This window comes from Mytilus edulis, chromosome 2 (assembly GCF_963676685.1).
Source record: "Mytilus edulis chromosome 2, xbMytEdul2.2, whole genome shotgun sequence".
Lineage (NCBI taxonomy): Eukaryota > Metazoa > Mollusca > Bivalvia > Mytilida > Mytilidae > Mytilus > Mytilus edulis.
The window spans coordinates 13,721,783-13,793,871 of NC_092345.1; the positions used below are offsets into that span (position 1 = coordinate 13,721,783).

At 30.9% G+C, this 72,089-nt stretch overlaps 1 protein-coding gene across 8 annotated transcripts; it reads left to right on the forward strand.

Moving 5' to 3' along the window:
• The first annotated feature begins 470 nt into the window (after positions 1-470).
• Positions 471-34,196, forward strand: LOC139511529 (roquin-2-like). Of its 8 annotated transcripts, none has more exons than XM_071298343.1 (20): positions 478-839; positions 2,340-2,723; positions 3,539-3,808; positions 4,225-4,400; positions 4,737-4,937; positions 5,217-5,349; positions 6,071-6,299; positions 6,624-6,803; positions 7,343-7,626; positions 13,415-13,719; positions 21,544-21,769; positions 22,960-23,084; positions 25,129-25,167; positions 26,372-26,616; positions 27,774-27,915; positions 28,674-28,825; positions 29,279-29,408; positions 29,921-30,016; positions 30,754-30,832; positions 31,677-34,196. In XM_071298343.1, exons 2-20 carry the CDS (start codon positions 2,378-2,380, stop codon positions 31,685-31,687), a joined length of 3,369 nt encoding a protein of 1,122 aa, XP_071154444.1. In that variant the 5' UTR covers positions 478-839; positions 2,340-2,377; the 3' UTR covers positions 31,688-34,196. The 8 variants fall into 8 exon arrangements, with proteins under 8 accessions (XP_071154439.1, XP_071154444.1, XP_071154446.1 ...); XM_071298344.1 differs by lacking the exon at positions 478-839 and adding an exon at positions 1,154-1,385; XM_071298338.1 differs by lacking the exon at positions 30,754-30,832 and having other exon boundaries at positions 471-839.
• Positions 34,197-72,089: the final 37,893 nt, after the last annotated feature.

The following is a 72,089-nucleotide window of genomic DNA, read 5'->3' on the forward strand; positions in this document are numbered from 1 at the left end:
AATGGAAAAAGAGTCATTTTGCTGGCATTATATGCAGTAAAATTGTTATTATAATTGTTCAACAGGAAATGCTTTTATTTCAGGATTCCCGTATTTTTTTAGAATTGCAACAACAAAATGGTACATAATGATGTACGCAAATCTTCATTACCAGTAGATTCTTGGATCGTACGGCGGTCGGTTCAAACCCATTTTCATTAGTTAGATTTGACAAATTGTTGTACTATGTAGAGTAGGGGCCTTTTACGGGACGTCGGGATCGGGTGTTTTTAAGCTCGTAATTGATCCTTTCGGGATTCGGGAATTTCATGTTTTTACGGCTGGGATTTCGGGGTCAGGATCCCTTCGAGACCCCCTCTATGTAGTAAATAAGAAATCATCTATATTATACAGATCATTAAATGGTATATATGTTTTATAAAAAAAAGAATGTCATTCTCTAGTGTTTGTGGAAAGAAATAAAGTAACAGAATATTTTTTCAATTGTTAAAAAAATAATATTAGACCGTCTATTGAGGAACTTCTATCAAGGACGTATACGTCCTTGCTTCTATATATCAAAACGGGAGACATTAGGCTGTTTAATTAACAGTAAGGTAAGGATTAGGATCGGCAAGCCAATCATTGAGAATCGAGAATTTCCGAGACAGTTTGGCGAACGCTCCCGACGGTGCGCCATCTGCCAGAAGGAAGACGACATGATGGGATGAACTGAAAGCATCAACGAAATAGTCTTAGTTTGTGTATATATTATTTGATTATTTCATCCATGCAGTTACTTCGCTTATTTTGAAGAATGCTGTGTGATATATTTTTCACCATATAGGTGCTATTATATTGTAAGTAAACAGTATTTGTATTATTGTAAACAGACACCGATCTTTGTGGGTTTTTTTATTTTGCGTTGTTGACCTTTAATTTGAGGGATGCTGTGCAATAGCCAATGCTGTAAGTCTAAAATTTACTTGTCGTTATTACACCGTTATATGTTTTAATAATAGGTGATTGTTCTTAAAAAAAAATAACATTGAAGCAAAGGTCAATATTTTATTGAAAAAAACCACCTGTTATTTACATCTGGTTGAAACCAGACCGAACTGCATGTTAATGAAGGTATATGACTGGTCCCTTGTTTATAAGAGCAAAGAAGACATTTTCTAAATTCTGGTCCAAACCAGTTATTTCTGAAAAGAAAACCAGTTAAAAAGTCGTCAAATCAGGGTAAAGTAATAAGTGGTATTTTGCTTATTATTTGTTAGTCATACATTTGAACTATGAGACAGGTAGTTCTGTACAGCCTGCTGTCTAAGAATTTAGACCAGTATGATATTTGGATTTTATATGGTAAATTATTCCATACTGGGACATAGATTGTTCCATAGCTGGTAAGTCAATAAATTCTAACATTTCTTATCACAGGCACTTGTTTCTGTCAATATGGGGTTTACTATCCATACCCGTACAAAAAAAAAACACTATTCATTTTGGGAAATGTTGCCTTTTAATTACATGATTATCATGAGAACAATGAAAGCCAACTATGCATGTTTATTTTTTTCACACATTAAAAAATAAAGGCAACCGTGTACACTCATCAAGTTACGCCACAGACTATCAGCCCAAGCTCATAAAATTAGATTAAAGTCTAAAAGAATATGTAATATGGTCTGATACTAAATCCATGGTAGTAACTCTACATGTAATCAGTCTGTTCATTGTTGCAATTATCTTGCAGAAGAAAATAGGCTAAAATCTGTTTGAAAATAAAGTGTTGGGCTTGTTGTTGCTAAAGTTCACCCAAAATGTATTAGGAAACTGTCTTGACAATAGTATATAGAAGGTGGTAAAGGGGGTATTGAACACAGAAGCATGTGAAATAAAAATCGCAAAAACGTATCAGGAAAAATAAAAAGCGGGAAAAAATGAAGCATGAGAAATAAAATCGTAAATATTAAGGAAAAAAGTACCAGAAGTTGCTTTAAATTAGTTCCAATTTACATTTTAATCAAATGCAGAACAATGCAAGCACGAGAAAGTAAGAGCACCGACAACAACTCAGAAAATATAAGGAGAAACATGAAGCACGCACATCGAACCAAACACGAGAAAAAGAAAAATTAAACACTAAAACACGAAGACACATGATATAAAAAGGCCTAAAAGATAAATAACCCTTTATCACCCTCTATATACAACTGTTAAGACAATACATCAGTCTCAAGTTTGTTCATGGTGTAGGAAAGTGGAAAAGATGTTAACAAATTTTATTGTAAATAATTCAAAAAATAATTTAACTAAGCTTTAAATGTAAACTATTCTTTATCAACTTATTATTTCAGGTTTATTATTTAGTTAATTGAAAGAAAGAGGTGTAATTATGCCTATACAGATACCCCAGTGGACAGAATTTTTATCCTGCCAAGTTTGTTTCCATGTTTTTGATGAAGGTCACCATAGACCTATAAGTTTAGCATGTGGTCACACAGTCTGTAGAACATGCTTGTGCAATTTGCCTCAGAAGAGATGTCCATTTGATCAGAACACAATAGCTAAAGATGTCAGTGAACTGCCTGTTAACTACGCCTTATTGCAGTTGGTTGGTGCATCTGTACCTGAAACTGACACACTACCATCAGAGGGGATATCTGATCACGTGAAGCATTATAATGCATCTAAACGTTGTATAGAAGAGCTAGCACTTCATTTGAAACCAGTCAGTGCAGGTAAAATAAATTTTGAAATATTTAAATATTTAGTCTGTTATTTCATGAATTGAAATATGAATATCAAAATCAGTACAAGTTTCACTACATGTGCACATCTTTTGTTGGTGATTAGGGTTGATTCACCCTGAAGGTCAAGACAATAACAATCAAAACCAAGGAGTAAACAAAGACTCATAAAACCAAAGGACATTTACATCAACAGTTATTAATAATAAATAAAAAACAACACAAACAGGTGCTCCGGAAGGGTAAACATTTCCTGCACCGTATATGGCACCAGTCATGTTATTTCTTTGTTCAGTTCGGTAATGATCGAGGTTATTATGGAAGTTGTTCCTTTGAAATATAGACAAGATAGTAATAAAATTGAGAATGGAAATAAGGAATGTGTCAAAGAGACAACAACCCGACCAAATAAAAAACAACAGCAGAAGGTCACCAACAGGTCTTCAATGTAGCGAGAAATTCCCGCACCCGGAAATCTGTTTTCACCACAGTTACATGTTGCTTTTCATGAAGGTACAAAAAAGTGTACGTCACCCTCACAAAAAAAAAATAAATACAATCAAAGAGACTAAAAACATTAAAAGAATGGAATATCACTGTGTTCATTCATTAAAAATGGAAACATATTTATTTGAAAAATAAATGCCAATGCTGTGTAGATTCAAGAAAAAATATTTACGTTGAAATTTCTCAATTTTATTTTACATGGTAGATATACTGATATATTTTATTGGCTGGACAGTTTAACAATGTTTTAAATAAGAAAATACATTACATGATGATACATTTACTATTTTTATTTGTAGCTGACCAAAAACTTAACACACCATGTTCATCTAGTAATGGCAGTGAACCAAACAACGGCATTTTAAGTCGCCCCATGCAACGCAAGCTGGTAACTCTAGTAAACTGCCAACTTGTTGAAGATGAAGGGAGAGCTCGAGCAATACGAGCTGCTCGTTCTCTTGGAGAAAGAACTGTGACAGAATTAATTCTACAACATCAGAATCCACAACAACTATCAGCTAATCTATGGGCAGCAGTACGAGCTAGGGGATGCCAGTTTCTTGGTCCAGGTAAAAACAAAATTGCTAAATGTACATTCTAAGTAAAAACTAATAAATGTACATGTATATAAATTGTTGTGTATGTTTTAATTATAGATGAATGAAAAAGAAGAAAAAAAGAAAAACAAACTATAACCATGATAACAAGGGCATTTTGAATAAGATTGATGAGACATAAAATGGAATGTTAAATAGGAAATTTGTGACTCCAAAAATCCTCAAGGAATTGATTCTGCTCATTAAATGCATGTTATATGCATTTTGAAATACATGTATGGCAAATTATACTTTAAGAAATGAAAAAAAAGTTTATAGCTCTGATTATCTTTTTTAATAACATTAATTCACAAACATCTAGTATAAATATGGAAATTTTAATATTGTGACAAAATGATAGCCAGTTTTAATTTATTTCAATTTTTCAGCTATGCAAGAAGAAGTGTTGAAGTTGATACTTTTAGCCTTAGAGGATGGATCTGCTCTGTCTAGAAAAGTGCTTGTTCTGTTTGTTGTTCAGAGGTTGGAGAAACACTACCCCCAGGCTTCCAAAACAGCTATTGGTCATGTTGTCCAACTCTTGTACAGAGCCTCATGTTTTAAGGTATAAACAGTTTTTGTATCACAAATAAATCAAATTGAAAACCAGTTCAGACCAAATGTAAGACACTTACTTATTTTTTTCAATTATTAAATTGGCTTGCAATGCAATAATTCTCCATCAACTTGATCGTTTTAAGTCAATTTTTATATAACTGCAAATTTAATTGTGGTAGTATTATGGTGATGTCTGCATTTAAAGACATTTTGGTTCACAGACAATTACCTCAAAGTTTTAACACAAGTGTCAATACCACTAAAAGATGACTGGGATTGATGTAGGGGCTATTTTTTTCCCAAGGCAAGGATATTTTTAAACCTTTCATTATCCCTTTTGTAGGTGTCAAAAAGAGATGAAGAATCATCTTTGATGCAGTTGAAGGAAGAATTCAGATCTTATGAAGCTTTGAGGAGAGAACATGATTCACAGATAGTCCAAATAGCCATGGAAGCAGGATTACGTATTGCTCCTGACCAGTGGTCATCATTGTTATATGGTGACACCAGTCATAAATCTCATATGCAGTCCATTATTGACAAGGTAAATGTCTTCATTATTGTTTGAATGTGTTCATGGATGGGATTAATGGTATATAAAAAAGTGGCTTTAGAAATAATGAGTTGAGAATAAATGTTTTAAAATAATAAGATCCTGAAAACTAAATTTTAAACATGGCATGAATAGATGTCATAAAAGTCCTGCTACCACTTGATAACCTGTAGGAAAAGAAGAGCACATTTGTCTCTACCTTTCATCTCAAACTCCCAGAGAGGCCTTCAATTAAGATCAAGTTTTAAAGTAATATTATTTTCCTTACAGTTACAGACGCCACAGTCATTTTCTCAGAGTGTCAACGAATTGATAATAACTTTACAGAGAACTGGTGATCCATGCAGTCTACAACGATTACATCCACATTTAGAGTTCCTGGCCAGTGTTGATCCTAATCCTGGTAAGTGCTTACATCCACATTTAGAGTTCCTGGCCAGTGTTGATCCTAATCCTGGTAAGTGATTACATCCACATTTAGAGTTCCTGGCCAGTGTTGATCCTAATCCTGGTAAGTGATTACATCCACATTTAGAGTTCCTGGCCAGTGTTGATCCTAATCCTGGTAAGTGATTACATCCACATCTAGAGTTCCTGGCCAGTGTTGATCCTAATCCTGGTAAGTGATTACATCCACATTTAGAGTTCCTGGCCAGTGTTGATCCTAATCCTGGTAAGTGATTACATCCACATTTAGAGTTCCTGGCCAGTGTTGATCCTAATCCTGGTAAGTGCTAATAGTTTCTTTGAAGGAAGCAGGCTGCAATTTGAAGGAGCTTGCCTTTTAACATATAACATATCTTAACCATTGCAAATTCATCTTCAGTATTGTAAATTCAGAAACTGATCATGCATGTAGTTTGTGATTGTTAAATAATGGACAAGAATGTGGTATGGATTATTGTGATTTCAGGTATTGCTAGAAAATTAAAATGAATAGTTATTGAAAAAAAATAACTTAACTGTATGTGGTGGAAATGTAAATAAACCCTGTCATTCCTGTACCTGGAATTTCATTATTTAGCTAATTGTACATGTTTTCAGAAGTATTGTCAGTATTTTAAATTACACTATTTTATGATGTGTTAAATACCAGTGTTGTAAATGTACAGATTCCTTTTTAGATGCACCCTCACCATCATGGGAGAATCTGGAAGCTGTTATGAAAGCCATCAAAACTGTAGTTCAAGGACTTGTAGATTTCATACAAAGTAATGGTTCTAAACATTTGGAGATCTTAACATTACCCAATCTTAGATACAAGACCAGTATGTGTCGTGATTTGGTACAAAGGGGAACATGTCCAAGAGGTGGAAATTGCACTTTTGCTCATTCACAAGATGAACTTGAAAAGTAAGTAATCAAAGAATTTTGTTAAACTGTTTATTCTAGAGGGACACATTTCATTGTTATTCTCACAGGTTCTGTTAATCCTTTCCATAAATTCTGTTCATTAGATATAAAAAATCCTTGATTATTATACAACTTTTTTATGTATTTTTTTTGGGGGGGGGGGATAGGAAACTAATAAAAACCTCTAATGTAATGAAAGAAAAATGATTTTGAGACAGACTGAAGTTTATGGACCAAAGATTTAATATGATTTTGAAAATCTGAATGCAATATCTAGAACAGTAAAGAAAGTGTAATATTTTGTCCTTGTTTTTGCTATTTCAGATATAGGGCCAGAAATAAAAGATTAGGAAAAGGACAATTTTTACCTACAACAACATCAGCTTTAACACCTAAAGAAAAGTTAGCATTAGAAAGTGTAACAAAAACTACAGCTGAGAAGCTATTGGCAGCTGAAATATCAAAGTCTGGAAACAGTATTGACACTATTTCAACAGATCAACAGTAAGTTAATTACATGTATAAGAAAACTCTTTTTCACTATTTTTCCGAAAGTGGGTAATATGACATAAACAATACATAAAGCCAATTGTAATTGACCACATTCAATATACATTTCTCAAATTTTTAATATAACTGAAAGTGAAACATAAAAAGTTGAGGTTTGCATTGTTTCTCATTTTAAACGGTGGGCAATTGGTTGGTTTGTCCAATGAAATTTACGTCACATTTTTCATGGGATCTACAGATCAGGCTGTGTATGAAATTTTCATGACATTGCTATAGGGAACTACAAATAAAAACTTTCTAAATTTTTTTTATCAGATTCCATCAGATAATGGGCTCTCCAACTTCCTATTTACAAAATTCTTAAAATTGGGGAGATCAGTGGCTCACTAAAGAAGAGTAGCTCACAATTGTTGTCTCAATTGCATTTAATCCAGGGTTTTAAATTTCCCCCCTAACAAAGCTGATTTAGAAAAGCAAACCATTGCATGAGACAAATTTTACCTTATTAGATGTTCCTCTTCTTATTCTTTCAGAGGTACAATCACAACCCCATCTGGACTTCCGCAGAAACTAGCAGTAACACATGAACCATCATGCTTGCCAGGGGCCATGACCAATATGACTATTTCTACAAGTCAAGCGTCCATGGTGCCTACTCCCATGACACCACATATACAGAATATGTCTGGATCAATGGGACCTCATGTTTCATCATTTACACAGAACCCTAGTCCTCAAAACTGTTACCCTCCTGAGTATTACCAATCTTGTCAGAACACAGTACCTATGATGTCAATGCCAAGAATGATGTCTTATGGTAAGTGTTTATACTCTCTCTGCAAGGTTAAATATGTGAAATTTATGTTCTGTTTCTTAAGGCCACTAGTATTGGCCATAGAGGCTCTATAAACAATACTACAGTCAAACCTTTTGTATAGGACAGCAAAAAAACTTTCATTGAAATGAAATTTAAAGATCACCATTGCTAACCTTTATACATAGACATGAGTGTAATAATTTTTTGGAAGGGTAAATATTATGTCTTAAAACTTAAACAACTTTGTTTATGATGATGTTGGTTATACTCAAAACCTATACCACATCAGTGTATGGTTACTTTTGAAAAGATGATGTAATTGTCTGTTTTTCTTTTTTAGCTCACCGTTCAGAAGGAACAGTGAGCTTTAGCCATCACTTGGCGTCCGTTGTCGTCTGTCTTGTGTAAACTATTTCAAACAACTTCTCCTCTGGAACTACTGAACCAATTCCTACCAAAATTAAGCTGAATGATCCTTAGAGTATCTAGAATAAAGTTTGTGTTTTATTTTCTGTTTCGTCAAAAAACATGGCCCCCATGGCTAAAAATAGAACATAGGGGTAAAATGCAGTTTTTGGCTTATATCTCAAAAACCAAAGCAGTTAGAGCAAATCTGACATGGGGTTAAAGTGTTCAAACGGTAACATTTTATCAGCCCGAAAATTTTCAGATGAATCTAATCTTGGGTTGCTGCGACTAAATTGGTAATTTAAAGGAAATTTGCAGTTTTTGGTTATTATCTTCAATAGTATTAATGATAAAGATAAACTGTAAACAGCAAATATGTTCAGCAAAGTAAAATCTACAAATAAGTTATAAATATAATGACGAAAATTGTCAATTGACTCCTTAAAGAGTTATTGCTCTTTAAAGGGATAATTCGCGAATTTTTACTTGTCAGCTAATTATGTCCATAATACCATAAAAAACATATTCACCAAGTTTTATCTGGATATGAACAACATTAAAGGAGAAAATTAAGAATTAATAATTTTATTTCTTCGAACTTCCTGACTTATGTGACGTAGTTTAAGTCTTTAAGCATGCCGGGAGTGGAAAGAATCTCATTTTAAATCTTAATCGTTAATCATCTTATAACGCTATTTAAAGCGCATAGACGACGTTTGGTGTAGCTATTAACCAACTAATAATTAAGATGGAACAGCGCTCAGCTTGAAAGTAGAATGTACGATTTATATTTTAATATTTTCTGAAATGATAATAGTGATACAAGTAAATCATATAAAAAAAATTTTTATGATTTTTTTTTCGACGGATATTTTGAACTAACATGTATAACTGGTAGTGTTTTAAAAATGCATATTTGTACTTTTTACCTTTTACGTCAGGCTAGTAAATATGTGCTGCTAGTACATTTGTAGTGTGCAAATACGGCCCCGCAAATACAATGTGTATTGTACTTTGACACATAGTGACTACCTGTTGAATGCGTGGTTAAATTCAAGTTAATTAAAAGATTAGCATTTTGTATCTTTTGATCTTTACTAAGTGAATTTAAGCCGTCACGGTTCACTTTTCTAGGTGTGAACAACATTTCATATGAATGATAAACGGGGGAATCTTAATATTTTCCATGAGCTCAGTTTAATTAAATATATTATTGACGTGGAATATTTTTTGTTAAAAAAAAAAGAAATATTGAATTTATTTAATTGAATAAATTTATAAATAATGAAGTCCTTATAAACACGAGTAAATGAATTAAAAATTCTAAATAAGAATCGGTGACCTTGAATTTTTTAAATAGATAGTAATTACCAATTTGCAGTTATATAAGTGGGTCGTTCAAAGCGATCTTCTTTTTTTTTTTTTTTTTTTTTAAATATTCAGGAAGTAATGTCCTTATCAAAATAATTTAATTCTCACCACGTACTAATTCTTCAGCTATTTGAACGAAAATATCAAAAATGTTGACAGAAAATTTAAAGGTCAACTTTGTCTTACTGGAAGGGAGGGAGAGCTCCAGACGTACTTATTAAAACACAAAGCAGGCTTATGGCTTATCGTCAGTTTGTGTGCTGGGTCAGGAAAGGTCAACCACTTGGCAAGAAACACAGAATAATCCTACCGGCTTGTGTAGTAAACATAATTAGAAAAGAGTTTCCATCGTTGGATGGGGTATACGAATGATTCAAAGAATGTGAAAGTGACACTTCAGACTGAATAGTTCTAAAATCATTTAAACGATTTACCAATACAATTTTTCACCGAATGTTTCAGATTCATTTCATTATTTGTGTATTAATAAACCTATTTATGAATTATTTCACTTTGAGGTCTAATTTTATAGATTGCATGTTGTATTAACATGAAGGTTTGGTCTACCACAGTACCACGGAGCGTTGATATGATTTGACCCGAGATCCTCCGGAGATGTTGTTGGGGTTCTTGTTGTGCAACCTAAACCAGTTTTCTATGATGTGTTTTTTATCTCTTTGTTTGTCTTTCGATCGTTTATTGGTTATTTTTTGCTATGACGTTGCCAGTGTGTTTTTTAATACTGAATATGACTATCCTTATTGGTACCTTCTGTCTTTTTACAAACAAGACCATAAAACTGAATATTGGAAATGTATCATGCTACTACAAAAGAAAAAGCACTGATGGATTGTCCTAGAAGCATATTTTATTAGAATAATAATGGTCTATAAGCAGTTACATTTATTTCATGTTTGAAGCGGTGCATTTTTTAAAATTTAATTTGACTTTTACCAAGAAATGTATTGTAGCAAAGGGGTAGAGTAATTGTGGTCTAGTGTCAGATACTCAAAAATAATGGAATTTAGCAGAAAAGGAAACAAATAACGGACTTTGGCAAAAATGTAGAGGGCTTTTGATACCTTTTTCTCCAGACATAAAATCTTTTACAATAGATCATCCTACAACAGCTTAAAAGCTTGAAATGCCAGCGATTTCGCGGGAGTGTTTTAGTGTTCTCAAAAACTTATATTGATAAATAATTGAATGTACATGTACAGGAAGACAAACGGTTACCGCACGTTCTAGAGACATGCCACGAACTAAGTATCATCTTCGTGTCATAATTGCGCATGCTTGTCTCTCCACATACAAGTAAACGCAAATTTTCTAATAGGCAAAATATTTCGTAAATGCGCCCGCTATTATCGGAAATAGGACAAGAAAGTATGAAAGATAGTCATCCGTAATCTCTCGGTTAAATTCTCTGGGATTTACTCCAAACAATGTTGTAAAATGATGCAGTATGTTTTTTCTTTCTTAAATTATTCATCACAACTCTAGACCGCATAACGTAAATTAAACATTTGCTAAGCAAATAAAACAAGCTGACAAAACATTATGTAAGCTATTGTGTACAAAATCATTGGCGGATCCAGGGATAGTGGTTCCGGGTGTTGGAACCCCGTTGTTTTTTTTTGCCGATCAATGCATTTGAAGTGGGACATATAGTTGGAATCCCCCTTTTTTAATATGGCTGGACCCCCCCCCCCCCCCCGAAAAGTAAAATTGAAATTTGAAAAAAAAAATTAATTTTACATGGTACAGTACCAGATAATCTTCTACACATGAATTTTGAAACAGAAGTCAAAATTAATAATTTACGGTCTTATTATTTCTGTCTTTGCACATGTCAGAATTAATCAGCCTGTAGATATAAATTTTAAACTCTTAATTTCATGTTTGGAAGGCTTTGTGTATTTCAATCAGGTTAGGGACATACATTGTGTATAATACAGGATGTATAATACACCATGACAGCATTTTCGATGGCACTTTTACCTGTGCACACCTGGGTCAAACAGCTGGGAAGCGATGCATGTACCTGAATTGCGTAATGTCACCAGTTTATTAGCCCGCAGGAAGTCACTAGAATACCTGAATGTGACACTATTACATGACCTCTGGCAATAATTCAAAAGATCGTCGGTTTTCATATTAGAAGTACCCGACATGAATAAAATCTATTACATATAAAAAGGTTTTTTTTGCAAGCATTTCGAAAAGTCTAAAGCCGCTACAGATACCTTTTAATCTCTTTAAGAATATATTTATGCTTTTACAACTTCCAAATTAGTGTCCGCCCCACTAGATGTATTCCTATCTATTATCTTGTTAATATCATAAATTTAGAAAGAAAAAATACTCCTACTACGATTGACCATAAATCATTACAAACTTCGCTAGCCTAGCTCTTGACATTTAATATCCCGAAACTGCTCAGCCTTAACTTGTAGGACTACGCAACTGCGTTGACCTAGTAGACAGCTATAAAGCATAACAAGGGGGCGGTAAGATCTATTAAGTTTCCACACGAATCGGGGAAGAAATATGCTCCCATCTACCTATCACCTCTTCAACCTTTTATATGGCACAATATGGAAAAGGAGGGGGGGGGGGGGGGGGGGGGGGGTTAAACAGCATCTGTAATTATACTACATGTAAATAAATAAAGTCTTATTTTTAATCCATTATTATATTAAACAAATGACCCTTTAAATGTTTTACGTAATTTTTTATGTATAAATAAGTTTTTTTTTGCACCTAAAAAATATATACTTCATTGAACTTGTGAATTTACGAGAGAAAGTCACAGAATTAAATGTCATAATTCAGTTTCGAGTTTATTTTTCTTTAAACGAGAAAACGTAAATTAAATAATTCATTTTTGGTTTGTTCTTGAAATATTATTTTTAAAAAAAGTTTTATACAGAATTTATTAAATAAATATCAATGACATCAAATAATTGTTATAAAATCAAAATGCCAAAGTGGCTAGGTACCTTAAATGGCTTCATTGTCCCTAGAAATATATATCCTTTGCATGATTGAAATCAAATATCTTTTTATTTGTAAGGCTTGTAAACAAGTTCATAAACTTAAAATGTAATAAATAGTATAATATTTGAAGATGTTTTTCCTGTATATATTCAACAATTTTTTTGTCTGTAACTTTTTATCCGTGTACTAAACTTCTACTTGTAAACAACAAAATCTGTTACTAAATGCATGAATGCAGAAATACTGAACTATATTAATCTGACAATTTCCTTTCAACCAGGCTTGGAACGAAATAGCAATAAAAACATTCATGAGAAAAAAATCATAATTATTATCAAATTTCCATCGAAACAAGATGCATCAAAATGGTCTGCACACACTTTCTTGAACTTGTTGTGAGTTGGTTGGTGTTATGTTAAGGTTAATCATCCACGTCTGGTACAACTCTTTCTTTTTTGCAGGATCTTGGAAAGTGTGTAAACCTATGCCATGTGAACTTCGAGTTGAACATCCGTACGCTTCACAAGTCATTTTGATACTGAATATACGATATGCCATGCTTGTTTTTTAGCTTTGTGGTATTCAGATATTTTATTCAAATATACTCATCACGTGACAATTTGTATCGGAGATGCCGTCAAAATGGCGATAAGTCGAGAAGTGATAGTGGGATTTTAATTTTTATTTTAATCACTTATCTAGAAGAATTGAACAATAATTTTAATGAATATATGATTATTTATATCAAATAAACATAATATAAAATTTTCATTTTTTTGCGAAGTTTCCCTTTAAGGACAATTTTACACAATTTGTTTAAAAAACAAACTACGATGAAATTGGACACCTAAACTCTTAAACGAAAGATAAATGCCAAAAAATCAAGGTGAGCGATTCAGGGTCTTGAGAGCCTCTTGTTTCATCGAACATTCTATATGATCCTTTTATTACATAGATAATCAATTTATGTACTTTTGAATGCATTTTTAAACTAAAGTATTGTTTTTAGGTCCAACATGTTATCAGCACCAAACAATGCCACCAAGCTATCGTCCACCAGTTTATGGAATGATGCCACCTCAACAGTGTCCCTACCAAACGGGTATGGAGTACACCATGGCCACTAGATGTCCGCCACAACAACCACCACCTCCTTATCCTGGGTCATGCATGTCCTATGACATGTGTCAGCAGGCTCACAGTAACCTGAACCCCTATGCAGAACCTTTTATGGTTGGTCCACATGGTCCAGCTGGTCAGCAGTTCTGTTGTCACTCTGATGATCACAGATGTCTAGTTCCTCCGCACGGTCAGGTAGGTCAATGTCCAGTCAATATATCTAAACTGAAGGGTCAACTCCAAAATCAATTCATCAAATTAAAATGGAAACTTCAGCATTCCTCTTTTAAAACTACTATTTGTATATTTATGCAACTAACTTACATAATACCCATATAATTTAGATTTATTTTTATGGAGGGGGTAATATTGCCCTTTGTTTTGTCAAGCAAAAAATTCTTGAAACTTTCCTTTGAAATTTTTTATATCGTGCAGGATTGGTTCCTTTGACGAAAAAGAAAGAAAGATAAAAAACCTTTGATAAAGATAAAAAAAAAAACAACCCCAATTTGATTTTATATTAGATAACATAGGGTGTGGGGATGTTACCCTTCCTTTTAGAGCTATGAGATATCTTTTCTGGCATTACAGCAACATGGTAAGTATGGGAAATGTTGATGCCAGTGCATCGGCGGTATAAAACTTTCCTTTGCAGCCTAAACACATCATCAAAAGAAAAATTCAAGTCAAGAAACAGAAAATAGAGGATAGGAATAGGTAACAAAAAAGTGTGCCTGTTGTTGTTAAAAGTATTGTTGGAATTTACTGACTGTTTAGTGCTGAAAAATATCTGAAACACTTTTAACCCTGTCTTTATTAGAAAAAGAGAAAAAATAATTTATCACAGAAAATTGATTTATTTTTTACGGCTGTTCAAATAAAATATACATGGTAACAAGAGAAGGCATTTTAAAAATGAGGTAACCACCTATAGAGGCAAATTAAAATTTCACTTTCATTTCCAATATGTTAAACCATAGATGACACCCATTCATTGATACAAATAGGAAGTGGCTTCTCTATGTCCTGTGTATGTTTTTATGGAACAGCCTTTGAATCCAAAACTGCTTATTTCCTGATATTTGACCAAGGGTTGAATACAGTTGCATTTTAAAATGTTAAAAGGATTAAGTGAGGATGATGATCTGAACAGGGGTTCCCCTGGAAACATTTAGTCGTCACCTCACTTTTCCTTATTTGTGATAGTGCTCTGTTGTACCTGTGGTTGCTTTTATCAGAAAATAAGCATTTAAAAAAAAATAATGAGAAAAAAATTAGTGAGAATGAAATGGTAAAGACAGGATTATTGTAAAAATATAAAACCTAGCATATATTTAAGTATTCAAAATTTAAAAAAAAATATTTAAAAACTAGTTTTCAAGATAAGAAAAAAAACCATGAACACTGTGTCACTTTAATATAGTTCTTTATTGATGCTGGTGAGATACTTCTAAGTAACAGTTCTTGCTATTACATTTGGTATGCCCGAGTGAAATATTATTTAAGTTATAAAGAGCAGAATACAGCTTACAAAATTACAAATTGAGCCAAAAAAATACTTAATTCATTTTATATCCATATCAGATTGGGTTGAGAGAAAGGCTTCTTTAATTATTTAGATTTCATGTATATTGCTTCATATATATTGCTGGATCAAACAATTTATTTGGGAGTGTTTTAATCACCAGATTTCTTCGAACTAAATCATTGAATGTGATTAGATTTCTAAGAAATCCTGGGAAATAAAAAAACAAAACAAAATAAATTGGTTGTTTAAGCAATTTATAAATTATGAAGGAAGTAAATTGCATGGTGTACAAATTTCTCCTATTTTTAGAGTACAAAAATGTATCAGTGTGTTAGTAACATATGCTGTATGTGTTTATGGGATTTTTTTTGTAAATTATAACATTTTAAACTTTATAAATTTTGATACAAGCATTTTATGTTAATGTTTAACCATTTTAAGTTCAAGGCAACTACTGAACAACGGTAAATTTCCACAATATTTCATTCCAAAATATTTGTAACTATCACTTATTCTTGTTTGACACAATTGTAAAAACACTGTGGCTTGTTTTCACTCACATGATACGTCATGTGATAGGTAAACTCCCCACATTGTTTAAGTAAAACTTACTAATGTAAAGGTTTGGGGACTGATTTAAGTGCGCTTTCATGTCTATACTGTTCATTGACTTTCATTGGCATATGATTTCAGGTATTTAATACCTGAAGCAACTAGAAAAAAAAAAAAAAAAATTAAATACTGAACCTAAATTTTTCATTTAAAATAAAAGTATAGGTTTCCGTAATAGAAACCATTCTTTAAAAACAATTTCTTAATTTCAGAATAGCTTAGGCTCTCTTTTAATAAATAATTAATTTATGTAAGTTCTGACTATGAAAGTTGATTCATCTTTGTTAATACATATGAGTGTAAATTAGCATAATAAATCGTTGATATTCATATTTGTACAGAATAAGCCATAAATATAAAGTATCTTTAGTTCTTGACTGTTGTTTAAAATTGTAACTACCGTAATCTGCTGTGTATAATCTGCAAATAGTTTTGACAATACATATTAACTTGTCAAGTCTTCTGTGAATCTTTTGTGGTATGCTAAATTTATGTTTGAATGACCTTTATTTAAAACAAACACATACAGCAGTATGATCACAGAATACAATAGAAAAAAAAACAGAAATTTGTAATGAAGCATTATATTTTGATGAAAAATAATGTGGTATTTTAAAATTCAAATTGCATATAAATATGGATTAAAATAATTATAAAATTATTCAAAAAGAATATTGGCAACACCTATAATTTCAAGAATAAACAAGCAAGAATGTAAACAATTGTTAAGAAATCAAGCTTTTTCTTATTTCTTGCTTATATTATTTTAAAACTGTGGATTATGCATGCCAAAATACGGTAACTCAGAAAGAGGTAACATGTTTTTCAAATCTCTTTAGAAACGAAGTCAGAAATCATGGTGGAGGATTCAGAGTTAGAAACCTCTTCATTTATTATGACACAGCACCATTTTGTGTTTCCAATTAAATATTTTATGGCTTACTCTAATGATTTAAGATGTAATAATAATTTTTGCTGATACAGGGATTATCATAGGTAATAAAGAAGGCAAGCAGATTCTTTTTTGTTTGGAAATGGTTGTATTTGAAGATTTCAGTCAGGTATGGTTATATGTTGTACTAAATAAGAATGTATGCTTGATATCATTGTATTTTTCAATCTTTTTGGAATTCATACACCAAAAAAAATGACAAAATCTTATGTCTGCCAGTAAGGGATACATGGTAAACTTAAACTTGTCTAATTTTCTTGCAGGATGTTGTCTCACCAGTACTGCACAGTCAACAAATTATTCCACAATTTCAGGTTGAAAGTATTCGGTACCATACAAACGAGGATACAGATGATTAGACTTAACTCCCTTTCATTTTCGGAACTTTTAAAATTGTGTAAATTTCTGTTTTGAAATGGAAAAGCATCAAGTCATGTTAGGCTTGTGCATATTATATTCTTATAGCAAAGACTGTTTTACACTTATGCAGCTGCAGTTATCCCCCCTTTTTGTTGTCATCTCCTTCAGTATTTAGTAAATATGAGTTAGGGATGGACTCTTGTGTAGGATTAGATTAAAAATAAAATAGTGCTCTTTTTATTATGGAAGATGTCTTTCAAGAATTGATCTTTGAATAAAGAAAGAGGATCTTTTTATTATTAATGAGGTCTTTCAAAAATTGATCTTTATCTTGTGGATGAGGTCGATCAAGGATTGATCTTTTTATTATTAATGAGGTCTTTCAAGAATTGATCTTTTGATAATGTTTTCTTGCGGAAGATCTGTGTTTCCCTCAAGGCACTCTGGTGTCCTCCACTTATGACAAATGCTTGCCACCAAAAAGCCATCAGTGCTGAAAGTGGTGTTCAACATCAATCAATTAGTGGACCTAGGTGGTCTAAATACAACTGTTTCACTGGAGCAATTTTTATTCCAAACTCTTTGATTCTTGTTTCTAAATATTTTGAACTAACGACTTTCAAATAAAAATTGTACGGGGTAAAGCAGTCTTCTCTGATAAGTGAAACAATTATTAAGGTTTTAAAATTATACAGAATTTTAATGTTTATATGTTTACTCCTATGCTTAAAAAGAAATGAATCCTTTCATTGCTACTACTTAAAAAAGAAGCGAGACCAGATTTAAAGTGATAAAGGCATTGTAAAAATTTGTGCTTGGTTATTTGTAAATATTGGATTATTGTTCCATATATATGTATTCTATGATATATTGAGCACTTTTTAATGTTTTGTGTGAAGCATGCACCAATCAGAAAATGGACTCCTATGGTAAATTGTAAAACAAGTATTGGCTTGATATGCTCTGTATGGGACATAGAACTAAGATGGTGTCTTTCAAATTTGGTTCAATCATGAAAGATGAGTTTGAAGGGGTTTTCCATCTGGAATTCATTTTGTGGTTGTTGTGTATGAGAACTGTTTACATTTGTAAATGAAATAATATTTTTATCAATAATGATATGTATATTTATATGTTTATCTGTAAGGTAACTAGTGCAAGGTCTATCAAATTTGATAGTTTATATACTTGTGATTTTGAAGTGACAAAATTTAAAGCTGATAAAACAAAAGTGTATAAAGTACTCTTTATTCTAATATATTGCTTTCTTGGAAATACTGTAAGAAGATTGTTTTTGTACTTGTGTATACACTGTTTATGAAAATAATGATTCAAATTAATAATTTCCTGAGAATGGAACATCTAGTTTTGAACATGATATAGATTTTGAATGTATGTATACAAGTACATTTTCAAGTTGCTTATTTAAAAGAAGCAGAACGTTTGAGGTCTGAGACTAAGATTAACTTTTTAAAGGGGTTTGTTCATATCCTGCACAAATTTGTTATCTATGGGTATAGAACTTAATTTTTATGAACACACAGAAGTTTGAATAATTTATAGAATGATTAGTAGAAAGTCAGACCTCAGACTTCTATGTTTACCTTCTTTAAGAAGACCTTTTGTTTTTGAAAGCTTGGAATTAAATCAGTATTTTTTATTGTGAAATTCTCTAAATTTGTTACATCGAGGAAGAACTATATTTTTGATCACAGAGTTGGTTGACCACATTGGAAAACATATTTCTAGATCTTTGCAGCAAAGGTTATTAGAGATGAAAAGTATTGACATTTTTTTGCCTGTAATTGTTTTAATATATACATTGTATATATATGTAGATATTTGTGTGTATTTATGATTCTTAAAAATATGATATAGACTAGATCTGTTGCACTAGTAAAACAAATTATCTTTCTAATATTAACACAAAAACCATTTTGTGAAACCAGTCTAAATTTAAGCTTTTAGGTAATTAGATTTAAAACTGAAAAAGACACTTATTTTGAACAGATTTGTACAAGTCTCTACCAATGTAATAAATTTCTGTAGTAAATCATGTATGTTTAAGCAGTTTCTATATAAATATTAGATTTACAGTTGTTTTTACCATTAATTGATTATACATGTAGTACCGTACAAAAAAGGTTGTTGGTCTCCTTTAACCCTGCTGAATCTGTTTTTATTAGAAAACAAAGGATAAAGGGTATCCATCCATGACACAGAATCAGTACATGTACTTTAAGGTGGTACCCAACACTTTCCCGTAAATTAATTTGGCTCGTTTAATTTTTATAAAATTTTGACTAAGTATTTACTTTGACCCTTTAACAAAAATATGAAAATTGCAAAAAAATTGAACCAACCATTTTATCAGAAAAATTACACTGGTTATATAGCAGTTTGACAAACACCAATTTTAATCACTGGGAAACTTAATATTCCCTTTACAACACGGTAATTAAAATGTTTAGCTGACTTTACAGAGTTATCTCCCTGTAGTGTTAGGTACCACCTTAAAAACACAAAAGCAAAGAAGAGCACTTTTATTGCTGTTCTTCATCTCAAGTCACAGTAAGGCCTTCAACATGGAGCAAAATCTAGTACTAGTACTCTCTACAAGTTTAAGACTGCCCAAAGCTTATATTACAAGATAGGTGAAGATATATTGTTTTCCAAAGAATCCTGTTGGTGGATTGAGAAACAATTCAATGTAGAGCAAAATTGAATGTGCCTTGTTAGAGTTTTATAAAAACAAACAAAAATTATGTTTGTCCTGCCTGCCGACAATGGACTTTTGTTGGTTGAAATCAATATTTAAATTTTATTAACCTTGGGTCACCAAATATACTATTGGATGAGAACAGAAATACATAAAAATAAATACATGTGTTGTTTGAAATTCTACAGCTGTTTGCAGTTTTGTAAGTTCAGAATTTATCCTTTTAAGATTTGAGTTCTTTCAAGAACTTAAATGCATCTATTCTTCTTTTAGGCATTATTTTGAAAAATGAATCAAGTGTGTAAACACTTGCACAGTGTTCATTATTCCTAATTTAACCCTCCGAAACAATCAAAATAAAAAATAAAACACGACATTTCCCTCTCTTTCATATTCTGAACATTAGCAGTTACCAGAATTTTTTTTAGATAGAATTTAAATGTTGCAATGTGAACATGAGTGATAAGCTATGGTGATCTCTATAATATAAATTGATCAAAAATCTAACTGATCCAACACAAATCTAACTGATCTAACACAAATCTTACTGATTTGAAATTGAAAATACTTCATTAGAAATGTGACTTGAAACAACTTATTACTGCAAGGATTACTTGTAAATACGGAACCAAAAAACTTAGGATACAAAATTTAAAACATTTGTCGCACACAAAAATAACAAAGGATCTCTGTACAAAATTTAAAGTCGCTTAAAAAATGGTAATAATATTGAAAAATAGAAATTCAGTTAAGTTTTGGTCCAAGAACTAGCTCAACTAAGTAAGGTTAGATGTGCATACATTATCATAACTGCCTTCAAATGGATAGTATGTTAATATAAAATTAATCAACCACTTATGTCATGCATGAATGGCTACCTCTACTTAGGTTTGGTTACTTTCAAAAAATAAATTATGTAAACTAAATATTTCATATTTCATATTTCAACTTTTTTTATACAACAGAACTTGAATTTCTTAAGCATTTAAAAGTTAAAAGACAAGGTACAATAATTACCCAAGATTTGGTGCAGTGGACTTTTTTTGTAGCTCATGGGGACAGAAAATGTGAATTTCTGTTCAGTCTTATGTCAGTTAAATTTTTGAAAAAAGGGCTATTCCAGAAATAATGAGAGTATGGATTCAAATTCACAAGTAAAATTTATCACATTTTTCAGTGGATTGTTGAAGAAAGTAAAGTAAAATGCAGCATTTAAATTTTTAATATACATGACATTCTACTTATCAATAACTCATTCATACATTTATTTGTGGAAAAGCCCATAATTGAAATTTGAATTTGATAGAACTTTATAATAAAAAACCTACAGATCAAGTCATTAAAGGCAAAAGATTTGAAAGGTTTAGATTGAGGTTAGTAGAATATACTTATTTCTGTTGATTTGAAATGAAATATACTGCCAGGTTAGAATCAAAATGCAGTGTTCTCTCGAGTGCCTTTTAGCATCATTGTAATGTGATGCTACAAATTTCTAGATACAAGATGGTAACTCAAAACCCCTGTTTACATTGATGCTCTATGATACTCCAGGGAGAAAATTGCACAAAGGGTTAAGACGGTTTGAAATTTAGATGTATATTTTAAATATAGTTTATTACATTGGGATTCTGCAAGCAAATTAGTGCAGATATTTAATATGTTCATATAAGTAATTATTTAGTAAGAAGGTTAATAATTATGCCAATATCTGGCCTCATTTACTAATATCTAGGTCATAAATATATCATCATACCAATCCAAAGGACTTGTATTAAAAATGAATTGGCTATATAACATTTTGTTACTATGAATCAAATTTGAAAAAAGTTTTTCTGTCTCTCATTTCAGGCTCAGATGCTGACAGACTTGCATCAAAGAAGAACTGAAATCTTGACAAGGCTTAACAAATGTAGTTCTACTACTAGCAAGAAAAGTTGGTCTGGGGCAGAGACTACCTTTGCTGAATGGGGCTCAGAGAAATCGATTGGTAGAATGACATGCTCCTCTCAGTCCATACCTGATGCAGCTTCAGCTACAAAGATACCATCAGTAGCATCAAGAGAAACACATTCTGGTACAAATATTTATTGTCCACATTTGGGCCTTGGTTAACTGTTAATGTTTGTCAAATATGTGTTTTTATGTCCCACCTACGATAGTAGAGGGGCATTATGTTTTCTGGTCTGTGGCTCTGTTCGTTCGTCCGTCTGTGCGTCAGTTCAGGTTAAAGTTTTTGGTCAAGGGAGTTTTTGATGAAGCTGAAGTCCAATCAACTTGAAACTTAGTACAGTTGTTGTGTATGATATGATCTTTCTAATTTTAAAGCCAAATTAGACTTTTGACCTCAATTTCATGGTCCACTGAACATAAAAAATGAAAGTGGGAGTTTCAGGTTAAAGTTTTTGGTCAAGGTAGTTTTTGATGAAGCTGAAGTCCAATCAAATTGAAACTTAGTACACTTGTTGCTTATGATATGATCTTTCTAATTTGAAAGCCGAATTAGACCTTTGACCCCAATTTCAGGGTCCACTGTTTGATGAAATTGAAGTCCAATCAACTTGAAACTTAGTACATATGTTCTCTATAGTATAATCTTTCTAATTTTAATGCCAAATTAGATTACCCAATTTCACGGTCCATGGTACATGGAAAATGATAGTGCAAGTGGGGCATCTGTGTACTTTGGACACATTCTTGTTTTACTCTGTTTACATTTGGCATACAAAAAAAAAAAATTGTGAACTCAAGGTTTTGTGATTTCAATTTTAATTGCAGAAGTAAAAATCTTAGTAAAAACAATTTGTGAACTCAGGGTTTTGTGATTTCAATTTAAATTGCAGAAGTAAAAAATCTTAGTCTTCTTTTTCCAGAATTTTGTTTATGTAAAATGTGTGCATATTGTTCAAAATTATATTTTTTAATTGAATTATGTATGTATATCTGAACTAGGGTATGTGCAATAAAAGAATAGAAAAAGAAGCTATGAATTGAGCAACAGTCTTCTCCCCAGGCTTTTTATGCTCTTCTTTTTTTAGTGGAATTTTAGTCTCAATGATTCTTTTAAACGCTCTTGATAAAAAGATTTGATAACATTCTGGAAATTAATAAAGTCATAATACAGACCTTATTTGATGGCAATATACTTTTCTGAGAGATAAAGATGCGTTTGAGTTGAGTATATTGTTTAATATTTTTATTCTTTATAGCATAAGAATTTGTTAAAATTTTTATTTATAGTAATGATTTTACTGTATGAATTTCTAGGTTGGGATAGTGATTACCAGAATTGGTCTGTAGGTGATAATACATCCTCACCTTGGAAAAAAAATAAAGATACTCATGTTGGATCCTCGGACGTGGTGGCTGACTGTCCAGATGTGTGGAATGAGGTACGGTCATTCTGACATTTTGATTATGTTTCTTTTTAAATTTGTTTGGAAACTTTTTTTACCTAATGTTTTTCTTTTATTAAAACATCCCACATATGGAGTACTTTTTGGTCGATCTTTATGTTCAGTGAAAATATTTCACATATAGTCCTGACCAGGGCTTCCAAAAATTTTCTGAGCCAGCCGGACATTTCATATCTGATCCGAATTTTAATCCCTAAGACAAAGTCACAAAAGGCAATTATGGTAATCAGATGGCCATCCCATTGACATTAAATTAAAATCGATATTAAACTTTACTTTGATATGAATTTGATGTTCTGACATAAAATGTTAAAATTGACATTGCATCATTCAAAGTGTGCACATCAACGTGCTCATGTCTGCATAAGACTCTTTATTTGTGCAAAATAAAGTTGTCTAGAACTTTATTTTCGTTTTTAAAGTCAAATTTTTCAAAACCGGATGTTGACTTGACAATGGTAAAACATGGACCATAAACGGATACGTAAAATCCGTGTACGTTAACATAGAACTACTGAGCGAAGAAGCTCTTTCCATGTTATTTCTTCAACAAAACACTTGAAATGAACATTAGATACAGGCATTAATGATAGTTTTAGCATTTTTGAAGAAATGTAGGATGCATAATTGAATTTCCCACCTGTGCACATGCGCACACGTGTTCTTGTTCATACAACGTAGTTCTGACGATTTTTCATTTAAAACCTTTTTAAATGATTTATTAAATCATGTTTATAAATGTATTTATTATATATTTTAAATCAATTAGATACAAGCTGCTGAAATCGAAAATAATTGGGAATGGACCAATTAATTTATACAATGTCCGGTACTGTAAATAGTTTACCTGTCACCTGAACAGGTAGTTTTCAGCTGTCCAACAACTAATTAGCCTTGATTTAAATTAGAAAGTACTAAAGTAGGGGTTGTTTTGATAGTTATTAATCATCATGTCACTTTTATGACCGGAAATGTATGGCTGTTAAAGGCAAAATGTTGGGTCAAAAAGATCGTGAATTTATATGTTAAAATGACCGAAAAAGCCTTTGAAACTAAAAAGTATATGACCGTTTCATGCTTTGCCCAGCCGGTCTTTTACCGGACATTATACAAATGACCGGAATATATGACCGTTTTGGAAGCCTTGGTCCTGACAATAATATTTTTTTAAATTTTATAGTTAAAAGAAACATTTTTAGTGAGAAAAAAAATGTCAGCACAAATTAATTTCATGAGTTGTTTTGCAACATTAAGCTCTATATACACTTCATTCTACCAACTGGAGAAATTCTAAAAACGAATTTTGACTGCTAAGTTAAGGATATGAATATAATGAGAGATGGATATATGTCAAAGAGACAGCAACAAATGAGAGACAGAACCAAAAGACATTAAAATACAATCTTCAACAATAGGCAGGTATCTATGCAAAATCTCTCTAAATCATCCAGTCATAAAAAATAAAATAACAAAATTACTGAGGAATATTCAAAAAGGAAAGTCCCTAATAAAATGGTAAAATCAAAAGCTCTAACACATCAAACGAATGGATAACAACTGTCATATTCCTGACTTGGTACAGGCATTTTCTTATGTATAATATGCTGGATTAAACCTGGTTTTAAAGCTCTAAACCTCTAAATTGTATGACAGTCACATCAAATTCCATTATATTGACAATAATGTGTGAACAAAACAAAGTTAAATATGTCAATTTCAAAAGTTGCATTATTGAAGTGTGCTTAAATGCATTTGACTTATTTTGCAAATTGTTGATTTTTCTATTGGTGCACAATGCCCTTAATAACGACTTGAAATGTTAAAATTTTAAAAAATATATAAAACTCAAATATGTGGATTTTTGTTTGTTTCTGATTTTTATTTTCATTCCTGTTGTTTTTTTGTGTTTCTTTTAGAATTTGTTTTTATTGGAATTTTTATTATTTAGTGAATCTGTTATCATTATTGTCATTGAAATACCTCAATTTAACCAAGTCCTTTATATTTTATTTTTCCATAGAAATTTGTGCTAGCTGTAAACCAAGGAAATGAACAAGATGTAAGACTTACCAAAAATGTTGTTTAGTGGGAAAAAAGGGGGACCCTGTTCAGAAAAGGAGTTTCATATTGCTAAATCATACCTGCCAACTTTTGAAAATCTCCATGGAAGATTTTTAAGCACAAGAGGACCTACTTATGTTTGGATTAGTATAAATGTGCTTATATGCCATTTTGACTTCTCTGAATGTCTGTTTTAAGGTATTCAGTATATATCCTGAAGGATCTCAAGAGTCAAATCAGCATATCTCATCGGAAAAAATCACCAATGAATAGAGAAAGTTGGCAGGTCTGCAAAATTTGTTCAAGATTAAGAGATTTCAGTATCATTCACTGACAAAATATTTACATAATACCTTAGTTGTAGAACATCCCCCCACTTTTTAGACCAACCAATGTCAATCCAAAGATATATTTTTGATCATTTTAAAAATTCAGAGGCATTACATTAAACCTCTCTTCTAAGATACATTTAGATAAAGAACTAATATAGAAACTTGGTTATTTAAAAAAATTTGTATCAAAATAAGATCTTTCATATTCTGATATCCTTGATCCTGTAGATTTATAAGAAATGAATATAAAACAATTCATGACAACCCCTGACATTGTTTGGGAAATGCACCAATAGAGAAATCAATAGATGATTTAAAAAAAAATTCAGATACAGATTATAAGGTCACTGATAATAGAAAGAAATGTAATTGTTGCCAATATCTTTCAAAATTTAAGGTTATCAGTTGATTGCATTGGGCTGTACATTTACTCTTGAGTATTTACAAACATTTTTAATTTCCTTCCTGGTTTGTGAAAAATGTTTTTCTGAGAACTATTTTAAGATATTGTACAATAATTTTAATTTCCCTTTACATAATAATGTGAAGCATTAACACGCTTTAAGATTGATGAAATAAGTCTTTCACAATTATTATAAGAGTCTTTTTGATGCAATATGTTTCAGTTTAATATAAATAAATTCATTATTTTTTTTGCAGATTAATGGTTTGTGGTTTTTTGGACTTTTTTAACAACCTTCTAAAAGAAAATATTTGCTTTTTAAAAAAATCTTTAGAACAAGTACTTTAATCTTTTGTAATTGATTACTATTTTCAACTGGATCAAGACCATTTTAGCAATACATCATTCAATACTTTAGAAATTTGTCATTCTTTGCCATTTATACTAATGTATATATTTTTTTTCAGACTGGATCTGATTCCACTGATTTCATGTTGAACTGGTTAAAGGATATACCAGATGACCCAATGCCAGTAGAGCAAGTTCCTATTCCCATGCAGAAAATCAGTAAAACACAGAGAACTGTATCCCAGTCTTCTGAGAGAAAATCTGTATATGCTCCATCAACAAGTTACCACCAGGAATACCAAAAGAAGACAGATGTCAAGGGAGATAATAATGATGATGAGGATGATACAGAGATAGATTACAGGTAAGGATAAAATTACCTGAATGAAATGGGGGTTATGTCAAAGACACAAAAACATGACCAAAGAGCAGAAAACAGCTGAATGAAATGGGGGTTATGTCAAAGACACAATGACCTGACCAAAGAGCAGAAAACAGCTGAATGAAATGGGGGTTATGTCAAAGACACAATAACATGACCAAAGAGCAGAAAACAGCTGAATGAAATGGGGGTTATGTCAAAGACACAATGACCTGACCAAAGAGCAGAAAACAGCTGAATGAAATGGGGGTTATGTCAAAGACACAATGACCTGACCAAAGAGCAGAAAACAGCTGAATGAAATGGGGGTTATGTCAAAGACACAATGACCTGACCAAAGAGCAGAAAACAGCTGAATGAAATGGGGGTTATGTCAAAGACACAATGACCTGACCAAAGAGCAGAAAACAGCTGAATGAAATGGGGGTTATGTCAAAGACACAATGACCTGACCAAAGAGCAGAAAACAGCTGAATGAAATGGGGGTTATGTCAAAGACACAATGACCTGACCAAAGAGCAGAAAACAGCTGAATGAAATGGGGGTTATGTCAAAGACACAATGACCTGACCAAAGAGCAGAAAACAGCTAAAGGCCATTAATGGGTCTTCAACACAGCCAGAAATCCCCACACCTGAAGGGGGGCTTCAGCTGGCACCTAAATAAAATACATACTAGTTCAACGAAAATGGATGTCCCATCAAACTCCAAAACATAAATGAACTATTTTTTTTTTAAATATACAAGACAAGCCAGAGGCTCCTGACATTGGGACAGGCACAAAAATGCTAATTTACCTCATTTTAAACACATTTTGATATACTACTGTTCCAAAGGATTGGATATACTGGTTTACCTCTTCTACCTAACACATTGTTTGTCACATTTTTTTCTGCAACTATGCTAACTGAGGGCCTTTGAGCATCATGTAATGTGATGCTATCATAAATGATTTTTTCTTAAAACGTGTTCTAGCTGTTTGCAGAAAAAAAATGGATTTCAAAATTTCTTGTTTATCAGATTGTTTAATTAAATTTGTAGATGGCATATATATTTGGACCAAATAAGGGCTTATTGCCCCTTTTTTCTTCAATTAAAATATTTATGAACTTCCATTTCAAAATTATTTATTTTTATAGGAGGTTATCAATTGCATCAGATGGGGATGACATCATTATACCATTTGACTCACAACCTATTGTGTCAAAGTTTGGACCAATCAGCAGGGTCAAACCCAAGCCACAGAAGTCAACCAATCCTCTTCAAGCTACTGCTGATGAGGTGTGTATCACGAGACTAATGTTGACTACTCAGAAATTATCTAATATTATGAAATGAAATCCAGTGTTTATTTTAGTTTGAAAAAAGAAGTTTTTGAAACAAATAAAAAATACCAACTGATATAAATATGAGGAGAATTTGCATGATTGCCAATGAGACAACTAACCACCAGAGTTAAAATGATGTGGTAGTAGGTTATTACAGGCCACCATATGGCCTTCAACCATGAGAAAAACCCTATACCGATAAGTCGGTTATAAAAGACACACACCTGGTTATAACAAAACAAATATGATGGACATGAACCAACAACAATCTCTGTAATACAGGCACCTGACTATGGACATGCACATAAAGAATGTGGGAGTTAACTTACAGTCCCTTGCTTTGGTGGTTGTTTGAAGGAGATATATGTATACAATTCAAAGTGTAATTTAACACTCAGACACAGAAATACATGTAGCAATGATTAATGAAGAATACAGATCCAACTTTTAAATCTGCATACATAATGGAGGGAATTTGATAAAACAACAGTTCCAGCTAAAAAGATCAATTTACTTTAAAGTTTACATTGTTGCTGTTGTGCATTATTGATATATCTCTCTTTAAGTTGTGATTTGACCTTTTGTATCTGCCGCCTCTTTGTTTGTAGTATAAGTTGATTTTCTTAACTGGTGATGCCTTGAAAGTTGCAATTTAATTGGGCCTGTAATTGAACCTATAATTAACTCTTTAGTATTATTTACATGTTACAGAAGATGATGACATCAGTAACATCTTCATTACACAGTAGGCCTCAGGTCTTCCCTACGAGTCGTGTAGCCAGCAGAAAAGTAAACCAACCAATCAGTGCTGTGTTAGATGAAGATAATGCTTCAGCTTGTACAGGATACTCAAGAATAGTCAAGTAAGTATGGTAAAACAGAGGACGGAAATACCACTTGGTTGTAGTATGACAACAATATTAGTAGCCTCATGGTTGCCTATTGGTTAATGTCATTTGGTTGAACTGCAAGCAGACTTGAACCTTATCTTTAAAACTGGCATTTAGTGCTTGTAGGCCAAGTATACAGCATTTAGGAATAAAGGCTTGAAATTCTGTGAATATGTTTTGTTTCTCATATGTCCAATTTTCAAGGTTTGAGGAAGAATTATATTTTGTAGATAATTATTATCATTGTTTTGCAAAAATTAAAAAAGAAATATACAGTCATATATTTGGTTAGATTTGCAATAGTTCTTGGTGTCTATGAATAATGAGACATTCATTTATCCCATTCAAGTATTTTAATATTCTGAAAATATTGATATGAATATTCACTTTAATTCATTGACATTATAAACTTTATTGTTTTTGCAGCTATCCTCCAAATGTAAAGTCTTGTGTGAAAAAAGAGATTGCTCGTTTAGAGGAGAAAGCCCTTAATGCCAACACAGAAGATGAATGGTTGGCTTGTGAACTACAAGCTATTGAGCTTCAAATATCATTGGTGAGTGAGGACTCTGATTGTGTTTATCTATTTCTTCTCTGTTTTTAAGTTGGTTATCCTTCCTTCAACAAATTAAAACTTTGAATAGATACTGTATTTAAAACTGGAACAAAAATGATACTGGTAATCGGCATTCTGTCTGTCTGTCTGTCTGTCTGTTTAGTTTTTGATGAAGTAGTACACATGTTCCCAATGATAGGATCTGCCAAATTAGAGTTTTTACCCCAATTTCGCAGTCCACTGAACATAAAAAATGATAGTGCTACTATGAACATATTCTTGTTTTTGGTTTATAGTAGAATTGTTAAAGTTAACCTGTGAGTTTTCATGTTGGTTTTCCATTGTAAAAGTATAGGATTTTATATATGTATTGTATACACGCGACATATCAGAAAACGAAAGCGATGAGAGATTGGTTTTTAATTAGATTAACTAACTTACTTACTGTAGTTGTTTGAATAATTATTAAGTTGAACTAGTGCTTTGTTCAACTTTCCATTTTATTTTTTCAGACAAATAAATCGATTTCTAACTTACCAAGTGAAGAGTTAACAGGGACTAAACATTGGGCCAAGTATGGATATGACAGACCACAAGCTGGATACACGGTAACCACATTATTTTCTTAAAAATTAAATATTTAAAGCTAAAAAAAAAAAGAAAGGAAAAACAGACCACAAACCCAATCCATATTCCTTTTCAGTTATGTTTTATGACATGGTCATACACAAGATTAGACAGAAACTTATTTTTTGTTTGGTTTTTGCTGATTCAACCTCTGAATCATTATATGATTTTTAATAATACAGAAGAATGGGATGAAAAAGAAGGGATTAAGAGCGTTGAAGTCTGATTGATATATCATTTATAAGTCTGAATAGTAGAAGTGTGGTACATTTAAATGGAAGGGATACTTGAAAAAATGTCTGTGAAAGCAACTCAAAAACACAACTAAAATAGATGTCCAACGTGTCATATGAGGAAAGGAAAATGAAAGGTGAGGGTTGCAGTCTGGTAGATATGTTGTACACATCAATGGAAATGGATACAGGCTAAATGTAACATAAAACAACTCAATAATAAAACCAAAATAGAAGTTCAATAAGTCATATGATCTTCAGCAATAAACAAGAGCTGATGGAAAGCTCATAATTGCCAGTCTCGTAATGTTTCGAATTTAGGTTTCATTCTTCCCATGAGTGTGTTTTATACTTTTGTTAAAGGGTTTTTCGCACTTACAATTAGTTTTGTGAACAATGCTCAGGAGGTAATTTTAGTTCTGAAAAATAAATAATGTAAATAGCAATAGATTTCAAAGAATTTATTAATGTTTTTGTGATTTTAGGGGGCAAATGATTGCAATTATGAACCTCATCTTTATTATTGCTGTTTTCTACATTTTCTACATGCCACTGGAGATTCAAGTAAATAAATAATGGATAAGGATAAGTCATTTTAATTAAACAAACAAAGGACAAAAATTTGTACTTTGAAAATGCTACTTCTATTTTCATGAATTCAAACTTTAATGGTATGCAGGAAAGACGATTGGTTCATTGGTCTTTAAATTGATGGATTCAAAGATAACGAATAACACATCAATGGAAAAATAAATATTTCTTTGTGACATTGATGACATCTTTGCCAAGCCAAGGTTTACGATCCAGTCCCTTCCTGTCCACCTTTTTGCTGAATAACCCAACAATGCTGCACAATCAACAAGAAGCATAAAGTCATGTCCATTCTGACTACACCGTTTTTGACCAATGGCAGCACATGAGATCTCTTGAGTGTGGAGATATGGAAACCTTGGCTAGTGAACATGCCTTGATGAACCATGATGATTGGGTTTCAATCGATACAATACAACATTTTTATTCTCATAGCCATTGCAGATACATATACACAGAGACAGTGCAAAATATGTTTACCAATATTTTTATACAATACAGTGTCATGCATTCGCTTGAAAATTGTAACAACATTTCAATGGTCTTTGTTTGAGGGGATAGAAAAATAGAAAATAAAAGGTGTTACACATATGTATTTGATTTCTTGAAAATAGTCAAATCTATCATAGGTTTTGGAAAGATGACTGAAGGAAGGCTTTTCATCTGAGCAAAATCTATTTCAATATCAAACAATTGTTACAAAAGAATTGTGTAGAGTACAAATGAAGACATGTGAATGAATTTTCGATGACATGGGAATCAGTGTATTCATTGCTTTGGTCAAAATGAATAATGTAATAATGGCTTCTCATTTTAGGAATGGACTGATTTGGACAAAGCATTGCAGGCACAGAAAATAGAGACGGAATGTTTAAAAAATCGGAAAAAGCAAGAAAAAGAGGATAGACTTCTGGCCCAAAAACTTGTTCTTGAAGAACTGAATGCCTCAGGACCATGATCATTTTTTGTTACATTGAGCACATGATATGACAATAGGACAATTGACATATTATCATAGCTGAAAGATTTAATTTGTTTTATAAATTAGATTCTGAATTTACTAATTTGACAATTTGCTTTCCGAAAATTATTGTGTAATTATCTGTTTTTATATCTTTCATTGGTTAAAAGGCCTGATTAGCATATCTTGCCCCAGAAGCCTGTGGCAGGAATTTAAATGACTTCATGTTTAATGTTGCACATTAAAGAAGAAAGGTGTAAATTTGAAGAAGAAGAAGAAAATGGTGTAGAATACAGTAGAATATGAAATGGCAAAACACCCTGTTCTTGATCATTTTACATTTAAATACAAATGCACATTGCATTGAATTTATTTGTTGTTTTTTTAATTATTTTTGTGACTTTTTTTTATAATTATGATTATAAGAAAATGTTAGTAATATATATGGTGATAGAAAAGTTTTGAATATGTATTATTTGTATTAAAATGTACCTTAAATGATGTAAACTATGACATTTATGTTAAGGTGTTAGTATTATATTTCATTTCAAATGTTTTCTTTTTTTCATCATGACATCTCTCTATGAGTAGGTACACTTTTTATTGTTCACAATTAGATTTTTAGAGAGACCTCTATTTGTTTGAGTGTTCTTCCTATGATTAAGAAAACAGCTGCTTGTTTGAGGCTTAAATATGTTTTTATATAAAATTTTTAGAAAATATATTAAAAAAATTGGACAATGACATCACATTGAATAAAGAATATCCCCCTAGTTTTATATACTATGGTATTGAACAGCTAAACATTATGATTTAATAATAGCCTGTTGGTTGTTGTTACAAACCAGATATGTTTTGTGAAATTTTATGATTAGTCTTTTGAATTTGAACTGGAAAGAACATTTCAGTCTTTATAAAAAAAAAAAGCTTTTATGATAGCTGCAAGTATATTCATTTTTGTTGTATCCATGAAAAGTGCTAGCAGTAAAGTTGTATTCTGTATAAAGTACTGTATTTGTATTGTTTATTTTTTTTCATGTTATTTTTTTTGCATTTAAATCCAATTTGCAGTATAATTGAACATAACTCATGTTCAACATCTTTAAAGAAATTGAGTAATCAATAGCCAGTAGAATAATTATTATATACCTGCTTTAGTATTTACTTCTATTGACATTTACTATTCATGAAATTTGTTCAAAGAAATATTCTGCCAAATTAGGTTGGGGTATAGTTTTTTTTTGTGGTAAAGATTGCATTTCTCTAGCTTAGCTGTAAACCATATTTTCAAGGCCAGGTCATCTCTACCATTCAGAGCACAAACAATAGTGCAGTGAGGTGAACATTCTTTTACGTATACTGCCCTTTATCCATTGAAAAGCAATTTATTGGTGGTATATACTAAGATATTTAGGTTACAAAATGTGTTTGGGTAAACCATACTTGGCAAGAACTTTTTGTTTGTTGAAAATTACAAAAGGTGTGCATTGTGTATGAATCTATGTTTAAAAAAAAGGTCCAAATTACAATCGACAAAGTAAGATAACTCTTAATTCAAAACAATGCCTTCCATTAATTTAATTTTAAGTTCACATCGCAAAAGGAAAGCAATCTTTACCCTCAAGTTGTTAGGAGCATTTTGATAACTATTGTTAAGTATCAAAGAAATTTGTAGTTTTGTTCTACCTGTTCTTTTAGTGTGAAAAGATGATTAGCGTGTTTGCTGTGCAAATGTATCAAGACATTTTACTGTTATACTGTGAAATGATTTTCTAAGTGTTGGTATGGAATTGTTAATACGTTAAGAAAATGAAAGGGATCTATACTAACGAATGTAAAATAGAATTGAACTGAAAGTTTTATGTTATAGTTCCAGCTTCATTGATATTTACAGTTTGCTGACAATTTGACAGAATGACTTTCTTTTATTTTAATACTTTTCTTTCTTTCTCAAATTGTAAATTATTAATGCTCAATTTTAGCAGTATGAAATCAACTTAGGCACTGACCATTCATCTATTATGGGAGGCATGTATTTTAATATGTCTTGCCTGTGATAGTAGTGGTATTATTGTAACTGATCTACATCCGTGATCCATACTGTATTTGGTTAAATTTTGGTTTGCGATCACATCAACTTGACACACAGTACTTATGTGCCTCTTTTATTGAAGAAAGGCAGTGGTGAAAAAACCAGGACCCCCTTTAAAGATGAATGGAAAGTAGTGCTTGGTTTCAGCATTCAGTTAAAAGTAACTAATGAAATATTTGAAATGCAATTTGGAAGTTTGACTGTATTATCCAATTTATTAAGTTAGATTTCATAATTGGATTCATGTGTTGTTTTTTGTTTTAAATAAACTTCAACATACACTTTGTAGATTCTTTTGTTATCCTGGATTATAAAAATAAGAATATGTTGTATAAGTGCCAATGAGACAACTCTCCACCATAGACCAAATGACATAGAAGTAAATAACTTTAGGTATAAGTCCTTCCAACACTGAGCAAAACCCAAAAGATGATTTGAAATTTTTCGTAAACAACTGGTGTTATTTTTAAATATCTTTAACCAAAGGTCAGTTTTCTTACTCTTTTTACAAATGGATAACCAATAGGACCACCTAGGACTAACAGTGGATACAACAGTGCAGTTGCTCTGTGATATATTTGACAAGATATGATTTGGAAGTTATCAATGATGGCATTAGAGAATAGTCTCCCTGCCATAATTCTGCAAAAGGATATAGTATTGTCCATCCTGAATTTCAAATAAAAATTAGCATAAATATTATCAATCATCATTGTAAATGAGGTCATGGTCAAATGAACCATTTCAGACACACATGCATACCTTACAATCATGCCATACACACAATATAGGTAATGGTCAGATAAACTCTGCCAGAAAGCCAGTGAGTGAAACTTGTCTTAATTGTCATTCTATACACAAAATATAGTTGATATGCTTATAATATCTTTGGAATAGTTATCAAAGATACCAGGATTATAATTTAATACGCCAGCCCTGCATTTCGTCTACAAAAGACTCATCAGTGACGCTCAGATCAAAATATTAATAAAGCCAAACATGTACATAAAGAGCATTGAGGACCCAAAATTCAAAAAAGTTGTGCCAAATTCGGCTAAGGTAATCTATTCCTGGGATAAGAAAATACTTAGTTATAATCCTGGTACCTTAGATAACTATTTACGAAAAATTAAAAGTTTTGTAAACAGAAAATTTATAAAAATGACCTAATATTTGATATTCATGTCAACCCCAACGTGCTGACTACTGGGCTGGTGATACCATCGGGACTGAAACGTCCACCAGCAGTGACATCGACCCAGTGGTGTAAATAGTTACCAAAGGTACCAGGATTATAATTTAATACGCCAGACGCCCGTTTCGTCTTCAAAAGACTCATCAGTAAAAAAAAATAGACCAAATTAGAAAAAGTTACCATTGATCAATGAACTGTGAAAATGAGGTCAAGGTCGGCCATGTACATGCTACAATCATTCCAGACAAAAAATAAAGTTGACATGTTGCTTATAGAATCTGAGATACAGACTTGACTACGTAAACTTGACCTTGATCACTGATCTTTGAAATGAGGTTGATTTCAGGAAAACACTGTCCTGTTGGATTGTAATTCCTGTCTCAATGGAGACAAAAAAAAAACAGTCATTCATTTAAGTGCTAGGTGAACAAAAAAAAGCATACTTAATATGATATACAAGACTAATTCCACTTCATTCTTCATTGCTAGTATAGAAATTTGGCTATTTTTTTTAATACTTATTGTTATTGTTAAGAGTTATTCGAAAGGTCAGAGATAGCAGTATTTTAAATGGTTAAAAAAAATAGTTTTCTTTAAAAAAATCCTTTGAAAATGGTGTTTTAGGTGCATTATACAAAGCTTTCTTTAAATGAATATCTAAAATATTTGGTGACATATATTTTAAGCTTAAATATACTATCTTGCCATTTTTCCCATGAAAACTTTTTAACAACATATTGGTATTTCACATATAATTTACTGAATATACCATGGAAACTTTTTAACAACATATTAGTATTTCACATATAATTTACTGAATATACCATAGAAACTTTTTTTACAACATATTAGTATTTCACAGATAATTTACTGAATATATCGTGTTTTAATTCAAATGGATGTTTGATTCTTATGTATATGGAAAACTTTTTATAAGTAAAATAGTATAAAAAGCTTAATTTGTATATTTAAAAAAAAATTCAAAAATTACTTCCTTGCACCTTTCATACGACTCTTAAAAATAGCAATAAGTATAAAAAAAATTAGCCCCATTTTGATAATAGTAAATAGTGGAACTGAAATATCATAGAATTGAAATTTTGTTTCCTATAATCTGCTTGCACTTTGATGACTTGGCTCTGGTTTTCCACATCAGTTATATAAAATTTCTGAGTTTAGATATATTTGCTATGATTAAAAACCTTCTTAAAATCTCCGACTAATTTAATTGTTACATTGGCTACTAAATACCAAAATATGATCTGCATAAACTTAAACAATTTGCCAATTATATCTACATAAAATATCTGACTTGTGCTGGACAACTAATTGAAGCATTCTTGATATTAAAAATTAGCATTTTGAGAAACTCATAAACACCTGTACGAGTTACTATATCAGATGAGTGCCTTGATTCTTCATCCATTTCCACTTGCCAGAACCCAATGTTAAGATCAAGACAGCTTAAAGCATGTCAAACACATTTGTTATGTGAGGTATCCGAAATGAAGAGCTTTTTATCTGTACATTTTATTTCAAATTGTCTACTCAAACCTTTACATCTGAGGCTTACAGGTGCAGTTTTCTTCGTATATAAAAACAGTTGAATGATACTACCAAAAAATTTCTGTTTCTTTGTGGATTTGATGAATAAAATTTCTGTTTCTTTGTGGATTTGTTGAATATATAGAGTCCCATTTTCACAGGTCTAGCATATCTGACAGACCGTTTAAGTACTAGGTTTTTACAAGTTTGATTAGCCTAATTCAAATATAGTTATTATTCCTGTCCTGGTCTCTATGAATTATGTCTTTTACATTTGTGCATTTCCCCTAGCAGTGCTTATGTTATTACGTCAGAGTAAGCAAGAGCGTAAGAGTCATTTGTTGAATTTAAAAAAAAAAGTGGCATGCCTGCCAATGTTACATTTTTCCACCAGAGACTAAATGACGTAGAAGATATCAACCATGTATAGGTCATCGTACGGTATTCAATGATGAGCACTCCCATACCGCAAAGCAAGTTTTAAAAGGCCCTGAATCGACAAATGTAAAAAAAATACAGTAAGAAAACTAACGACCTGATTTATGTTTAACTAAGGGAGCTACCATTTGATTTTTATAGGGGGGGGGGGGCTTATTTTGGAGGAATATTGAAACCAGTAGAACATCCATTTGAAATAAAGCAATAGAAATAGAAGTCTATGTCAAAGAAGGAATAACCACCAGGATATGAGTTCTTCATGGAATAATTTCCCTTTAATGACGGTTTTTACGATTGCTTGCGTTTTTGTATATCATCTGGAGAAAGAAACTTAAGAAAACGAAAATTATCAGCAAGACAACACATACAAATAGGTCAACATTGTTGAAATTGTCATTTACAACTTACAAGTTACACCTGAGTCTGTCTGCTGCTGCTTGGTGTACTTCCCCATGTTCTCACTCCTAATTCTGATCTTTCCTTGTCTAGCATTCTTCTCCTAGTTTCCTTGGTGGTCCGACATTTCTTTTTCTAACGCGATTTTCGACTTCGCGTTTTTCGCGTTTTCGACATCGCGATTTCGCGTTTTCGCCCTATAGAATATGAAGGGCGAAAACGTGAAATGGCCTTAACCTGCCACCATTCATAAATTCATAAGTCCACAAATTATTGTAGTGTTTTTCAACAGAGATTTGACCCTCGATCTTTTGAATTCAATTCTATGTTAAAACGAGCAGAAATGCATATGCTTTTTTGGAAATCTTGATATATAATTTCTATGATTTCAGGAAAGGTATCACTCTAATGGATTTAAGTTCTCCTTTGGACAAAATTTTTGAGACTTTTGTGACATTTTCTTCCCCTTTTTTCGAACATTTTGAATCAAATAAATGCAGCCATGGTTTAATACAGATAAAAGAGATTTATTTTTATTTCACCATTATAACTATTGGAAATCAAATCTATGGAAGATGATCTTTCCATAAATATACACATACGTAACACAAATATAAAGCCTTCTTTGTTAGATAGGAAGGGAAAAAGGGTGGTTAAAAATTATCAGTGGTATACATCAGTTTGGTATGGTGAAAAAGTTGGATAAAGTTATAAAAAAGAAGATGTGGTATGATTGCCAATGAGACAACTATCCACAAAAGACCAAAATTACACAGACATTAACAACTATAGGTCACCGTACGGCCTTCAACAATGAGCAAAGCCCATACCGCATAGTCAGCTATAAAAGGCCCCGATAAGACAACGTAAAACAATTCAAACGAGAAAACTAACGGCCTTATTTATGTAAAAAAAATTAACATACTTTTAAGAGAGTTATCTCTCCTTAACGGGGGTGATCCCAGATCCCGTTTACTGTTTTGTCAGATTCCAGTATCCCGCTTTCACTATGTACGTAGGCAATTATTCATATTGCGGATTGCATTCCGTATTTGTATTGCATATTAGTTTAATTTGTTTTCTTGATTTCTTGTAGGGAAAACGGTACTATTTATTCTGCCATAGGCGACAATGTTAACATTTTCTAAATTTACCACTTTTTAAGATAAAAACCTGGATAAAACAGTTATATGCTGTGTTAGTACTTTATTATTCTGTTTTAAAAATTAAAGCCAAATAGTATCATGACCAACTTCCAACGGAGCTTGTTTATGTTATCCATGCCCACCGTCATTTTGCACCAAATTTATGAAATTTTGCAAGTCTTTTCGAATAATTCTCTAGAAAATATTTCAATAGGTTTTAAAATTTATATTGTAAATATACACACTGCAGTTATTCATAGATAAATAAAAAAATATATTGTACCCTTACATCCAATCACAGCGCTCCTAATTTGACTTCCTTCACCTGCCTTGGGTACACAAAAGGCCAACCTAATGCTGGGAAAATTTAATGCTACCGTTTTCCCTATACTGTGACATAAAGATATAAAGAATTCTTATGACATTATTAATGCAATACTGGGCTATTGTGAAAACCTTGGCTATAATAAATACTTGTATGTCCCCATTACTTAAAGAAACATAGATCATTTTATGTCCCCACCCCTACATGCTGGTTTACCTCATTCTCTACTTCTTTCAGAAAAGCCTTAATAAACAACCTGTATCCAATCATATCTTATCTTATTTAAAAAGAATGATAAATAGTTCCATTTAAACAGATAAAATGGACAGTTCCATTCAATTTGTATTCATTTAATCAAAAATTTACAACAAATGCACAAATTCAAGATTTTTCATACTAATCTCCATTCCATGCTTTAGTATATGCCATAATGTGGTTCAAAATTTCAGAGCTTGTTATAAAATCTATTATTCTGTCTTGAGATGATGAAAACAAAGATATTAGACACTTTAAACATTAAATATGCAAACTACTCAGCTGTTAAGTTGCCTTTGTTGCCTGTATTAATCAATGAAAAAGCTGAATTATGTCCCTTGGGAGTATTAATTTCCAACAAAAGTCCTTTCAAACAGTAGGAAATGAAAAATTATTTATGTCTGATATAATAAAAGAAAGAAACTACAAAATGAAGCACTTTTGAAATATTTGCTGCATGAATTATCAAGAATGTGAACAATTCTTTACACAGGAGAGTATAAATTCTATGGAAATTTAGCCTCAAGTGGGCCTCTTTTTTTCTTAGATGAACAATTCTAACACTGAAAGTGCTTCCAATGTGACCAAATATTGCCTAATTCCATAAACAGTACAAACTAAACCAGACAATTTCCCATTTTAATAGATTATGTTTACAGAAATACCCAAGTTATACATTTAGGGAATTATGCAGCAAAAAAGGCAAACATTTCAGTAAAAAATATTTGTCGCGATTTGAATTCTGGTGTTTCCAATTGAAAAAATCATTGCGAAAGGTGAAATCAAATACAAAAGAACTATAATATGGTGCATTTTACACAATATAGTTAGTATTGACATCCTAGAATAAAGTTTTATATCATTACCAATCAATTTGACCTATCATGATGACTCAGCACTTTTCTCAACACAGTATTGTTCTCAGTGAAAAATTTCTATTCTTTGTGATAAAAATCAAATGTACTAATCAAAAGCTTCAAAATAGTATAAAAGAATTGAAGTTTGAGTGACTTTGATTTCCCTTGCTATCTTCAGTATAGGGAAAACGGTACTATTTATTCTGCCATAGGCGACAATGTTAACATTTTCTAAATTTACCACTTTTTAAGATAAAAACCTGGATAAAACAGTTATATGCTGTGTTAGTACTTTATTATTCTGTTTTAAAAATTAAAGCCAAATAGTATCATGACCAACTTCCAACGGAGCTTGTTTATGTTATCCATGCCCACCGTCATTTTGCACCAAATTTATGAAATTTTGCAAGTCTTTTCGAATAATTCTCTAGAAAATATTTCAATAGGTTTTAAAATTTATATTGTAAATATACACACTGCAGTTATTCATAGATAAATAAAAAAATATATTGTACCCTTACATCCAATCACAGCGCTCCTAATTTGACTTCCTTCACCTGCCTTGGGTACACAAAAGGCCAACCTAATGCTGGGAAAATTTAATGCTACCGTTTTCCCTATTATACTGTGACATAAAGATATAAAGAATTCTTATGACATTATTAATGCAATACTGGGCTATTGTGAAAACCTTGGCTATAATAAATACTTGTATGTCCCCATTACTTAAAGAAACATAGATCATTTTATGTCCCCACCCCTACATGCTGGTTTACCTCATTCTCTACTTCTTTCAGAAAAGCCTTAATAAACAACCTGTATCCAATCATATCTTATCTTATTTAAAAAGAATGATAAATAGTTCCATTTAAACAGATAAAATGGACAGTTCCATTCAATTTGTATTCATTTAATCAAAAATTTACAACAAATGCACAAATTCAAGATTTTTCATACTAATCTCCATTCCATGCTTTAGTATATGCCATAATGTGGTTCAAAATTTCAGAGCTTGTTATAAAATCTATTATTCTGTCTTGAGATGATGAAAACAAAGATATTAGACACTTTAAACATTAAATATGCAAACTACTCAGCTGTTAAGTTGCCTTTGTTGCCTGTATTAATCAATGAAAAAGCTGAATTATGTCCCTTGGGAGTATTAATTTCCAACAAAAGTCCTTTCAAACAGTAGGAAATGAAAAATTATTTATGTCTGATATAATAAAAGAAAGAAACTACAAAATGAAGCACTTTTGAAATATTTGCTGCATGAATTATCAAGAATGTGAACAATTCTTTACACAGGAGAGTATAAATTCTATGGAAATTTAGCCTCAAGTGGGCCTCTTTTTTTCTTAGATGAACAATTCTAACACTGAAAATGCTTCCAATGTGACCAAATATTGCCTAATTCCATAAACAGTACAAACTAAACCAGACAATTTCCCATTTTAATAGATTATGTTTACAGAAATACCCAAGTTATACATTTAGGGAATTATGCAGCAAAAAAGGCAAACATTTCAGTAAAAAATATTTGTCGCGATTTGAATTCTGGTGTTTCCAATTGAAAAAATCATTGCGAAAGGTGAAATCAAATACAAAAGAACTATAATATGGTGCATTTTACACAATATAGTTAGTATTGACATCCTAGAATAAAGTTTTATATCATTACCAATCAATTTGACCTATCATGATGACTCAGCACTTTTCTCAACACAGTATTGTTCTCAGTGAAAAATTTCTATTCTTTGTGATAAAAATCAAATGTACTAATCAAAAGCTTCAAAATAGTATAAAAGAATTGAAGTTTGAGTGACTTTGATTTCCCTTGCTATCTTCAGTATAGGGAAAACGGTACTATTTATTCTGCCATAGGCGACAATGTTAACATTTTCTAAATTTACCACTTTTTAAGATAAAAACCTGGATAAAACAGTTATATGCTGTGTTAGTACTTTATTATTCTGTTTTAAAAATTAAAGCCAAATAGTATCATGACCAACTTCCAACGGAGCTTGTTTATGTTATCCATGCCCACCGTCATTTTGCACCAAATTTATGAAATTTTGCAAGTCTTTTCGAATAATTCTCTAGAAAATATTTCAATAGGTTTTAAAATTTATATTGTAAATATACACACTGCAGTTATTCATAGATAAATAAAAAAATATATTGTACCCTTACATCCAATCACAGCGCTCCTAATTTGACTTCCTTCACCTGCCTTGGGTACACAAAAGGCCAACCTAATGCTGGGAAAATTTAATGCTACCGTTTTCCCTATTATACTGTGACATAAAGATATAAAGAATTCTTATGACATTATTAATGCAATACTGGGCTATTGTGAAAACCTTGGCTATAATAAATACTTGTATGTCCCCATTACTTAAAGAAACATAGATCATTTTATGTCCCCACCCCTACATGCTGGTTTACCTCATTCTCTACTTCTTTCAGAAAAGCCTTAATAAACAACCTGTATCCAATCATATCTTATCTTATTTAAAAAGAATGATAAATAGTTCCATTTAAACAGATAAAATGGACAGTTCCATTCAATTTGTATTCATTTAATCAAAAATTTACAACAAATGCACAAATTCAAGATTTTTCATACTAATCTCCATTCCATGCTTTAGTATATGCCATAATGTGGTTCAAAATTTCAGAGCTTGTTATAAAATCTATTATTCTGTCTTGAGATGATGAAAACAAAGATATTAGACACTTTAAACATTAAATATGCAAACTACTCAGCTGTTAAGTTGCCTTTGTTGCCTGTATTAATCAATGAAAAAGCTGAATTATGTCCCTTGGGAGTATTAATTTCCAACAAAAGTCCTTTCAAACAGTAGGAAATGAAAAATTATTTATGTCTGATATAATAAAAGAAAGAAACTACAAAATGAAGCACTTTTGAAATATTTGCTGCATGAATTATCAAGAATGTGAACAATTCTTTACACAGGAGAGTATAAATTCTATGGAAATTTAGCCTCAAGTGGGCCTCTTTTTTTCTTAGATGAACAATTCTAACACTGAAAATGCTTCCAATGTGACCAAATATTGCCTAATTCCATAAACAGTACAAACTAAACCAGACAATTTCCCATTTTAATAGATTATGTTTACAGAAATACCCAAGTTATACATTTAGGGAATTATGCAGCAAAAAAGGCAAACATTTCAGTAAAAAATATTTGTCGCGATTTGAATTCTGGTGTTTCCAATTGAAAAAATCATTGCGAAAGGTGAAATCAAATACAAAAGAACTATAATATGGTGCATTTTACACAATATAGTTAGTATTGACATCCTAGAATAAAGTTTTATATCATTACCAATCAATTTGACCTATCATGATGACTCAGCACTTTTCTCAACACAGTATTGTTCTCAGTGAAAAATTTCTATTCTTTGTGATAAAAATCAAATGTACTAATCAAAAGCTTCAAAATAGTATAAAAGAATTGAAGTTTGAGTGACTTTGATTTCCCTTGCTATCTTCAGTATAGGGAAAACGGTACTATTTATTCTGCCATAGGCGACAATGTTAACATTTTCTAAATTTACCACTTTTTAAGATAAAAACCTGGATAAAACAGTTATATGCTGTGTTAGTACTTTATTATTCTGTTTTAAAAATTAAAGCCAAATAGTATCATGACCAACTTCCAACGGAGCTTGTTTATGTTATCCATGCCCACCGTCATTTTGCACCAAATTTATGAAATTTTGCAAGTCTTTTCGAATAATTCTCTAGAAAATATTTCAATAGGTTTTAAAATTTATATTGTAAATATACACACTGCAGTTATTCATAGATAAATAAAAAAATATATTGTACCCTTACATCCAATCACAGCGCTCCTAATTTGACTTCCTTCACCTGCCTTGGGTACACAAAAGGCCAACCTAATGCTGGGAAAATTTAATGCTACCGTTTTCCCTATTATACTGTGACATAAAGATATAAAGAATTCTTATGACATTATTAATGCAATACTGGGCTATTGTGAAAACCTTGGCTATAATAAATACTTGTATGTCCCCATTACTTAAAGAAACATAGATCATTTTATGTCCCCACCCCTACATGCTGGTTTACCTCATTCTCTACTTCTTTCAGAAAAGCCTTAATAAACAACCTGTATCCAATCATATCTTATCTTATTTAAAAAGAATGATAAATAGTTCCATTTAAACAGATAAAATGGACAGTTCCATTCAATTTGTATTCATTTAATCAAAAATTTACAACAAATGCACAAATTCAAGATTTTTCATACTAATCTCCATTCCATGCTTTAGTATATGCCATAATGTGGTTCAAAATTTCAGAGCTTGTTATAAAATCTATTATTCTGTCTTGAGATGATGAAAACAAAGATATTAGACACTTTAAACATTAAATATGCAAACTACTCAGCTGTTAAGTTGCCTTTGTTGCCTGTATTAATCAATGAAAAAGCTGAATTATGTCCCTTGGGAGTATTAATTTCCAACAAAAGTCCTTTCAAACAGTAGGAAATGAAAAATTATTTATGTCTGATATAATAAAAGAAAGAAACTACAAAATGAAGCACTTTTGAAATATTTGCTGCATGAATTATCAAGAATGTGAACAATTCTTTACACAGGAGAGTATAAATTCTATGGAAATTTAGCCTCAAGTGGGCCTCTTTTTTTCTTAGATGAACAATTCTAACACTGAAAATGCTTCCAATGTGACCAAATATTGCCTAATTCCATAAACAGTACAAACTAAACCAGACAATTTCCCATTTTAATAGATTATGTTTACAGAAATACCCAAGTTATACATTTAGGGAATTATGCAGCAAAAAAGGCAAACATTTCAGTAAAAAATATTTGTCGCGATTTGAATTCTGGTGTTTCCAATTGAAAAAATCATTGCGAAAGGTGAAATCAAATACAAAAGAACTATAATATGGTGCATTTTACACAATATAGTTAGTATTGACATCCTAGAATAAAGTTTTATATCATTACCAATCAATTTGACCTATCATGATGACTCAGCACTTTTCTCAACACAGTATTGTTCTCAGTGAAAAATTTCTATTCTTTGTGATAAAAATCAAATGTACTAATCAAAAGCTTCAAAATAGTATAAAAGAATTGAAGTTTGAGTGACTTTGATTTCCCTTGCTATCTTCAGTATAGGGAAAACGGTACTATTTATTCTGCCATAGGCGACAATGTTAACATTTTCTAAATTTACCACTTTTTAAGATAAAAACCTGGATAAAACAGTTATATGCTGTGTTAGTACTTTATTATTCTGTTTTAAAAATTAAAGCCAAATAGTATCATGACCAACTTCCAACGGAGCTTGTTTATGTTATCCATGCCCACCGTCATTTTGCACCAAATTTATGAAATTTTGCAAGTCTTTTCGAATAATTCTCTAGAAAATATTTCAATAGGTTTTAAAATTTATATTGTAAATATACACACTGCAGTTATTCATAGATAAATAAAAAAATATATTGTACCCTTACATCCAATCACAGCGCTCCTAATTTGACTTCCTTCACCTGCCTTGGGTACACAAAAGGCCAACCTAATGCTGGGAAAATTTAATGCTACCGTTTTCCCTATTATACTGTGACATAAAGATATAAAGAATTCTTATGACATTATTAATGCAATACTGGGCTATTGTGAAAACCTTGGCTATAATAAATACTTGTATGTCCCCATTACTTAAAGAAACATAGATCATTTTATGTCCCCACCCCTACATGCTGGTTTACCTCATTCTCTACTTCTTTCAGAAAAGCCTTAATAAACAACCTGTATCCAATCATATCTTATCTTATTTAAAAAGAATGATAAATAGTTCCATTTAAACAGATAAAATGGACAGTTCCATTCAATTTGTATTCATTTAATCAAAAATTTACAACAAATGCACAAATTCAAGATTTTTCATACTAATCTCCATTCCATGCTTTAGTATATGCCATAATGTGGTTCAAAATTTCAGAGCTTGTTATAAAATCTATTATTCTGTCTTGAGATGATGAAAACAAAGATATTAGACACTTTAAACATTAAATATGCAAACTACTCAGCTGTTAAGTTGCCTTTGTTGCCTGTATTAATCAATGAAAAAGCTGAATTATGTCCCTTGGGAGTATTAATTTCCAACAAAAGTCCTTTCAAACAGTAGGAAATGAAAAATTATTTATGTCTGATATAATAAAAGAAAGAAACTACAAAATGAAGCACTTTTGAAATATTTGCTGCATGAATTATCAAGAATGTGAACAATTCTTTACACAGGAGAGTATAAATTCTATGGAAATTTAGCCTCAAGTGGGCCTCTTTTTTTCTTAGATGAACAATTCTAACACTGAAAGTGCTTCCAATGTGACCAAATATTGCCTAATTCCATAAACAGTACAAACTAAACCAGACAATTTCCCATTTTAATAGATTATGTTTACAGAAATACCCAAGTTATACATTTAGGGAATTATGCAGCAAAAAAGGCAAACATTTCAGTAAAAAATATTTGTCGCGATTTGAATTCTGGTGTTTCCAATTGAAAAAATCATTGCGAAAGGTGAAATCAAATACAAAAGAACTATAATATGGTGCATTTTACACAATATAGTTAGTATTGACATCCTAGAATAAAGTTTTATATCATTACCAATCAATTTGACCTATCATGATGACTCAGCACTTTTCTCAACACAGTATTGTTCTCAGTGAAAAATTTCTATTCTTTGTGATAAAAATCAAATGTACTAATCAAAAGCTTCAAAATAGTATAAAAGAATTGAAGTTTGAGTGACTTTGATTTCCCTTGCTATCTTCAGTATACTGTGACATAAAGATATAAAGAATTCTTATGACATTATTAATGCAATACTGGGCTATTGTGAAAACCTTGGCTATAATAAATACTTGTATGTCCCCATTACTTAAAGAAACATAGATCATTTTATGTCCCCACCCCTACATGCTGGTTTACCTCATTCTCTACTTCTTTCAGAAAAGCCTTAATAAACAACCTGTATCCAATCATATCTTATCTTATTTAAAAAGAATGATAAATAGTTCCATTTAAACAGATAAAATGGACAGTTCCATTCAATTTGTATTCATTTAATCAAAAATTTACAACAAATGCACAAATTCAAGATTTTTCATACTAATCTCCATTCCATGCTTTAGTATATGCCATAATGTGGTTCAAAATTTCAGAGCTTGTTATAAAATCTATTATTCTGTCTTGAGATGATGAAAACAAAGATATTAGACACTTTAAACATTAAATATGCAAACTACTCAGCTGTTAAGTTGCCTTTGTTGCCTGTATTAATCAATGAAAAAGCTGAATTATGTCCCTTGGGAGTATTAATTTCCAACAAAAGTCCTTTCAAACAGTAGGAAATGAAAAATTATTTATGTCTGATATAATAAAAGAAAGAAACTACAAAATGAAGCACTTTTGAAATATTTGCTGCATGAATTATCAAGAATGTGAACAATTCTTTACACAGGAGAGTATAAATTCTATGGAAATTTAGCCTCAAGTGGGCCTCTTTTTTTCTTAGATGAACAATTCTAACACTGAAAATGCTTCCAATGTGACCAAATATTGCCTAATTCCATAAACAGTACAAACTAAACCAGACAATTTCCCATTTTAATAGATTATGTTTACAGAAATACCCAAGTTATACATTTAGGGAATTATGCAGCAAAAAAGGCAAACATTTCAGTAAAAAATATTTGTCGCGATTTGAATTCTGGTGTTTCCAATTGAAAAAATCATTGCGAAAGGTGAAATCAAATACAAAAGAACTATAATATGGTGCATTTTACACAATATAGTTAGTATTGACATCCTAGAATAAAGTTTTATATCATTACCAATCAATTTGACCTATCATGATGACTCAGCACTTTTCTCAACACAGTATTGTTCTCAGTGAAAAATTTCTATTCTTTGTGATAAAAATCAAATGTACTAATCAAAAGCTTCAAAATAGTATAAAAGAATTGAAGTTTGAGTGACTTTGATTTCCCTTGCTATCTTCAGTATAGGGAAAACGGTACTATTTATTCTGCCATAGGCGACAATGTTAACATTTTCTAAATTTACCACTTTTTAAGATAAAAACCTGGATAAAACAGTTATATGCTGTGTTAGTACTTTATTATTCTGTTTTAAAAATTAAAGCCAAATAGTATCATGACCAACTTCCAACGGAGCTTGTTTATGTTATCCATGCCCACCGTCATTTTGCACCAAATTTATGAAATTTTGCAAGTCTTTTCGAATAATTCTCTAGAAAATATTTCAATAGGTTTTAAAATTTATATTGTAAATATACACACTGCAGTTATTCATAGATAAATAAAAAAATATATTGTACCCTTACATCCAATCACAGCGCTCCTAATTTGACTTCCTTCACCTGCCTTGGGTACACAAAAGGCCAACCTAATGCTGGGAAAATTTAATGCTACCGTTTTCCCTATACTGTGACATAAAGATATAAAGAATTCTTATGACATTATTAATGCAATACTGGGCTATTGTGAAAACCTTGGCTATAATAAATACTTGTATGTCCCCATTACTTAAAGAAACATAGATCATTTTATGTCCCCACCCCTACATGCTGGTTTACCTCATTCTCTACTTCTTTCAGAAAAGCCTTAATAAACAACCTGTATCCAATCATATCTTATCTTATTTAAAAAGAATGATAAATAGTTCCATTTAAACAGATAAAATGGACAGTTCCATTCAATTTGTATTCATTTAATCAAAAATTTACAACAAATGCACAAATTCAAGATTTTTCATACTAATCTCCATTCCATGCTTTAGTATATGCCATAATGTGGTTCAAAATTTCAGAGCTTGTTATAAAATCTATTATTCTGTCTTGAGATGATGAAAACAAAGATATTAGACACTTTAAACATTAAATATGCAAACTACTCAGCTGTTAAGTTGCCTTTGTTGCCTGTATTAATCAATGAAAAAGCTGAATTATGTCCCTTGGGAGTATTAATTTCCAACAAAAGTCCTTTCAAACAGTAGGAAATGAAAAATTATTTATGTCTGATATAATAAAAGAAAGAAACTACAAAATGAAGCACTTTTGAAATATTTGCTGCATGAATTATCAAGAATGTGAACAATTCTTTACACAGGAGAGTATAAATTCTATGGAAATTTAGCCTCAAGTGGGCCTCTTTTTTTCTTAGATGAACAATTCTAACACTGAAAGTGCTTCCAATGTGACCAAATATTGCCTAATTCCATAAACAGTACAAACTAAACCAGACAATTTCCCATTTTAATAGATTATGTTTACAGAAATACCCAAGTTATACATTTAGGGAATTATGCAGCAAAAAAGGCAAACATTTCAGTAAAAAATATTTGTCGCGATTTGAATTCTGGTGTTTCCAATTGAAAAAATCATTGCGAAAGGTGAAATCAAATACAAAAGAACTATAATATGGTGCATTTTACACAATATAGTTAGTATTGACATCCTAGAATAAAGTTTTATATCATTACCAATCAATTTGACCTATCATGATGACTCAGCACTTTTCTCAACACAGTATTGTTCTCAGTGAAAAATTTCTATTCTTTGTGATAAAAATCAAATGTACTAATCAAAAGCTTCAAAATAGTATAAAAGAATTGAAGTTTGAGTGACTTTGATTTCCCTTGCTATCTTCAGTATAGGGAAAACGGTACTATTTATTCTGCCATAGGCGACAATGTTAACATTTTCTAAATTTACCACTTTTTAAGATAAAAACCTGGATAAAACAGTTATATGCTGTGTTAGTACTTTATTATTCTGTTTTAAAAATTAAAGCCAAATAGTATCATGACCAACTTCCAACGGAGCTTGTTTATGTTATCCATGCCCACCGTCATTTTGCACCAAATTTATGAAATTTTGCAAGTCTTTTCGAATAATTCTCTAGAAAATATTTCAATAGGTTTTAAAATTTATATTGTAAATATACACACTGCAGTTATTCATAGATAAATAAAAAAATATATTGTACCCTTACATCCAATCACAGCGCTCCTAATTTGACTTCCTTCACCTGCCTTGGGTACACAAAAGGCCAACCTAATGCTGGGAAAATTTAATGCTACCGTTTTCCCTATTATACTGTGACATAAAGATATAAAGAATTCTTATGACATTATTAATGCAATACTGGGCTATTGTGAAAACCTTGGCTATAATAAATACTTGTATGTCCCCATTACTTAAAGAAACATAGATCATTTTATGTCCCCACCCCTACATGCTGGTTTACCTCATTCTCTACTTCTTTCAGAAAAGCCTTAATAAACAACCTGTATCCAATCATATCTTATCTTATTTAAAAAGAATGATAAATAGTTCCATTTAAACAGATAAAATGGACAGTTCCATTCAATTTGTATTCATTTAATCAAAAATTTACAACAAATGCACAAATTCAAGATTTTTCATACTAATCTCCATTCCATGCTTTAGTATATGCCATAATGTGGTTCAAAATTTCAGAGCTTGTTATAAAATCTATTATTCTGTCTTGAGATGATGAAAACAAAGATATTAGACACTTTAAACATTAAATATGCAAACTACTCAGCTGTTAAGTTGCCTTTGTTGCCTGTATTAATCAATGAAAAAGCTGAATTATGTCCCTTGGGAGTATTAATTTCCAACAAAAGTCCTTTCAAACAGTAGGAAATGAAAAATTATTTATGTCTGATATAATAAAAGAAAGAAACTACAAAATGAAGCACTTTTGAAATATTTGCTGCATGAATTATCAAGAATGTGAACAATTCTTTACACAGGAGAGTATAAATTCTATGGAAATTTAGCCTCAAGTGGGCCTCTTTTTTTCTTAGATGAACAATTCTAACACTGAAAGTGCTTCCAATGTGACCAAATATTGCCTAATTCCATAAACAGTACAAACTAAACCAGACAATTTCCCATTTTAATAGATTATGTTTACAGAAATACCCAAGTTATACATTTAGGGAATTATGCAGCAAAAAAGGCAAACATTTCAGTAAAAAATATTTGTCGCGATTTGAATTCTGGTGTTTCCAATTGAAAAAATCATTGCGAAAGGTGAAATCAAATACAAAAGAACTATAATATGGTGCATTTTACACAATATAGTTAGTATTGACATCCTAGAATAAAGTTTTATATCATTACCAATCAATTTGACCTATCATGATGACTCAGCACTTTTCTCAACACAGTATTGTTCTCAGTGAAAAATTTCTATTCTTTGTGATAAAAATCAAATGTACTAATCAAAAGCTTCAAAATAGTATAAAAGAATTGAAGTTTGAGTGACTTTGATTTCCCTTGCTATCTTCAGTATACTGTGACATAAAGATATAAAGAATTCTTATGACATTATTAATGCAATACTGGGCTATTGTGAAAACCTTGGCTATAATAAATACTTGTATGTCCCCATTACTTAAAGAAACATAGATCATTTTATGTCCCCACCCCTACATGCTGGTTTACCTCATTCTCTACTTCTTTCAGAAAAGCCTTAATAAACAACCTGTATCCAATCATATCTTATCTTATTTAAAAAGAATGATAAATAGTTCCATTTAAACAGATAAAATGGACAGTTCCATTCAATTTGTATTCATTTAATCAAAAATTTACAACAAATGCACAAATTCAAGATTTTTCATACTAATCTCCATTCCATGCTTTAGTATATGCCATAATGTGGTTCAAAATTTCAGAGCTTGTTATAAAATCTATTATTCTGTCTTGAGATGATGAAAACAAAGATATTAGACACTTTAAACATTAAATATGCAAACTACTCAGCTGTTAAGTTGCCTTTGTTGCCTGTATTAATCAATGAAAAAGCTGAATTATGTCCCTTGGGAGTATTAATTTCCAACAAAAGTCCTTTCAAACAGTAGGAAATGAAAAATTATTTATGTCTGATATAATAAAAGAAAGAAACTACAAAATGAAGCACTTTTGAAATATTTGCTGCATGAATTATCAAGAATGTGAACAATTCTTTACACAGGAGAGTATAAATTCTATGGAAATTTAGCCTCAAGTGGGCCTCTTTTTTTCTTAGATGAACAATTCTAACACTGAAAATGCTTCCAATGTGACCAAATATTGCCTAATTCCATAAACAGTACAAACTAAACCAGACAATTTCCCATTTTAATAGATTATGTTTACAGAAATACCCAAGTTATACATTTAGGGAATTATGCAGCAAAAAAGGCAAACATTTCAGTAAAAAATATTTGTCGCGATTTGAATTCTGGTGTTTCCAATTGAAAAAATCATTGCGAAAGGTGAAATCAAATACAAAAGAACTATAATATGGTGCATTTTACACAATATAGTTAGTATTGACATCCTAGAATAAAGTTTTATATCATTACCAATCAATTTGACCTATCATGATGACTCAGCACTTTTCTCAACACAGTATTGTTCTCAGTGAAAAATTTCTATTCTTTGTGATAAAAATCAAATGTACTAATCAAAAGCTTCAAAATAGTATAAAAGAATTGAAGTTTGAGTGACTTTGATTTCCCTTGCTATCTTCAGTATAGGGAAAACGGTACTATTTATTCTGCCATAGGCGACAATGTTAACATTTTCTAAATTTACCACTTTTTAAGATAAAAACCTGGATAAAACAGTTATATGCTGTGTTAGTACTTTATTATTCTGTTTTAAAAATTAAAGCCAAATAGTATCATGACCAACTTCCAACGGAGCTTGTTTATGTTATCCATGCCCACCGTCATTTTGCACCAAATTTATGAAATTTTGCAAGTCTTTTCGAATAATTCTCTAGAAAATATTTCAATAGGTTTTAAAATTTATATTGTAAATATACACACTGCAGTTATTCATAGATAAATAAAAAAATATATTGTACCCTTACATCCAATCACAGCGCTCCTAATTTGACTTCCTTCACCTGCCTTGGGTACACAAAAGGCCAACCTAATGCTGGGAAAATTTAATGCTACCGTTTTCCCTATACTGTGACATAAAGATATAAAGAATTCTTATGACATTATTAATGCAATACTGGGCTATTGTGAAAACCTTGGCTATAATAAATACTTGTATGTCCCCATTACTTAAAGAAACATAGATCATTTTATGTCCCCACCCCTACATGCTGGTTTACCTCATTCTCTACTTCTTTCAGAAAAGCCTTAATAAACAACCTGTATCCAATCATATCTTATCTTATTTAAAAAGAATGATAAATAGTTCCATTTAAACAGATAAAATGGACAGTTCCATTCAATTTGTATTCATTTAATCAAAAATTTACAACAAATGCACAAATTCAAGATTTTTCATACTAATCTCCATTCCATGCTTTAGTATATGCCATAATGTGGTTCAAAATTTCAGAGCTTGTTATAAAATCTATTATTCTGTCTTGAGATGATGAAAACAAAGATATTAGACACTTTAAACATTAAATATGCAAACTACTCAGCTGTTAAGTTGCCTTTGTTGCCTGTATTAATCAATGAAAAAGCTGAATTATGTCCCTTGGGAGTATTAATTTCCAACAAAAGTCCTTTCAAACAGTAGGAAATGAAAAATTATTTATGTCTGATATAATAAAAGAAAGAAACTACAAAATGAAGCACTTTTGAAATATTTGCTGCATGAATTATCAAGAATGTGAACAATTCTTTACACAGGAGAGTATAAATTCTATGGAAATTTAGCCTCAAGTGGGCCTCTTTTTTTCTTAGATGAACAATTCTAACACTGAAAATGCTTCCAATGTGACCAAATATTGCCTAATTCCATAAACAGTACAAACTAAACCAGACAATTTCCCATTTTAATAGATTATGTTTACAGAAATACCCAAGTTATACATTTAGGGAATTATGCAGCAAAAAAGGCAAACATTTCAGTAAAAAATATTTGTCGCGATTTGAATTCTGGTGTTTCCAATTGAAAAAATCATTGCGAAAGGTGAAATCAAATACAAAAGAACTATAATATGGTGCATTTTACACAATATAGTTAGTATTGACATCCTAGAATAAAGTTTTATATCATTACCAATCAATTTGACCTATCATGATGACTCAGCACTTTTCTCAACACAGTATTGTTCTCAGTGAAAAATTTCTATTCTTTGTGATAAAAATCAAATGTACTAATCAAAAGCTTCAAAATAGTATAAAAGAATTGAAGTTTGAGTGACTTTGATTTCCCTTGCTATCTTCAGTATAGGGAAAACGGTACTATTTATTCTGCCATAGGCGACAATGTTAACATTTTCTAAATTTACCACTTTTTAAGATAAAAACCTGGATAAAACAGTTATATGCTGTGTTAGTACTTTATTATTCTGTTTTAAAAATTAAAGCCAAATAGTATCATGACCAACTTCCAACGGAGCTTGTTTATGTTATCCATGCCCACCGTCATTTTGCACCAAATTTATGAAATTTTGCAAGTCTTTTCGAATAATTCTCTAGAAAATATTTCAATAGGTTTTAAAATTTATATTGTAAATATACACACTGCAGTTATTCATAGATAAATAAAAAAATATATTGTACCCTTACATCCAATCACAGCGCTCCTAATTTGACTTCCTTCACCTGCCTTGGGTACACAAAAGGCCAACCTAATGCTGGGAAAATTTAATGCTACCGTTTTCCCTATTATACTGTGACATAAAGATATAAAGAATTCTTATGACATTATTAATGCAATACTGGGCTATTGTGAAAACCTTGGCTATAATAAATACTTGTATGTCCCCATTACTTAAAGAAACATAGATCATTTTATGTCCCCACCCCTACATGCTGGTTTACCTCATTCTCTACTTCTTTCAGAAAAGCCTTAATAAACAACCTGTATCCAATCATATCTTATCTTATTTAAAAAGAATGATAAATAGTTCCATTTAAACAGATAAAATGGACAGTTCCATTCAATTTGTATTCATTTAATCAAAAATTTACAACAAATGCACAAATTCAAGATTTTTCATACTAATCTCCATTCCATGCTTTAGTATATGCCATAATGTGGTTCAAAATTTCAGAGCTTGTTATAAAATCTATTATTCTGTCTTGAGATGATGAAAACAAAGATATTAGACACTTTAAACATTAAATATGCAAACTACTCAGCTGTTAAGTTGCCTTTGTTGCCTGTATTAATCAATGAAAAAGCTGAATTATGTCCCTTGGGAGTATTAATTTCCAACAAAAGTCCTTTCAAACAGTAGGAAATGAAAAATTATTTATGTCTGATATAATAAAAGAAAGAAACTACAAAATGAAGCACTTTTGAAATATTTGCTGCATGAATTATCAAGAATGTGAACAATTCTTTACACAGGAGAGTATAAATTCTATGGAAATTTAGCCTCAAGTGGGCCTCTTTTTTTCTTAGATGAACAATTCTAACACTGAAAATGCTTCCAATGTGACCAAATATTGCCTAATTCCATAAACAGTACAAACTAAACCAGACAATTTCCCATTTTAATAGATTATGTTTACAGAAATACCCAAGTTATACATTTAGGGAATTATGCAGCAAAAAAGGCAAACATTTCAGTAAAAAATATTTGTCGCGATTTGAATTCTGGTGTTTCCAATTGAAAAAATCATTGCGAAAGGTGAAATCAAATACAAAAGAACTATAATATGGTGCATTTTACACAATATAGTTAGTATTGACATCCTAGAATAAAGTTTTATATCATTACCAATCAATTTGACCTATCATGATGACTCAGCACTTTTCTCAACACAGTATTGTTCTCAGTGAAAAATTTCTATTCTTTGTGATAAAAATCAAATGTACTAATCAAAAGCTTCAAAATAGTATAAAAGAATTGAAGTTTGAGTGACTTTGATTTCCCTTGCTATCTTCAGTATACTGTGACATAAAGATATAAAGAATTCTTATGACATTATTAATGCAATACTGGGCTATTGTGAAAACCTTGGCTATAATAAATACTTGTATGTCCCCATTACTTAAAGAAACATAGATCATTTTATGTCCCCACCCCTACATGCTGGTTTACCTCATTCTCTACTTCTTTCAGAAAAGCCTTAATAAACAACCTGTATCCAATCATATCTTATCTTATTTAAAAAGAATGATAAATAGTTCCATTTAAACAGATAAAATGGACAGTTCCATTCAATTTGTATTCATTTAATCAAAAATTTACAACAAATGCACAAATTCAAGATTTTTCATACTAATCTCCATTCCATGCTTTAGTATATGCCATAATGTGGTTCAAAATTTCAGAGCTTGTTATAAAATCTATTATTCTGTCTTGAGATGATGAAAACAAAGATATTAGACACTTTAAACATTAAATATGCAAACTACTCAGCTGTTAAGTTGCCTTTGTTGCCTGTATTAATCAATGAAAAAGCTGAATTATGTCCCTTGGGAGTATTAATTTCCAACAAAAGTCCTTTCAAACAGTAGGAAATGAAAAATTATTTATGTCTGATATAATAAAAGAAAGAAACTACAAAATGAAGCACTTTTGAAATATTTGCTGCATGAATTATCAAGAATGTGAACAATTCTTTACACAGGAGAGTATAAATTCTATGGAAATTTAGCCTCAAGTGGGCCTCTTTTTTTCTTAGATGAACAATTCTAACACTGAAAATGCTTCCAATGTGACCAAATATTGCCTAATTCCATAAACAGTACAAACTAAACCAGACAATTTCCCATTTTAATAGATTATGTTTACAGAAATACCCAAGTTATACATTTAGGGAATTATGCAGCAAAAAAGGCAAACATTTCAGTAAAAAATATTTGTCGCGATTTGAATTCTGGTGTTTCCAATTGAAAAAATCATTGCGAAAGGTGAAATCAAATACAAAAGAACTATAATATGGTGCATTTTACACAATATAGTTAGTATTGACATCCTAGAATAAAGTTTTATATCATTACCAATCAATTTGACCTATCATGATGACTCAGCACTTTTCTCAACACAGTATTGTTCTCAGTGAAAAATTTCTATTCTTTGTGATAAAAATCAAATGTACTAATCAAAAGCTTCAAAATAGTATAAAAGAATTGAAGTTTGAGTGACTTTGATTTCCCTTGCTATCTTCAGTATACTGTGACATAAAGATATAAAGAATTCTTATGACATTATTAATGCAATACTGGGCTATTGTGAAAACCTTGGCTATAATAAATACTTGTATGTCCCCATTACTTAAAGAAACATAGATCATTTTATGTCCCCACCCCTACATGCTGGTTTACCTCATTCTCTACTTCTTTCAGAAAAGCCTTAATAAACAACCTGTATCCAATCATATCTTATCTTATTTAAAAAGAATGATAAATAGTTCCATTTAAACAGATAAAATGGACAGTTCCATTCAATTTGTATTCATTTAATCAAAAATTTACAACAAATGCACAAATTCAAGATTTTTCATACTAATCTCCATTCCATGCTTTAGTATATGCCATAATGTGGTTCAAAATTTCAGAGCTTGTTATAAAATCTATTATTCTGTCTTGAGATGATGAAAACAAAGATATTAGACACTTTAAACATTAAATATGCAAACTACTCAGCTGTTAAGTTGCCTTTGTTGCCTGTATTAATCAATGAAAAAGCTGAATTATGTCCCTTGGGAGTATTAATTTCCAACAAAAGTCCTTTCAAACAGTAGGAAATGAAAAATTATTTATGTCTGATATAATAAAAGAAAGAAACTACAAAATGAAGCACTTTTGAAATATTTGCTGCATGAATTATCAAGAATGTGAACAATTCTTTACACAGGAGAGTATAAATTCTATGGAAATTTAGCCTCAAGTGGGCCTCTTTTTTTCTTAGATGAACAATTCTAACACTGAAAATGCTTCCAATGTGACCAAATATTGCCTAATTCCATAAACAGTACAAACTAAACCAGACAATTTCCCATTTTAATAGATTATGTTTACAGAAATACCCAAGTTATACATTTAGGGAATTATGCAGCAAAAAAGGCAAACATTTCAGTAAAAAATATTTGTCGCGATTTGAATTCTGGTGTTTCCAATTGAAAAAATCATTGCGAAAGGTGAAATCAAATACAAAAGAACTATAATATGGTGCATTTTACACAATATAGTTAGTATTGACATCCTAGAATAAAGTTTTATATCATTACCAATCAATTTGACCTATCATGATGACTCAGCACTTTTCTCAACACAGTATTGTTCTCAGTGAAAAATTTCTATTCTTTGTGATAAAAATCAAATGTACTAATCAAAAGCTTCAAAATAGTATAAAAGAATTGAAGTTTGAGTGACTTTGATTTCCCTTGCTATCTTCAGTATAGGGAAAACGGTACTATTTATTCTGCCATAGGCGACAATGTTAACATTTTCTAAATTTACCACTTTTTAAGATAAAAACCTGGATAAAACAGTTATATGCTGTGTTAGTACTTTATTATTCTGTTTTAAAAATTAAAGCCAAATAGTATCATGACCAACTTCCAACGGAGCTTGTTTATGTTATCCATGCCCACCGTCATTTTGCACCAAATTTATGAAATTTTGCAAGTCTTTTCGAATAATTCTCTAGAAAATATTTCAATAGGTTTTAAAATTTATATTGTAAATATACACACTGCAGTTATTCATAGATAAATAAAAAAATATATTGTACCCTTACATCCAATCACAGCGCTCCTAATTTGACTTCCTTCACCTGCCTTGGGTACACAAAAGGCCAACCTAATGCTGGGAAAATTTAATGCTACCGTTTTCCCTATTATACTGTGACATAAAGATATAAAGAATTCTTATGACATTATTAATGCAATACTGGGCTATTGTGAAAACCTTGGCTATAATAAATACTTGTATGTCCCCATTACTTAAAGAAACATAGATCATTTTATGTCCCCACCCCTACATGCTGGTTTACCTCATTCTCTACTTCTTTCAGAAAAGCCTTAATAAACAACCTGTATCCAATCATATCTTATCTTATTTAAAAAGAATGATAAATAGTTCCATTTAAACAGATAAAATGGACAGTTCCATTCAATTTGTATTCATTTAATCAAAAATTTACAACAAATGCACAAATTCAAGATTTTTCATACTAATCTCCATTCCATGCTTTAGTATATGCCATAATGTGGTTCAAAATTTCAGAGCTTGTTATAAAATCTATTATTCTGTCTTGAGATGATGAAAACAAAGATATTAGACACTTTAAACATTAAATATGCAAACTACTCAGCTGTTAAGTTGCCTTTGTTGCCTGTATTAATCAATGAAAAAGCTGAATTATGTCCCTTGGGAGTATTAATTTCCAACAAAAGTCCTTTCAAACAGTAGGAAATGAAAAATTATTTATGTCTGATATAATAAAAGAAAGAAACTACAAAATGAAGCACTTTTGAAATATTTGCTGCATGAATTATCAAGAATGTGAACAATTCTTTACACAGGAGAGTATAAATTCTATGGAAATTTAGCCTCAAGTGGGCCTCTTTTTTTCTTAGATGAACAATTCTAACACTGAAAATGCTTCCAATGTGACCAAATATTGCCTAATTCCATAAACAGTACAAACTAAACCAGACAATTTCCCATTTTAATAGATTATGTTTACAGAAATACCCAAGTTATACATTTAGGGAATTATGCAGCAAAAAAGGCAAACATTTCAGTAAAAAATATTTGTCGCGATTTGAATTCTGGTGTTTCCAATTGAAAAAATCATTGCGAAAGGTGAAATCAAATACAAAAGAACTATAATATGGTGCATTTTACACAATATAGTTAGTATTGACATCCTAGAATAAAGTTTTATATCATTACCAATCAATTTGACCTATCATGATGACTCAGCACTTTTCTCAACACAGTATTGTTCTCAGTGAAAAATTTCTATTCTTTGTGATAAAAATCAAATGTACTAATCAAAAGCTTCAAAATAGTATAAAAGAATTGAAGTTTGAGTGACTTTGATTTCCCTTGCTATCTTCAGTATAGGGAAAACGGTACTATTTATTCTGCCATAGGCGACAATGTTAACATTTTCTAAATTTACCACTTTTTAAGATAAAAACCTGGATAAAACAGTTATATGCTGTGTTAGTACTTTATTATTCTGTTTTAAAAATTAAAGCCAAATAGTATCATGACCAACTTCCAACGGAGCTTGTTTATGTTATCCATGCCCACCGTCATTTTGCACCAAATTTATGAAATTTTGCAAGTCTTTTCGAATAATTCTCTAGAAAATATTTCAATAGGTTTTAAAATTTATATTGTAAATATACACACTGCAGTTATTCATAGATAAATAAAAAAATATATTGTACCCTTACATCCAATCACAGCGCTCCTAATTTGACTTCCTTCACCTGCCTTGGGTACACAAAAGGCCAACCTAATGCTGGGAAAATTTAATGCTACCGTTTTCCCTATTATACTGTGACATAAAGATATAAAGAATTCTTATGACATTATTAATGCAATACTGGGCTATTGTGAAAACCTTGGCTATAATAAATACTTGTATGTCCCCATTACTTAAAGAAACATAGATCATTTTATGTCCCCACCCCTACATGCTGGTTTACCTCATTCTCTACTTCTTTCAGAAAAGCCTTAATAAACAACCTGTATCCAATCATATCTTATCTTATTTAAAAAGAATGATAAATAGTTCCATTTAAACAGATAAAATGGACAGTTCCATTCAATTTGTATTCATTTAATCAAAAATTTACAACAAATGCACAAATTCAAGATTTTTCATACTAATCTCCATTCCATGCTTTAGTATATGCCATAATGTGGTTCAAAATTTCAGAGCTTGTTATAAAATCTATTATTCTGTCTTGAGATGATGAAAACAAAGATATTAGACACTTTAAACATTAAATATGCAAACTACTCAGCTGTTAAGTTGCCTTTGTTGCCTGTATTAATCAATGAAAAAGCTGAATTATGTCCCTTGGGAGTATTAATTTCCAACAAAAGTCCTTTCAAACAGTAGGAAATGAAAAATTATTTATGTCTGATATAATAAAAGAAAGAAACTACAAAATGAAGCACTTTTGAAATATTTGCTGCATGAATTATCAAGAATGTGAACAATTCTTTACACAGGAGAGTATAAATTCTATGGAAATTTAGCCTCAAGTGGGCCTCTTTTTTTCTTAGATGAACAATTCTAACACTGAAAATGCTTCCAATGTGACCAAATATTGCCTAATTCCATAAACAGTACAAACTAAACCAGACAATTTCCCATTTTAATAGATTATGTTTACAGAAATACCCAAGTTATACATTTAGGGAATTATGCAGCAAAAAAGGCAAACATTTCAGTAAAAAATATTTGTCGCGATTTGAATTCTGGTGTTTCCAATTGAAAAAATCATTGCGAAAGGTGAAATCAAATACAAAAGAACTATAATATGGTGCATTTTACACAATATAGTTAGTATTGACATCCTAGAATAAAGTTTTATATCATTACCAATCAATTTGACCTATCATGATGACTCAGCACTTTTCTCAACACAGTATTGTTCTCAGTGAAAAATTTCTATTCTTTGTGATAAAAATCAAATGTACTAATCAAAAGCTTCAAAATAGTATAAAAGAATTGAAGTTTGAGTGACTTTGATTTCCCTTGCTATCTTCAGTATAGGGAAAACGGTACTATTTATTCTGCCATAGGCGACAATGTTAACATTTTCTAAATTTACCACTTTTTAAGATAAAAACCTGGATAAAACAGTTATATGCTGTGTTAGTACTTTATTATTCTGTTTTAAAAATTAAAGCCAAATAGTATCATGACCAACTTCCAACGGAGCTTGTTTATGTTATCCATGCCCACCGTCATTTTGCACCAAATTTATGAAATTTTGCAAGTCTTTTCGAATAATTCTCTAGAAAATATTTCAATAGGTTTTAAAATTTATATTGTAAATATACACACTGCAGTTATTCATAGATAAATAAAAAAATATATTGTACCCTTACATCCAATCACAGCGCTCCTAATTTGACTTCCTTCACCTGCCTTGGGTACACAAAAGGCCAACCTAATGCTGGGAAAATTTAATGCTACCGTTTTCCCTATACTGTGACATAAAGATATAAAGAATTCTTATGACATTATTAATGCAATACTGGGCTATTGTGAAAACCTTGGCTATAATAAATACTTGTATGTCCCCATTACTTAAAGAAACATAGATCATTTTATGTCCCCACCCCTACATGCTGGTTTACCTCATTCTCTACTTCTTTCAGAAAAGCCTTAATAAACAACCTGTATCCAATCATATCTTATCTTATTTAAAAAGAATGATAAATAGTTCCATTTAAACAGATAAAATGGACAGTTCCATTCAATTTGTATTCATTTAATCAAAAATTTACAACAAATGCACAAATTCAAGATTTTTCATACTAATCTCCATTCCATGCTTTAGTATATGCCATAATGTGGTTCAAAATTTCAGAGCTTGTTATAAAATCTATTATTCTGTCTTGAGATGATGAAAACAAAGATATTAGACACTTTAAACATTAAATATGCAAACTACTCAGCTGTTAAGTTGCCTTTGTTGCCTGTATTAATCAATGAAAAAGCTGAATTATGTCCCTTGGGAGTATTAATTTCCAACAAAAGTCCTTTCAAACAGTAGGAAATGAAAAATTATTTATGTCTGATATAATAAAAGAAAGAAACTACAAAATGAAGCACTTTTGAAATATTTGCTGCATGAATTATCAAGAATGTGAACAATTCTTTACACAGGAGAGTATAAATTCTATGGAAATTTAGCCTCAAGTGGGCCTCTTTTTTTCTTAGATGAACAATTCTAACACTGAAAATGCTTCCAATGTGACCAAATATTGCCTAATTCCATAAACAGTACAAACTAAACCAGACAATTTCCCATTTTAATAGATTATGTTTACAGAAATACCCAAGTTATACATTTAGGGAATTATGCAGCAAAAAAGGCAAACATTTCAGTAAAAAATATTTGTCGCGATTTGAATTCTGGTGTTTCCAATTGAAAAAATCATTGCGAAAGGTGAAATCAAATACAAAAGAACTATAATATGGTGCATTTTACACAATATAGTTAGTATTGACATCCTAGAATAAAGTTTTATATCATTACCAATCAATTTGACCTATCATGATGACTCAGCACTTTTCTCAACACAGTATTGTTCTCAGTGAAAAATTTCTATTCTTTGTGATAAAAATCAAATGTACTAATCAAAAGCTTCAAAATAGTATAAAAGAATTGAAGTTTGAGTGACTTTGATTTCCCTTGCTATCTTCAGTATAGGGAAAACGGTACTATTTATTCTGCCATAGGCGACAATGTTAACATTTTCTAAATTTACCACTTTTTAAGATAAAAACCTGGATAAAACAGTTATATGCTGTGTTAGTACTTTATTATTCTGTTTTAAAAATTAAAGCCAAATAGTATCATGACCAACTTCCAACGGAGCTTGTTTATGTTATCCATGCCCACCGTCATTTTGCACCAAATTTATGAAATTTTGCAAGTCTTTTCGAATAATTCTCTAGAAAATATTTCAATAGGTTTTAAAATTTATATTGTAAATATACACACTGCAGTTATTCATAGATAAATAAAAAAATATATTGTACCCTTACATCCAATCACAGCGCTCCTAATTTGACTTCCTTCACCTGCCTTGGGTACACAAAAGGCCAACCTAATGCTGGGAAAATTTAATGCTACCGTTTTCCCTATACTGTGACATAAAGATATAAAGAATTCTTATGACATTATTAATGCAATACTGGGCTATTGTGAAAACCTTGGCTATAATAAATACTTGTATGTCCCCATTACTTAAAGAAACATAGATCATTTTATGTCCCCACCCCTACATGCTGGTTTACCTCATTCTCTACTTCTTTCAGAAAAGCCTTAATAAACAACCTGTATCCAATCATATCTTATCTTATTTAAAAAGAATGATAAATAGTTCCATTTAAACAGATAAAATGGACAGTTCCATTCAATTTGTATTCATTTAATCAAAAATTTACAACAAATGCACAAATTCAAGATTTTTCATACTAATCTCCATTCCATGCTTTAGTATATGCCATAATGTGGTTCAAAATTTCAGAGCTTGTTATAAAATCTATTATTCTGTCTTGAGATGATGAAAACAAAGATATTAGACACTTTAAACATTAAATATGCAAACTACTCAGCTGTTAAGTTGCCTTTGTTGCCTGTATTAATCAATGAAAAAGCTGAATTATGTCCCTTGGGAGTATTAATTTCCAACAAAAGTCCTTTCAAACAGTAGGAAATGAAAAATTATTTATGTCTGATATAATAAAAGAAAGAAACTACAAAATGAAGCACTTTTGAAATATTTGCTGCATGAATTATCAAGAATGTGAACAATTCTTTACACAGGAGAGTATAAATTCTATGGAAATTTAGCCTCAAGTGGGCCTCTTTTTTTCTTAGATGAACAATTCTAACACTGAAAATGCTTCCAATGTGACCAAATATTGCCTAATTCCATAAACAGTACAAACTAAACCAGACAATTTCCCATTTTAATAGATTATGTTTACAGAAATACCCAAGTTATACATTTAGGGAATTATGCAGCAAAAAAGGCAAACATTTCAGTAAAAAATATTTGTCGCGATTTGAATTCTGGTGTTTCCAATTGAAAAAATCATTGCGAAAGGTGAAATCAAATACAAAAGAACTATAATATGGTGCATTTTACACAATATAGTTAGTATTGACATCCTAGAATAAAGTTTTATATCATTACCAATCAATTTGACCTATCATGATGACTCAGCACTTTTCTCAACACAGTATTGTTCTCAGTGAAAAATTTCTATTCTTTGTGATAAAAATCAAATGTACTAATCAAAAGCTTCAAAATAGTATAAAAGAATTGAAGTTTGAGTGACTTTGATTTCCCTTGCTATCTTCAGTATACTGTGACATAAAGATATAAAGAATTCTTATGACATTATTAATGCAATACTGGGCTATTGTGAAAACCTTGGCTATAATAAATACTTGTATGTCCCCATTACTTAAAGAAACATAGATCATTTTATGTCCCCACCCCTACATGCTGGTTTACCTCATTCTCTACTTCTTTCAGAAAAGCCTTAATAAACAACCTGTATCCAATCATATCTTATCTTATTTAAAAAGAATGATAAATAGTTCCATTTAAACAGATAAAATGGACAGTTCCATTCAATTTGTATTCATTTAATCAAAAATTTACAACAAATGCACAAATTCAAGATTTTTCATACTAATCTCCATTCCATGCTTTAGTATATGCCATAATGTGGTTCAAAATTTCAGAGCTTGTTATAAAATCTATTATTCTGTCTTGAGATGATGAAAACAAAGATATTAGACACTTTAAACATTAAATATGCAAACTACTCAGCTGTTAAGTTGCCTTTGTTGCCTGTATTAATCAATGAAAAAGCTGAATTATGTCCCTTGGGAGTATTAATTTCCAACAAAAGTCCTTTCAAACAGTAGGAAATGAAAAATTATTTATGTCTGATATAATAAAAGAAAGAAACTACAAAATGAAGCACTTTTGAAATATTTGCTGCATGAATTATCAAGAATGTGAACAATTCTTTACACAGGAGAGTATAAATTCTATGGAAATTTAGCCTCAAGTGGGCCTCTTTTTTTCTTAGATGAACAATTCTAACACTGAAAATGCTTCCAATGTGACCAAATATTGCCTAATTCCATAAACAGTACAAACTAAACCAGACAATTTCCCATTTTAATAGATTATGTTTACAGAAATACCCAAGTTATACATTTAGGGAATTATGCAGCAAAAAAGGCAAACATTTCAGTAAAAAATATTTGTCGCGATTTGAATTCTGGTGTTTCCAATTGAAAAAATCATTGCGAAAGGTGAAATCAAATACAAAAGAACTATAATATGGTGCATTTTACACAATATAGTTAGTATTGACATCCTAGAATAAAGTTTTATATCATTACCAATCAATTTGACCTATCATGATGACTCAGCACTTTTCTCAACACAGTATTGTTCTCAGTGAAAAATTTCTATTCTTTGTGATAAAAATCAAATGTACTAATCAAAAGCTTCAAAATAGTATAAAAGAATTGAAGTTTGAGTGACTTTGATTTCCCTTGCTATCTTCAGTATACTGTGACATAAAGATATAAAGAATTCTTATGACATTATTAATGCAATACTGGGCTATTGTGAAAACCTTGGCTATAATAAATACTTGTATGTCCCCATTACTTAAAGAAACATAGATCATTTTATGTCCCCACCCCTACATGCTGGTTTACCTCATTCTCTACTTCTTTCAGAAAAGCCTTAATAAACAACCTGTATCCAATCATATCTTATCTTATTTAAAAAGAATGATAAATAGTTCCATTTAAACAGATAAAATGGACAGTTCCATTCAATTTGTATTCATTTAATCAAAAATTTACAACAAATGCACAAATTCAAGATTTTTCATACTAATCTCCATTCCATGCTTTAGTATATGCCATAATGTGGTTCAAAATTTCAGAGCTTGTTATAAAATCTATTATTCTGTCTTGAGATGATGAAAACAAAGATATTAGACACTTTAAACATTAAATATGCAAACTACTCAGCTGTTAAGTTGCCTTTGTTGCCTGTATTAATCAATGAAAAAGCTGAATTATGTCCCTTGGGAGTATTAATTTCCAACAAAAGTCCTTTCAAACAGTAGGAAATGAAAAATTATTTATGTCTGATATAATAAAAGAAAGAAACTACAAAATGAAGCACTTTTGAAATATTTGCTGCATGAATTATCAAGAATGTGAACAATTCTTTACACAGGAGAGTATAAATTCTATGGAAATTTAGCCTCAAGTGGGCCTCTTTTTTTCTTAGATGAACAATTCTAACACTGAAAATGCTTCCAATGTGACCAAATATTGCCTAATTCCATAAACAGTACAAACTAAACCAGACAATTTCCCATTTTAATAGATTATGTTTACAGAAATACCCAAGTTATACATTTAGGGAATTATGCAGCAAAAAAGGCAAACATTTCAGTAAAAAATATTTGTCGCGATTTGAATTCTGGTGTTTCCAATTGAAAAAATCATTGCGAAAGGTGAAATCAAATACAAAAGAACTATAATATGGTGCATTTTACACAATATAGTTAGTATTGACATCCTAGAATAAAGTTTTATATCATTACCAATCAATTTGACCTATCATGATGACTCAGCACTTTTCTCAACACAGTATTGTTCTCAGTGAAAAATTTCTATTCTTTGTGATAAAAATCAAATGTACTAATCAAAAGCTTCAAAATAGTATAAAAGAATTGAAGTTTGAGTGACTTTGATTTCCCTTGCTATCTTCAGTATAGGGAAAACGGTACTATTTATTCTGCCATAGGCGACAATGTTAACATTTTCTAAATTTACCACTTTTTAAGATAAAAACCTGGATAAAACAGTTATATGCTGTGTTAGTACTTTATTATTCTGTTTTAAAAATTAAAGCCAAATAGTATCATGACCAACTTCCAACGGAGCTTGTTTATGTTATCCATGCCCACCGTCATTTTGCACCAAATTTATGAAATTTTGCAAGTCTTTTCGAATAATTCTCTAGAAAATATTTCAATAGGTTTTAAAATTTATATTGTAAATATACACACTGCAGTTATTCATAGATAAATAAAAAAATATATTGTACCCTTACATCCAATCACAGCGCTCCTAATTTGACTTCCTTCACCTGCCTTGGGTACACAAAAGGCCAACCTAATGCTGGGAAAATTTAATGCTACCGTTTTCCCTATACTGTGACATAAAGATATAAAGAATTCTTATGACATTATTAATGCAATACTGGGCTATTGTGAAAACCTTGGCTATAATAAATACTTGTATGTCCCCATTACTTAAAGAAACATAGATCATTTTATGTCCCCACCCCTACATGCTGGTTTACCTCATTCTCTACTTCTTTCAGAAAAGCCTTAATAAACAACCTGTATCCAATCATATCTTATCTTATTTAAAAAGAATGATAAATAGTTCCATTTAAACAGATAAAATGGACAGTTCCATTCAATTTGTATTCATTTAATCAAAAATTTACAACAAATGCACAAATTCAAGATTTTTCATACTAATCTCCATTCCATGCTTTAGTATATGCCATAATGTGGTTCAAAATTTCAGAGCTTGTTATAAAATCTATTATTCTGTCTTGAGATGATGAAAACAAAGATATTAGACACTTTAAACATTAAATATGCAAACTACTCAGCTGTTAAGTTGCCTTTGTTGCCTGTATTAATCAATGAAAAAGCTGAATTATGTCCCTTGGGAGTATTAATTTCCAACAAAAGTCCTTTCAAACAGTAGGAAATGAAAAATTATTTATGTCTGATATAATAAAAGAAAGAAACTACAAAATGAAGCACTTTTGAAATATTTGCTGCATGAATTATCAAGAATGTGAACAATTCTTTACACAGGAGAGTATAAATTCTATGGAAATTTAGCCTCAAGTGGGCCTCTTTTTTTCTTAGATGAACAATTCTAACACTGAAAATGCTTCCAATGTGACCAAATATTGCCTAATTCCATAAACAGTACAAACTAAACCAGACAATTTCCCATTTTAATAGATTATGTTTACAGAAATACCCAAGTTATACATTTAGGGAATTATGCAGCAAAAAAGGCAAACATTTCAGTAAAAAATATTTGTCGCGATTTGAATTCTGGTGTTTCCAATTGAAAAAATCATTGCGAAAGGTGAAATCAAATACAAAAGAACTATAATATGGTGCATTTTACACAATATAGTTAGTATTGACATCCTAGAATAAAGTTTTATATCATTACCAATCAATTTGACCTATCATGATGACTCAGCACTTTTCTCAACACAGTATTGTTCTCAGTGAAAAATTTCTATTCTTTGTGATAAAAATCAAATGTACTAATCAAAAGCTTCAAAATAGTATAAAAGAATTGAAGTTTGAGTGACTTTGATTTCCCTTGCTATCTTCAGTATACTGTGACATAAAGATATAAAGAATTCTTATGACATTATTAATGCAATACTGGGCTATTGTGAAAACCTTGGCTATAATAAATACTTGTATGTCCCCATTACTTAAAGAAACATAGATCATTTTATGTCCCCACCCCTACATGCTGGTTTACCTCATTCTCTACTTCTTTCAGAAAAGCCTTAATAAACAACCTGTATCCAATCATATCTTATCTTATTTAAAAAGAATGATAAATAGTTCCATTTAAACAGATAAAATGGACAGTTCCATTCAATTTGTATTCATTTAATCAAAAATTTACAACAAATGCACAAATTCAAGATTTTTCATACTAATCTCCATTCCATGCTTTAGTATATGCCATAATGTGGTTCAAAATTTCAGAGCTTGTTATAAAATCTATTATTCTGTCTTGAGATGATGAAAACAAAGATATTAGACACTTTAAACATTAAATATGCAAACTACTCAGCTGTTAAGTTGCCTTTGTTGCCTGTATTAATCAATGAAAAAGCTGAATTATGTCCCTTGGGAGTATTAATTTCCAACAAAAGTCCTTTCAAACAGTAGGAAATGAAAAATTATTTATGTCTGATATAATAAAAGAAAGAAACTACAAAATGAAGCACTTTTGAAATATTTGCTGCATGAATTATCAAGAATGTGAACAATTCTTTACACAGGAGAGTATAAATTCTATGGAAATTTAGCCTCAAGTGGGCCTCTTTTTTTCTTAGATGAACAATTCTAACACTGAAAATGCTTCCAATGTGACCAAATATTGCCTAATTCCATAAACAGTACAAACTAAACCAGACAATTTCCCATTTTAATAGATTATGTTTACAGAAATACCCAAGTTATACATTTAGGGAATTATGCAGCAAAAAAGGCAAACATTTCAGTAAAAAATATTTGTCGCGATTTGAATTCTGGTGTTTCCAATTGAAAAAATCATTGCGAAAGGTGAAATCAAATACAAAAGAACTATAATATGGTGCATTTTACACAATATAGTTAGTATTGACATCCTAGAATAAAGTTTTATATCATTACCAATCAATTTGACCTATCATGATGACTCAGCACTTTTCTCAACACAGTATTGTTCTCAGTGAAAAATTTCTATTCTTTGTGATAAAAATCAAATGTACTAATCAAAAGCTTCAAAATAGTATAAAAGAATTGAAGTTTGAGTGACTTTGATTTCCCTTGCTATCTTCAGTATACTGTGACATAAAGATATAAAGAATTCTTATGACATTATTAATGCAATACTGGGCTATTGTGAAAACCTTGGCTATAATAAATACTTGTATGTCCCCATTACTTAAAGAAACATAGATCATTTTATGTCCCCACCCCTACATGCTGGTTTACCTCATTCTCTACTTCTTTCAGAAAAGCCTTAATAAACAACCTGTATCCAATCATATCTTATCTTATTTAAAAAGAATGATAAATAGTTCCATTTAAACAGATAAAATGGACAGTTCCATTCAATTTGTATTCATTTAATCAAAAATTTACAACAAATGCACAAATTCAAGATTTTTCATACTAATCTCCATTCCATGCTTTAGTATATGCCATAATGTGGTTCAAAATTTCAGAGCTTGTTATAAAATCTATTATTCTGTCTTGAGATGATGAAAACAAAGATATTAGACACTTTAAACATTAAATATGCAAACTACTCAGCTGTTAAGTTGCCTTTGTTGCCTGTATTAATCAATGAAAAAGCTGAATTATGTCCCTTGGGAGTATTAATTTCCAACAAAAGTCCTTTCAAACAGTAGGAAATGAAAAATTATTTATGTCTGATATAATAAAAGAAAGAAACTACAAAATGAAGCACTTTTGAAATATTTGCTGCATGAATTATCAAGAATGTGAACAATTCTTTACACAGGAGAGTATAAATTCTATGGAAATTTAGCCTCAAGTGGGCCTCTTTTTTTCTTAGATGAACAATTCTAACACTGAAAATGCTTCCAATGTGACCAAATATTGCCTAATTCCATAAACAGTACAAACTAAACCAGACAATTTCCCATTTTAATAGATTATGTTTACAGAAATACCCAAGTTATACATTTAGGGAATTATGCAGCAAAAAAGGCAAACATTTCAGTAAAAAATATTTGTCGCGATTTGAATTCTGGTGTTTCCAATTGAAAAAATCATTGCGAAAGGTGAAATCAAATACAAAAGAACTATAATATGGTGCATTTTACACAATATAGTTAGTATTGACATCCTAGAATAAAGTTTTATATCATTACCAATCAATTTGACCTATCATGATGACTCAGCACTTTTCTCAACACAGTATTGTTCTCAGTGAAAAATTTCTATTCTTTGTGATAAAAATCAAATGTACTAATCAAAAGCTTCAAAATAGTATAAAAGAATTGAAGTTTGAGTGACTTTGATTTCCCTTGCTATCTTCAGTATAGGGAAAACGGTACTATTTATTCTGCCATAGGCGACAATGTTAACATTTTCTAAATTTACCACTTTTTAAGATAAAAACCTGGATAAAACAGTTATATGCTGTGTTAGTACTTTATTATTCTGTTTTAAAAATTAAAGCCAAATAGTATCATGACCAACTTCCAACGGAGCTTGTTTATGTTATCCATGCCCACCGTCATTTTGCACCAAATTTATGAAATTTTGCAAGTCTTTTCGAATAATTCTCTAGAAAATATTTCAATAGGTTTTAAAATTTATATTGTAAA

What these genes read in the sequence shown, in the direction of transcription:
- LOC139511529 (XM_071298338.1), top strand. Translation starts at nt 2,378, where the DNA reads ATGCCTATACAGATACCCCAGTGGACAGAATTTTTATCCTGCCAAGTT. An exon ending in ATGCCAGTTTCTTGGTCCAG is followed by an intron (nt 3,809 to 4,224) that starts GTAAAAACAAAA and finishes TCAATTTTTCAG; the next exon opens with CTATGCAAGAAGAAGTGTTG. An exon ending in ATCAAGAGAAACACATTCTG is followed by an intron (nt 21,770 to 22,959) that starts GTACAAATATTT and finishes ATGAATTTCTAG; the next exon opens with GTTGGGATAGTGATTACCAG.